The sequence below is a fragment of the Aegilops tauschii genome, chromosome 4, assembly GCF_002575655.3.
Source record: "Aegilops tauschii subsp. strangulata cultivar AL8/78 chromosome 4, Aet v6.0, whole genome shotgun sequence".
Lineage (NCBI taxonomy): Eukaryota > Viridiplantae > Streptophyta > Magnoliopsida > Poales > Poaceae > Aegilops > Aegilops tauschii.
In genome coordinates, this window is record NC_053038.3 from 44,932,743 (window position 1) to 45,004,831 (window position 72,089).

At 46.4% G+C, this 72,089-nt stretch overlaps 2 protein-coding genes across 2 annotated transcripts; one reads left to right on the forward strand and one right to left on the reverse strand.

Moving 5' to 3' along the window:
• Nucleotides 1-26,677: 26,677 nt before the first annotated feature.
• LOC109737693 (pentatricopeptide repeat-containing protein At1g77405) lies at nt 26,678-28,597 on the forward strand. The gene has a single exon (XM_020296814.4). It carries the CDS (start codon nt 26,720-26,722, stop codon nt 27,965-27,967), a length of 1,248 nt encoding a protein of 415 aa, XP_020152403.1. The 5' UTR covers nt 26,678-26,719; the 3' UTR covers nt 27,968-28,597.
• Nucleotides 28,598-28,691: 94 nt separating this feature from the next.
• On the reverse strand, nt 28,692-31,989 carry LOC109737692 (endoglucanase 10). The gene is made up of 6 exons (XM_020296813.4): nt 31,454-31,989; nt 30,714-31,021; nt 30,131-30,592; nt 29,784-29,919; nt 29,528-29,700; nt 28,692-29,432 (listed from the first exon to the last, which is right to left on the reverse strand). The coding sequence occupies exons 1-6, from the start codon at nt 31,830-31,832 to the stop codon at nt 29,025-29,027; spliced, it is 1,866 nt and encodes a 621-aa protein (XP_020152402.1). The 5' UTR covers nt 31,833-31,989; the 3' UTR covers nt 28,692-29,024.
• Between the last annotated feature and the right edge of the window lie 40,100 nt (nt 31,990-72,089).

Consider the following 72,089-nt stretch of genomic DNA (forward strand, 5'->3'; position numbering starts at 1 on the left):
ATTTATCACTCCGTGGGAGGCGTAGGATGAAGATGGTCTCTCTCAAACAACCCTGTATCCAAATAACAAAGGGTCTCTTGTGTCCCCAACACACCCAATACAATGGTAAATTGTATAGGTGCACTAGTTCGGCGAAGAGATAGTGATACAAGTGCAATATGGATGGTAGATATAGTTTTTTGTAATCTGAAAATATAAAAACAGCAAGGTAACAAGTGGTAAAAGTGAGCGAAAACGGTATTGCAATGCTTCGAAACAAGGCCTAGGGTTCATACTTTCACTAGTGCAAGTTCTCTCAACAATGATAACATAAATGGATCATATAACAATCCCTCAACGTGCAATAAAGAGTCACTCCAAAGTCACTGATAGCGGAGAACAAACGAAGAGATTATTGTAGGGTACGAAACCACCTAAAAGTTATTCTTTCTGATCGATCTATTGGGCTATTCCTATAAGTGTCACAAACAGCCCTAGAGTTCGTACTAAAATAACACCTTAAGATACACATCAACCAAAACCCTAATGTCACCTAGATACTCCAATGTCACCACAAGTATCCGCGGGTTTGATTATATGGTATGCATCACACAATCTCAGATTCATCTATTCAAACCAACACAAAGAATTTCAAAGAGTGCCCCAAAGTTTCTACTGAAGAGTCAAGACGAAAACGTGTACCAACCCCTATGCATAAGTTCACAAGGTCACAGAACCCGCAAGTTGATCACCAAAACATACATCAAGTGGATCACATGAATATCCCATTGTCACCACAGATAAGCACATGCGAGACATACATCAAGTGTTCTCAAATCATTAAAGACTCAATCCGATAAAATAACTTCAAACGGAAAACTCAATCCATTACAAAAAGGTATGGGGGAGAAACATCATAAGATCCAACTATAATAGCAAAGCTCGCGGTACATCAAGATCGTGCCAAATCAAGAACATGAGCGAGAGAGAGATCAAACACATAGCTACTGGTACATACCCTCAGCCCCGAGGGTGAACTACTCCCTCCTCGTCATGGAGAGCGCCAGGATGATGAAGATGTCCATCGGTGATGGTTTCCCCCTCCGGCAGGGTTCCAGAACGGGCTCCCGATTGGTTTTTCGTGGATACATAGGCTTACGGCGGCGGAACTCCCGATCTAGGTTTCTTTTCAGGGGTTTCTGTATTTATAGGATTTTTTTGCGTCGGTTCCACGTTAGGGGGGTCCACGAGTCAACCACAAGGTCAGAGGGCGCTCCCAGGGGGTAGGGCGCTGTGACGCCCGGATAATTAAGTTACAGTAATCCCACGTTAACGATGCCACATCACCCCGTTTACTGTTGATAAACTCTCGATAGTTCAGAACTGAAACAAATTCAAAATTTAAATAAAAGCAAATAATAAAAGTTTACAAATATTACAACTAAAATGTTCGGAGTGGGCCAAATAGTCCATATTTAATATTGGTGAAGAAACCGCACTTTTGTAAAGTATTTAACTGCACTATAGTAAGTAAAAACAGCAGCAAAACAATTATTTAAATGCTTTTAAATACTAAACAAATGTTAATCTAGTTTATATAATCACCAAACTTTTTGGAGTAGGTGGCCTATGTTATTATGCTAATTTAGGAGTAGGGGTTGTATTTTTGTAAAACTGTTTTGCTAACTAAAATAAATAAACAGAAAAGAAAATAAGAAAAAGATAAAAAAGAGAGAAAGCCCCCTGGCCAACTGGACCAGACGGCCCAGCTGGCCGACCCACCTGGCCCAACCGACCAGCCCACATACTCCCCTCCATAACCCCCCACTCCACCCCGAAACCCTAACCGAACCAACCCACTCCCCCCTCACTCCCTCGTCTCTCCCTCCCCCCCGATCCAGATCGGATCGGGGCTGCCCCCGTGGCCATCGCCCGGTGCCGCCTCGCCAGCCCCCGCCCCCGCCCTCGTCCTCGCGCCCCCGTCCCCTCTCCCTCGACGACTCCCCTCGACGCGCAGACCGCGGCCGCGCCCTCGACGCCCGACGCCGCCCCGCCGCTCAAAGCCGGAGCCACCACGCCGGCCCGGCTCCGACGCCGTCGCCCTGGACATCCCCGCCGGACTGCGTCGTCCTCACCCCCGCCGCGCCGGACTGCCCGATCCCCGCCTCTACTTCATCGGTTCTCCCCGCGCCTCGCCGCCCTCGTGTCTGCAACGCCGGTGAGGCCACGGCCTCCCTCTCCTCGCACTCCCCCTCCCCGTTTCGACGTCGCCGTGCCCGCCGCCCCGCATCGGCGCCTCCCCTGCTCTCCCTCGCGCGAGATCCCACGCCGCGCCTAACCGCGCGCCCGCGCCTGGGCCGGCACCCCGCTGGCGCCCCGTGCCGCGCCTCGCGTCGGCGAGCCCACCCCGGCTCCCCTGCAATTGCTCGCTTCGGCCATCGCCTTCGTCCCGCACGCGCCGCTCCGCCCCTGGCCTCGTCGCCGAGCGCCTCCCCCTGCCACCACCACCTCCAGTCGCGCCCCCTGCGCCCGCTCCGCCCAGCCGGTTCGCGACCACCCCTCCGCCGTCTCCCCTGGTCCTGGCCGCCGGCGAGCACCGTGCGTGCCCAGCACCCCTCGGGAATGCGCCCGTTCGGGCTATGCCCGTTAACCCGCGCGCCCGTTCCAGTGGCCCATTGGCCACTGACAGCCGGGGCCCGGAACCCTAAGAACGTTTATAAAAAAAAGAAGAAAAAATAAAATAATTAATAAAAATAAAAATAATTAACTTAATTAATTTTGATTAATTAAACTAAACAACCAATTAAACTAATTAAACATTAGTTACCTAATTAACCTAATTAGCTAATTAAGTAGTCAATGACAGTGCGGCCCACCCCTAATTAATCCTGATTAGGTTAATTAATATGTTTAATTAAAATGTGTCACTGACCAGTGGGACCCACTGGTCAGGTTGACCAGTCAACCCCTGTTGACTGCTGACGTTAGCATGGCATCATGCTGATGTCATAAATCCAGTTTCGAATTAAATTAATTCTGTTAATTCTAAAAATGATTTTAAACTTTGAAAATTAATATAAAATAAACCGTACCTCGGATGAAAATACTTTGTACACGAAAGTTGCTCAGAACGACGAGACAAATCCAGATACGCAGCCCGTTCGTCCGCCACACACCCCTAGCATATCGAACACTCAACTTTCCCCCTCCGGTTCATCTGTCCGAAAACGCGAAACACCGGGAATACTTTCCCGGATGTTTCCCCCCTTCACCAGTATCACCTCATACCGCGTTAGAACACGTCTAGCTCTGCCTGTTGTCCTGTTATGCACTTGCTTGCTATGTATTTACTGTTTCTCCCCCCTCTTCTCTTCGGTAGACCCCGTGACGATGCTGATGCCCCTGTGATCGACTACGGTGTTGACGACCCCTCCTTGCCAGAACAACCGGGCAAGCCCCCCCCCCTTGATCACCAGATATCACCTATTCTTCTCTATACTGCTTGCATTAGAGTAGCGTAGCATGTTACTGCTTTCGGTTAATCCTATTCTGCTGCATAGCCTGTCATTGTTGCTACAATTGTTACCCTTACCTGCTATCCTACTGCTTAGTATAGGATGCTAGTGTTCCATCAGTGGCCCTACACTCTTGCCCGTCTGCCATGCTATACTACGGGGCCGTGATCACTTCGGGAGGTGATCACGGGTATATACTATATACTTTATATACATGACACATGTGGTGACTAAAGTCGGGTCAGCTCGTTGAGTACCCGCAAGTGATTCTGATGAGGGGGCTGAAAGGACAGGTGGCTCCATCCCGGTAGAGGTGGGCCTGGGTTCCTGACGGCCCCCGAGTGTTACTTTATGGCGGAGGACAGGGCAGGTTGAGACCACCTAGGAGAGAGGTGGGCCTGGCCCTGGTCGGCGTTCGCAGACACTTAACACGCTTAACGAGATCTTGGTATTTGATCTGAGTCTGGCCATTTGGTCCATACGCACTAACCAACTACGCGGGAACATTTATGGGCACTCGACGTCGTGGTATCAGCCGAAGCCTTCGTGACATCAGCGACGGAGCAGTGCGCGCCGGATTGGACTGGAACGCCTGCTAGGCTAGGTCTGCTTCCGGCCGCCCTCGCAACGTGCAGGTGTGCAATGGGCGACGGGCCCAGACCCCTGCGCGCATAGGATTTAGACCGGCGTGCTGACCTCTCTGTTGAGCCTAGGTGGGGCTGCGACGTGTTGATCTTCCGCGGCCGGGCATGACCCAGAAAAGTGTGTCCGGCCAAATGGGATCGAGCGTGTTGGGTTATGTGGTGCACCCCTGCAGGGAAGTTTATCTATTCGAATAGCCGTGTCCCTCGGTAAAAGGACGACCCAGAGTTGTACCTTGACCTTATGACAACTAGAACCGGATACTTAATAAAACACACCCTTCCAAGTGCCAGATATAACCCGGTGATCGCTCTCTAACAGGACGACGAGGAGGGGATCGCCGGGTAGGATTATGCTATGCGATGCTACTTGGAGGACTCCAATCTACTCTCTTCTACATGCTGCAAGATGGAGGTGGCCAGAAGCGTTATCTTCGACAGGATTAGCTATCCCCCTCTTATTCTGGCATTCTGTAGTTCAGTCCACCGATATGGCCCTTTACACATATACCCATGCATATGTAGTGTAGCTCCTTGCTTGCGAGTACTTTGGATGAGTACTCACGGTTGCTTTTCTCCCTCTTTTCCCCTTTCTATACCTGGTTGTCGCAACCATATGCTGGAGTCCAAGAGCTAGAGATCCCGAGGATGATTCTACATGGAGTTCGGCTTCGAGGAGTAGTTAGGAGGTCCCAGGCAGGAGGCCTTGCCTTTTCGATCGTTGCTACTTTTGTGCTAGCCTTCTTAAGGCAAACGTGTTTAACTTATGTCTGTACTCAGATATTGTTGCTTCCGCTGACTCGTCTATGATCGAGCACTTGTATTCGAGCCCTCGAGGCCCCTGGCTTGTATTGTATTATGATGCTTGTATGACTTATTTATGTTGTAGAGTTGTGTTGTGATATCTTCCCGTGAGTCCATGATCTTGATCGTACACATTTGCGTGCATGATTAGTGTACGATTGAATCGGGGGCGTCACAACTTAGTATCAGAGCCAACTGCCTGTAGGAATCCCCCTTCCAACTCCTTGGCCGAAGTTGAGTCTAGACATTACAAAACTTTTACTAACATGGTTGTGTGCCTTATGGGCCCACGTCGCCATTTGGGTGGTATTAGGATCTTTTACTCCTTGTCTATACTCTGGGACTCTGATCTCTCTTCAATTCGGGTTAAATGAATTTTGCTAATTCTAACATTAGGATCTCGTTATCGCTTTCACCCGGAGAGCCCCTTATTACAGATGATCGCCGACTGCACCAGAAGATGTTGAAGATACTCTTCGATCATTCCCGAGACCCTTGTGCACTCTGCCTTTTCAATTCCCTACTACCGATATATCTATATGGATAACGACATACACTTGTTGTTCATACAATTACTCTGAGTTTCTCTTGTTATTACCAGATACATCGAATTGCTCTCCGGCTTTTAAGAATCCCTTGTACCACTGCCTTGTAGTTCCTTGCCGCAGAAATACCCATACGAGTAATTACTCACACCTACAGATTATCGACTCATCCCCAGTTGATTCATGTATTTCACAATAGTCTTCAAAATACTTTTCGATCTTCCGAAAATCCTCAGGAGCCTATTGCTCTTGAAATTCTTGTTTGCTTGCATTATGGTTAATCCCATAAGTCTCGTAATCTTATTGGCATCCCTTGTCATTATCATTTTGAGTCTGTTGATTCAATATGTTGCGAATGCTCGCAATCCTCAGTCAAATCCTAGAATTCATCCTTCTGGCTCAGACGTCATTTGAATGTGAGCTAGTTCTTGACCAATCAATGCCTTGATCGGTTGTGCTTCTAAGTCTATTGAGCTTATTCATTTTCGATCAGAACGTTTGCTTTTGATCCCTTGATTTGGAAATCATAAATTCCTTTGCAATTGAGCTTTGAATTAGTCAGTTGTTCTCTAATCGGATCTTCTTGCATTCTTTCTTCATCTGGTTGAGTACCGATGCTCACATCAGATCCCTTGAAGACCACCGGATCCTTTGTTGGATTTTATCCGACAATATCCTTCATATTCAAATAACCTTGTGAGCCTTTCCATGGATATATAAAGCCTTTGGTAAATTGTATCCTCTGCTTTCTCAACCATGCTCTGTTTTCGAGCTGGTGGAATTTACTATTGAAGCTTGTGGTATATGTTTCCACGATACCCTGACGGGTTGAACCTATGCCTTCCTTAATATGTGTGAACTCGAAAGTTTTCACGAGTCATACTCTTCTGGTATTTTGCCGGATAAAATTTCAACACAACAACTTCTTCGAAAGTCAGGAGTGGATGAAAGGTTATGCATTGGAGAAGTGGGAGTCGACCTTGAACCTTGCGTTCATGCCCATGGACACGATGTATAACTTATCATGGAAGCTGCTCGTAAAAATAATTACCCCCCTTGTTATAAGTTCATCTTGTATCCATGGTTCGATCATTTATGATCGTGTTTTCCGACCATGTTCTCCTTTAAACACCATTTCTCGTGCAAGTTTAAGCACTTGACTTCTGCAGAGCAATACCCAATCCAACCTCTATTTTGATCTGTCGTCGAGTATTACCCCCCTGGTATCTCGAGATTATCACGGAACTGCATAACCTCTTATGAGTTTTCCATCAAGTATTACATTCTCATTGATTCCAATTTTTCACGGGCTCCGAGTTATTAAACACTCAAGGACATCGATAACTGAATCGAGTCTGCATCACGATTAAAAAACTCTTAGTAATCTCCTTTGCTTACGAGTTCGTACTCGATCACGTCATCCCTAGCCTGCTCGGCTATCTCATTATCGTGCCGATTTTAACTGTGCTACCTGGTCCTTCCCAGCACACAAATTTCGACAGTGAGCTAATCTTGCGTCGATCTTCCTCGTCATATCACTTCTCCTTGAACAACAAACTTGATTTCGAGTTTGTGTCCTACCCGTGGTTCCAATAACCTTTCGCTTTCATCATTCCTTTGACTTGATGTCATCGTCGATCAATTACATCTTCTTGAAAACCTCTCGACAAATTTGTCGTGATCATTGTCAACAGTTTGACTTCTTCCAAGTTGTGTGTCAAAATTCAGGATGAGAAATACCATCCTTTCCCCTCGATGAATTATGTTATCATCGACAACATTCTTGCCTCCCCCCAACACAAGCTTGTTCATATTTTGTGATGTATCTTGATTTCCTTGCTATCTAGCTTATGATATGTTCTACCTTGGAGTATTACCATCTTTTATGTCAAGAATGTCGTGAGAATTTCACCACCACTTATGACATCTTGATACAGGTGATACTTCTTGCCATATCCGTTCATTCCTTGGTCCCCGTGTTGTTCCTAACCGGAAAACCGACAATTGAACTATGGTGTGCGACTTCAAAACTTCTAGCAACCTTATTGCTTTGAAGTTAATGGTCAACATTTCATTCTTAGACCATTGGTTATCGAATCGCCATTCTAACATTGTTTGTGCTACCTAAGTCCGTATTTCGGGTGCACCGTCAACCAATGTTTAATCGTGTATGTTTCCTCGAGCATACCTCATTATATCATTTGAACTGACAAAAGCTATCTCCTTGTACACATAATTGTGGAAATCCATCTTTTGGAAATCTCAATGGAATGTCGCTGAGTCCATCAGCCACCTCCTAACCCTCTCCTTGGTTTAATGATGAACTCTTGTTTCGGAACTTGCTTTCATAGTTCATTTCCCGAGAATCTTACAATGTCATCCCAACAATTTGTGTTGCACCTTTCTTCTCAGGCATCTAGAGTCTGAGTTATCCTGACACCAATCAGATCTGAATCTCGGTCAGATATGATGGTTGGAACATATTTCCAAGAGTTATAACATTGGTCTATTTATGACCCGGTAAGGTGATGTCATGCCTAACACACCTGGCCGGAGGACCTATTGTTATAGTTCTTCCTTTCAGCAAGGTTATCCATTCTTCCATGAGGAAATTGTAAGACTTATTCTACAAGTTATTCCTGATGGATCCTTTGTGTATCCATAGCCTGGTCTTACCTAATGACCATGTCAATGCTATCTCGAAGCATGTCTGTGGTAATCCGATCTTCAATAAAAACATTTGAAGCACAATGCTAAGTTTTCGTTATCAATTATTCAAACACCGTTGTTTGAGTAATGTCATGAACTTTCTCTTCCCTAACCTAAATGGTTCTCTTCTAACCCTTGTCCTTGGGAAGGATATACCCCTGAAATATGTGTTTAAACACATTTTCCTTTCCATTGTTCTGTTTAATCTGATAATCATATTTTTCTTTCCATTGGTTGGTTTAACGTTTCTGGTGATCATTATGATCTAAGCAGTATTAATTCCCTGCTTGTGCAAACACCTCAGTGTACAACTCTGTCAGTAAGACCCTGTTACTATTGTTGGTGACATTCCGGTAACCACCGATGGACGAGAACCTTGCCTATTGGTCCGCCTCGTTCAACGAGCAGGAAAATGGTTCTCTTTGTCCCTCGCCCTTGGTACCAACGTTGTTGCCAACATAACTGACAGGCTACCCTCTGACATGTCTTGCTATCAAGACCGTGTAAGATGCCAACGGCCTTCCTACTTTTAACCACATGGTGGGCCCATAACCCACAGTTTCACATGATCGAAACCTGACTCTCCTGTACCCCCATGTTGCCAAAGTTATTCCTCGCGCTTGATTTCGTATATAATTCATGGGTCATCTTCCTAGTAATATACTTTGGTATCAGACGCAATACTTATTCTCGTTGCTCTGGACCCCTTTCACACTTGTTCAGGCATCGAACGATTGCCTACCCGCTTAAACTTCTATTTTGCACCTTCTTACTTGCTCTCGATAATGTCTTAAGTTTCAATTCGAGGGTTACCTCCCGCCACCCTCCCTAATGTTATCTACTAGATAAGCAAACATTGTAGCGGCCCGTTTTTCCGTAATGCCCCCTTATCCTTTCGTAAGTACGATGGAGTTACCGAAGAAAGGACGACGACTTCATCATGATGCATTGGAATAAAGAATTGAAGACATCAACCAAAGGATTAACTTCTTCGAGAAGATCCGTTAGAATATCGTAACCAGAACTTTCCCCCTTACTCCCCTCTTAAATCTCGGGACGAGATTTCTTGTAGTGGAGGAGAATTGTGACGCCCGGATAATTAAGCTACAGTAATCCCACGTTAACGATGCCACGTCACCCCGTTTACTGTTGATAAACTCTTGATAGTTCAGAACCGAAACAAATTCAAAATTTAAATAAAAGCAAATAATAAAAGTTTACAAATATTACAACTAAAATGTTCGGAGTGAGCCAAATAGTCCATATTAAATATTGGTGAAGAAACCACACTTTTGTAAAGTATTTAACTGCACTATAGTAAGTAAAAATAGCAGCAAAACAATTATTTAAATGCTTTTAAATACTAAACAAATGTTAATCTAGTTTATATAATCACCAAAATTTTTGGAGTAGGTGGCCTATGTTATTATGCTAATTTAGGAGTAGGGGTTGTATTTTTGTAAAACTGTTTTGCTAACTAAAATAAATAAAATAGAAAAGAAAATAAGAAAAAGATAAAAAAGAGAGAAAGCCCCCTCGCCAACTGGACCAGACGGCCCAGCTGGCCGACCCACCTGGCCCAACCGGCCAGCCCACCTACTCCCCTCCATAACCCCCCACTCCACCCCGAAACCCTAACCGAACCAACCCACTCCCCCCTCACTCCCTCGTCTCTCCCTCCCCCCCGATCCAGATCGGATCGGGGCTGCCCCCGTGGCCATCGCCCGGCGCCGCCTCGCCCGCCCCCGCCCTCGTCCTCGCGCCCCCGTCCCCTCTCCCTCGACGACTCCCCTCGCCGCGCAAACCACGACCACGCCCTCGACGCCCGACGCCGCCCCGCCGCTCGAAGCCAGAGCCACCACGCCGGCCCGGCTCCGACACCATCGCCCTGGACATCCCCGCCGGACTGCATCGTCTTCACCCCCGCCGCGCCGGACTGCCCCATCCCCGCCTCTCCTTCGTCGGTCCTCCCCGCGCCTCGCCGCCCCTCGACCCTGCAACGCCGGTGAGGCCACGACCTCCCTCTCCTCGCACTCCCCCTCCCCGTTTCGATGTCGCCGTGCCCGCCGTCCCGCATCGGCGCCTCCCTTGCTCTCCCTCGCGCGGGATCCCACATCGCACCTAACCGCGCGCCCGCGCCTGGGCCGGCACCCGCTGGCGCCCCGTGCCGCGCCTCGCGTCGGCGAGCCCGCCCCGGCTCCCCTGCAGTTGCTCGCTCCGGCCATCGCCTTCGTCCCGCACGCGCCGCTCCGCCCCTGGCCTCGTCGCCGACCGCCTCCCCCTGCCGCCACCACCACCTCCAGCCGCGCCCCCTGCGCCCACTCCGCCCAGCCGGTTCGCGACCACCCTCCGCCGTCTCCCCTGGTCCTGGCCGCCGGCAAGCGCCGTGCGTGCCCAGCGCCCCTCGGGCATGCGCCCGTTCGGGCTATGTCCGTTAACCAGCGCGCCCGTTCTAGTGGCCCATTGGCCACTGACAGCCGGGGCCCGGAACCCTGAGAACGTTTATAAAAAAAGAAGCAAAAGTATAAATAATAATAATAATAATTAATTAACTTAATTAACTTAATTAATTTTGATTAATTAAACTAAACAACCAATTAAACTAATTAAACATTAGTTACCTAATTAACCTAATTAGCTAATTAAGTAGTCAATGACAGTGCGGCCCACCCCTAATTAATCCTGATTAGGTTAATTAATATGTTTAATTAAAATGTGTCACTGACCAGTGGGACCCACTGGTCAGGTTGACCAGTCAACCCCTGTTGACTGCTGACGTTAGCATGGCATCATGCTGATGCCATAAATCCAGTTTCGAATTAAATTAATTCTGTTAATTCTAAAAATGATTTTAAACTTTGAAAATTAATATAAAATAAACCGTACCTCGGATGAAAATACTTTGTACATGAAAGTTGCTCAGAACGACGAGACGAATCCAGATACGCAGCCCGTTCGTCCGCCACACACCCCTAGCATATCGAACACGCAACTTTCCCCCTTCGGTTCATCTGTCCGAAAATGCGAAACACCGGGAATACTTTCCCGGATGTTTCCCCCCTTCACCAGTATCACCTCATACCGCGTTAGAACACGTCTAGCTCTGCCTGTTGTCCTGTTATGCACTTGCTTGCTATGTATTTACTGTTTCTCCCCCCTCTTCTCTTCGGTAGACCCCGTGACGATGCTGATGCCCCTGTGATCGACTACGGTGTTGACGACCCCTCCTTGCCAGAACAACCGGGCAAGCCCCCCCCCCTTGATCACCAGATATCACCTATTCTTCTCTATACTGCTTGCATTAGAGTAGCGTAGCATGTTACTGCTTTCGGTTAATCCTATTCTGCTGCATAGCCTGTCATTGTTGCTACAGTTGTTACCCTTACCTGCTATCCTACTGCTTAGTATAGGATGCTAGTGTTCCATCAGTGGCCCTACACTCTTGCTCGTCTGCCATGCTATACTACGGGGCCGTGATCACTTCGGGAGGTGATCACGGGTATATACTATATACTTTATATACATGACACATGTGGTGACTAAAGTCGGGTCAGCTTGTTGAGTACCCGCAAGTGATTCTGATGAGGGGGCTGAAAGGACAGGTGGCTCCATCCCGGTAGAGGTGGGCCTAGGTTCCTGACGGCCCCCGAGTGTTACTTTATGGCGGAGGACAGGGCAGGTTGAGACCACCTAGGAGAGAGGTGGGCCTGGCCCTGGTCGGCATTCGCAGATACTTAACACGCTTAACGAGATCTTGGTATTTGATCTGAGTCTGGCCATTTGGTCCATACGCACTAACCAACTACGCGGGAACATTTATGGGCACTCGACGTCGTGGTATCAGCCGAAGCCTTCGTGACATCAGCGACGGAGCAGCGCGCGCCGGATTGGACTGGAACGCCTGCTAGGCTAGGTCTGCTTCCGGCCGCCCTCGCAACGTGCAGGTGTGCAATGGGCGATGGGCCCAGACCCCTGCGCGCATAGGATTTAGACCGGCGTGCTGACCTCTCTGTTGAGCCTAGGTGGGGCTGCGACGTGTTGATCTTCCGTGGCCGGGCATGACCCAGAAAAGTGTGTCCGGCCAAATGGGATCGAGCGTGTTGGGTTATGTGGTGCACCCCTGCAGGGAAGTTTATCTATTCGAATAGCCGTGTCCCTCGGTAAAAGGACGACCCAGAGTTGTACCTTGACCTTATGACAACTAGAACCGGATACTTAATAAAACACACCCTTCCAAGTGCCAGATATAACCCGGTGATCACTCTCTAACAGGGCGACGAGGAGGGGATCGCCGGGTAGGATTATGCTATGCGATGCTACTTGGAGGACTCCAATCTACTCTCTTCTACATGCTGCAAGATGGAGGTGGCCAGAAGCGTTATCTTCGACAGGATTAGCTATCCCCCTCTTATTCTGGCATTCTGTAGTTCAGTCCACCGATATGGCCCTTTACACATATACCCATGCATATGTAGTGTAGCTCCTTGCTTGCGAGTACTTTGGATGAGTACTCACGGTTGCTTTTCTCCCTCTTTTTCCCTTTCTATACCTGGTTGTCGCAACCAGATGCTGGAGTCCAGGAGCTAGAGATCCCGAGGATGATTCTACATGGAGTTCGGCTTCGAGGAGTAGTTAGGAGGTCCCAGGCAGGAGGCCTTGCCTTTTCGATCGTTGCTACTTTTGTGCTAGCCTTCTTAAGGCAAACGTGTTTAACTTATGTCTGTACTCAGATATTGTTGCTTCCGTTGACTCGTCTATGATCGAGCACTTGTATTCGAGCCCTCGAGGCCCCTGGCTTGTATTATGATGCTTGTATGACTTATTTATGTTGTAGAGTTGTGTTGTGATATCTTCCCGTGAGTCCCTGATCTTGATCGTACACATTTGCGTGCATGATTAGTGTACGATTGAATCGGGGGCGTCACATGCGCGCCCTCCACCCTTGTGGAGGCCTCGTGGCTCTTCTGGCCCAACTCTTTTTCTTCGGGGGCTTCTTCTAGTTCATAAAAAATCACCGTAAATTTTCAGCTCAATTGGACTCCGTTTGATATTCCTTTTCTGCGAAACTCAAAAACAAGGAAAAAACAGAAACTGGCACTAGGCTCTAGATTAATAGGTTAGTCCCAAAAATCATATAAAATAGCATATAAATGCGTATAAAACTTCCAAGATAGATAATATAATAGCATGGAACAATAAAAAATTATAGATACGTTGGAGACGTATCATAAGGCCTTAATCGCGTGAGAGCCAAGGCCATGACTCCTCCGATGAGAATTGTACTCCGGCTCTTCTGGACGATGGCTTGTTGCCGATGGTGAATCCCCATTGTTTTTATATTTCAGTGCAAAGTATATAATTCACTAATTTACTTTTTGTATCTTCTAGATTCTTTGTGGAGTGTGAACACGACATGCGATAGAATATTAGGGGTTGGACTTTTATATTCTAAGACGTTAAAAGATTGGTTGTGTGGCTAGCATTTAGTGGGTCATTTGGTACCTATCTCACCTTTTTTTCTACATCTATGATTTATGAAAATTGCTACATGTATGCACATGACTTTTATCCAAAATATGTGGTACTTGTGGTTTTGATAGACTTAAGTGGAGTACTTTTGGAGCTGCATTTATCTCTAAATGGTATTTTGGTGTGATGACAATGTGGTTAGTGGAACTAATGATGGGTGCTAAATTTTCTATCTCATATCATTAGTTCCTCAAAGGTTTTAGTAAGGGTATGATTGACCTCTCCCCCAACTTCAAAAAGGATAAAGGCATGGTTTTTAGATGACTTGAAGCTTTTGTTTCATTTTTTAGTTCTAGGACAACCACGCCACTAATAGGGGGGTCAAGGTGCTCGAATGAAGGTGTGGGAACATGCTAAACTCGTATACCAGCCACCCCTACAGCTATTATGCAAAATACCTAAATATCCTTCACCAAATATGCTCATGGCTAACCTACCCCGTGCCCACGGGGTCCACGGTTAAGTCTCTGGACAACATCGTGCGCATGGGCTCCGGGCAATTCGTGACCACATGATCAAGGTGAAATCTCTCTGGACACCCCGTGCCCACAAGGTCTGCTTGAGATAACCCCATGCACATGGGGCCAACTTAGCCCATGCGCACGGGGCCTATAGGTGGGTTTTCTCACTTTTGGTTGTGGGTATACAAGGCACCTTCATTCACCTCCCACACCTAACCCTTAGTCTTGTGAGCTACTCCACCATTGCAACACCTCCTTTTTGCTCAACTCTATATTCCTCTGCCCAAAATAGTCGATTCTTTGGGGATAAAGAGAGCAAGACCTGATCTACACTTCTACCAACTCGATTTGTGTTCCTCGCTTGATTTCTTCATCAACACTTTTTACTCTTGAAACTTGGGATCCTAGGTCGTAGAGGTGACCTATAGAAGATACCTTGCTTGTGGTGTGCTCCGTGAAGTTTGTAAAGATGTAGTGGTCGCCTACAAGACCAACCTTGGGTGATTTGAGGCTCATCCATTGCAGGTGACTCAAAGTGAGAATATTGTGAGCCACTTGGTGGCGCTCCAGAGCTTTGGCTTTGGGACCGCTCCAACGAAAATTAGCACTTCCAAAGTGTGTGAACTTGGTAACAATATCCATGTCCTCGATTCACTTGCGGCTAATCCTTTCTAGGACCTTACTTGCTTTTGTATGTTTCTTGGCTTGTTAATTAGATTATTGATTACTAACATACTTTGCCCATGGCTTGCTTATCATATAGGTTGTTCTCGCCTAATTATATATCTAGAGAACTTACTTTATCTGCATTGACCTAAAAATTGGAAGTTAAGCTTACCATTTGTGCCACGAGGTGTGTGTCCTCTTGTTGAGGGGCCACCTCTAGCCAAAATTCGAGCAACCCAGCATTGGGCATGGAGTAGGAACTGGGTGGTGGTGATGATGATGCTCTCGGTACAATGATGCGAAATCTCAGTAGAATGATGTGTTGGGGAACGTAGTAATATCAAAAAATTTCCTACGCACACGCAAGATCATGGTGATGCATAGCAACGAGATGGGAGAGTGTTGTCCACGTACCCCCGTAGACCGAAAGCGGAAGCGTTAGCACAACACGGTTGATGTAGTCGTACGTCTTCACGATCCGACCGATCAAGTACCGAACGCACGGCACCTCCGAGTTCAGCACACGTTCAGCTCGATGACGTCCCTCGAACTCCGATCCAGCCGAGCTTTGAGGGAGAGTTCCGTCAGCACGACGGCGTGGTGACAATGATGATGTTCTACCGACGCAGGGCTTCGCCTAAGCACCGCTACGATATTATCGAGGTGTAATATGATGGAGGGGGGCACCGCACACGGCTAAGAGATCAAGAGATCAATTGTTGTGTCTATGCGGTGCCCCCTGCCCCCGTATATAAAGGAGCAAGGGGGAAGGCGGCCGGCCTATGAGGAGGACGCGCCAAGGGGGGAGTCCTACTCCCACCGGGAGTAGGACTCCTCCTTCCCTTGTTGGAGTAGGAAAAGGGAAGGGAGAAGGAGAAAGAAGGAAGGGGGCGCCCCCCCTCCCTAGTCCAATTCGGACTAGTCCATGGGGAGGGGTGCGGCCAGCCTTTGGGGCCTTTCTCTCCTTCCCCGTATGGTCCATTAAGGCCCAATACGAATTCCCGTAACTCTCCGGTACTCCGAAAAATACCCGAATCACTCGGAACCTTTCTGAAGTCCGAATATAGTCGTCCAATATATCGATCTTTACGTCTCGGCCATTTCGAGACTCCTCGTCATGTCCCCGATCTCATCCGGGACTCTGAACTCCTTCGGTACATCAAAACACATAAACTCATAATATAACCGTCATCGTAACGTTAAGCGTGCGGACCCTACGGGTTCGAGAACTATGTAAACATGACCGAGACACCTCTCCGGTCAATAACCAATAGCGGAACATGGATGATCATATTGGTTCCACATATTCTACGAAGATCTTTATCGGTCAGACCGCATAACAACATACGTTGTTCCCTTTGTCATCGGTATGTTACTTGCCCGAGATTCGATCGTCGGTATCTCGATACCTAGTTCAATCTCGTTACCGGCAAGTCTCTTTACTCGTTCCGTAATACATCATCCCGCAACTAACTCATTAGTTACAATGCTTGCAAGGCTTATAGTGATGTGTGTTATTGAGTGGGCCCAGAGATACCTCTCCGACAATCGGAGTGACAAATCCTAATCTCGAAATACGCCAACCCAACAAGTACCTTTGGAAGCACCTGTAGAGCGCCTTTATAATCACCCAGTTACGTTGTGACGTTTGGTAGCACACAAAGTGTTCCTCCGGTAAACTGGAGTTGCATAATCTCATAGTCACAGGAACATGTATAAGTCATGAAGAAAGCAATAGCAACATACTAAACGATCGAGTGCTAAGCTAACGGAATGGGTCAAGTCAATCACATCATTCTCCTAATGATGTGATCCCGTTAATCAAATGACAACTCATGTCTATGGCTAGGAAACATAACCATCTTTGATCAATGAGCTAGTCAAGTAGAGGCATACTAGTGACACTCTGTTTGTCTATGTATTCACACATGTATCAAGTTTCCAGTTAATACAATTCTAGCATGAATAATAAACATTTATCATGATATAAGGAAATAAATAATAACTTTATTATTGCCTGTAGAGCATATTTCCTTCAGTCTCCCACTTGCACTATAGTCAATAATCTAGTTCACATCGCCGTGTGATTTAATATCAATAGTTCACATCACCATGTGATTAACACCCATAGTTCACATCGTCATGTGACCAACACCCAAAGGGTTTACTAGAGTCAATAATCTAGTTCACATCGCTATGTGATTAACACCCAAAGAGTACTAAGGTGTGATCATGTTTTGATAGTGAGATAATTTTAGTCAACGGGTCTGTCACATTCAGATCCGTAAGTATTTTGCAATTTTCTATGTCTACAATGCTCTGCACGGAGCTACTCTAGCTAATTGCTCCCACTTTCAATATGTATCTAGACCGAGACTTAGAGTCATCTAGATTTGTGTCAAAACTTGCATCGACGTAACCCTTTACGACGAACCTTTTGTCACTTCCATAATCGAGAAACATATCCTTATTCCAGTAAGGATAATTTTGACCGCTGTCCAGTGATCTACTCCTAGATCACTATTGTACTCCCTTGCCAAAATCAGTGTAGGGTATACAATAGATCTGGTACACAGCATGGCATACTTTATAGAACCTATGGCCGAGGCATAGGGAATGACTTTCATTCTTTTTCTATCTTCTGTCGTGGTCGGGCTTTGAGTCTTACTCAATTTCACACCTTGTAACACAGGCAAGAAACTCCTTCTTTGACTGTTCCATTTTGAACCACTTCAAAATCTTGTTAAGGTATGTACTCATTGAAAAAACTTATCAAGCGTCTTGATCTATCTCTATAGATCTTGATGCTCAATATGTAAGCAGCTTCACCGAGGTCTTTCTTTGAAAAACTCCTTTCAAACACTCCTTTATGCTTTGAAGAATAATTCTACATTATTTCTGATCAACAATATGTCATTCACATATACTTATCAGAAATGTTGTAGTGCTCCCACTCACCTTTTTGTAAATACAGGCTTCACCGCAAGTCTGTATAAAACTATATCCTTCGATCAACTTATCAAAGCATATATTCCAACTCCGAGATACTTGCACCAGTCCATAGATGGATCGCTGGAGCTTGCATATTTTGTTAGCACCTTTAGGATTGATAAAAACCTTCTGGTTGCATCATATACAACTCTTCTTTAATAAATCCATTAAGGAATGCAGTTTTGTTTATACATTTGCCATATTTCATAAAATGCGGCAATTGCTAACATGATTCAGACAGACTTAAGCATAGATACGAGTGAGAAACTCTCATCGTAGTCAACATCTTGAACTTTGTCGAAAACCTTTTTGCGACAAGTCTAGCTTTGTACATAGTAACACTACTATCAGCGTCCGTCTTCCTCTTGAAGATCCATTTATTTTTATGGCTCGCCGATCATTGGGCAAGTCAATCAAAGTCCATACTTTGTTCTCATACATGGATCCCATCTCAGATTTCATGGCCTCAAGCCATTTTGCGGAATCTGGGCTCACCATCGCTTCTTCATAGTTCGTAGGTTCGTCATGGTCAAATAACATGACCTCCAGAACAGAATTACCGTACCACTCTGGTGTGGATCTCACTCTGGTTTACCTACGAGGTTTGGTAGTAACTTGATCTGAAGTTACATGATCATCATCATTAACTTCCTCACTAATTGGTGTAGGAGTCACAGGAATAGATTTCTGTGATGAACTACTTTCCAATAAAGGAGCAGGTACGGTTACCTCATCAAGTTCTACTTTCCTCCCACTCACTTCTTTCGAGAGAAACTCCTTCTCTAGAAAGGATCCATACTAAGCAACGAATGTCTTGCCTTCGGATCTGTGATAGAAGGTGTACCCAACTGTCTCCTTTGGGTATCCTATGAAGACACATTTCTCCGATTTGGGTTTGAGCTTATCAAGATGAAACTTTTCACATAGGCATCGCAACCCCAAACTTTAAGAAACGACAACTTTGGTTTCTTGCCAAACCACAGTTCATAAGGCGTCGTCTCAACGGATTTTGATGGTGCCCTATTTAACGTGAATGTAGCTGTCTCTAATGCATAACCTCAAAACGATAGTGGTAGATCGGTAAGAGACATCATATATTGCACCATATCTAATAAAGTACGGTTACGATGTTCGGACACACCATTACACCGTGGTGTTCCAGGTGGCGTGAGTAGTGAAACTATTTCACATTGTTTTAACTGAAGGCCAAACTCGAAACTCAAATACTCTTCTCTACGATCAGATCATAGAAACTTTATTTTCTTGTCACGATGATTTTCCACTTCACTCTGAAATTCTTTGAACTTTTCAAATGTTTCAGACTTATGTTTCATCAAGTAGATATACCCATATCTGCTCAAATCATCTTTGAAGGTGAGAAAATAACGATATCCGCCACGAGCCTCAATATTAATTGGACCACATACATCTGTATGTATGACTTCCAACAAATCGGTTGCTCTCTCCATAGTTCCGGAGAACGGCGTTTTAGTCATCTTGCCCATGAGGCACGGTTCGCAAGTATCAAGTGATTCATAATCAAGTGATTCCAAAATCCCATCAGTATGGAGTTTCTTCATGCGCTTTACACCAATATGACCTAAACGGCAGTGCCACAAATAAGTTGCACTATCATTATTAACTTTGCATCTTTTGGCTTCAATATTATGAATATGTGTATCATTACGATCGAGATCCAACAAACCATTTTCGTTGGTGTGTATGACCATAAAAGGTTTTTATTCATGTAAACAGAACAACAATTGTTCTCTAACTTAAATGAATAACCGTATTGCAATAAACATGATCAAATCATATTCATGCTCAACGCAAACACCAAATAACACTTATTTAGTTTCAACACTAATCCCGAAAGTATAGGGAGTGTGCGATGATGATCATATCAATCTTGGAACTACTTCCAACACACATCGTCACCTCGGCTTTTACTAGTCTCTGTTTATTCTGCAACTCCCGTTTTCGAGTTACTACTCTTTAGCAACTGAACCAGTATCAAATGCCGAAGGGTTGCTATAAACACTAGTAAAGTACACATCAATAACATATATATCCAATATACCTTTGTTCACTTTGCCATCCTTCTTATCCACCAAATACTTGGGGTAGTTCTGCTTCCAGTGACCAGTCCCTTTGCAGTAGAAGCACTTAGTCTCAGGCTTAGGACCAGACTTAGGCTTCTTCACTTGAGCAACAACTTGCTTGCCGTTCTTCTTGAAGTTCCCCTTCTTCCCTTTGCCCTTTTTTTTGAAACTAGTGGTCTCGTCAACCATCAACACTTGATGTTTTTCTTGATTTCTACCTTCGTCGATTTCAGCATCACGAAGAGCTCGGGAATTACTTTCGTTATCCCTTGCATACTATAGTTCATCACGAAGTTCTACTAACTTGGTGATGGTGACTAGAGAATTCTGTCAATCACTATTTTATCTGGAAGATTAACTCCCACTTGATTCAAGCGATTGTAGTACCCAGACAATCTGAGCACATGCTCACTGCTTGAGCTATTCTCCTCCATCTTTTAGCTATAGAACTTGTTGGAGACTTCATATCTCTCAACTCGGGTATTTGCTTGAAATATTAATTTCAACTCCTGGAACATCTCATATGGTCCATGGCGTTCAAAACGTCTTTGAAGTCCCGATTCTAAGCCGTTAAGCATGGTGCACTAAACTATCAAGTAGTCATCATATTGAGCTAGCCAAACGTTCATAACGTCTGCATCTGCTCCTGCAATAGGTCTGTCACCTAGCGGTGCATCAAGGACATAATTCTTCTGTGTAGCAATGAGGATAATCCTCAGATCACGGATCCAATCCGCATCATTGCTACTAACATCTTTCAACATAATTTTTCTCTAGGAACATATCAAAATAAACATAGGGAAGCAACAACGCGAGCTATTGATCTACAACATAATTTGCAAAATACTATCAGGACTAAGTTCATGAGAAATTTAAGTTCAATTAATCATATTACTTTAAGAACTCCCACTTAGATAGACATCCCTCTATTCCTCTAAGTGATCACGTGATCCATATCAACTAAACCATGTCCGATCATCACGTGAGATGGAGTAGTTTCAATGGTGAACATCACTATGTTGATCATATCTACTATATAATTCACGCTCGACCTTTCGGTCTCCGTGTTCCGAGGCCATATCTGCATATGCTAGGCTCGTCAAGTTTAACCTGAGTATTCCGCGTGTGCAACTGTTTTGCACCCGTTGTATTTGAACGTAGAGCCTATCACACCCGATCATCACGTGGTGTCTCAGCATGAAGAACTTTCGCAACGGTGCATACTCAGGGAGAACACTTATACCTTGATAATTTAGTGAGAGATCATCTTATAATGCTACCGTCAATCAAAGCAAGATAAGATGCATAAAAGATAAACATCACATGCAATCAATATAAGTGATATGATATGGCCATCATCATCTTGTGCTTGTGATCTTCATCTCCGAAGCACCGTCATGATCACCATCGTCACCGGCGCGACACCTTGATCTCCATCGTAGCATCGTTGTCGTCTCGCCAACTATTGCTTTTACGACTATCGCTACCGCTTAGTGATAAAGTAAAACAATTACATGGCGATTGCATTTCATACAATAAAGCGACAACCATATGGCTCCTGCCAGTTGCCGATAACTCGGTTACAAAACATGATCATCTCATACAATAAATTTAGCATCATGCTTTGACCATATCACATCACAACATGCCCTGCAAAAACAAGTTAGATGTCCTCTACTTTGTTGTTGCATGTTTTACGTGGCTGCTACGGGCTTAGCAAGAACCGTTCTTACCTACGCATCAAAACCACAACGATAGTTTGTCAAGTTGGTGCTGTTTTAACCTTCGCAAGGACCGGGTGTAGCCACACTCGGTTCAACTAAAGTGAGAGAGACAGACACCCGCCAGTCACCTTTAAGCAACGAGTGCTCGCAACGGTGAAACCAGTCTCGCGTAAGCGTACGCGTAATGTCGGTCCGGGCCGCTTCATCTCACAATACCGCTGAACCAAAGTATGACATGCTGGTAAGCAGTATGACTTATATCGCCCATAACTCACTTGTGTTTTACTCGTGCATAACATCAACGCATAAAACCAAGCTCTGATACCACTGTTGGGGAATGTAGTAATATCAAAAAAATTCCTACGCACACGCAAGATCATGGTGATGCATAGCAACGAGAGGGGAGAGTGTTGTCCACGTACCCTCGTAGACCGAAAGCGGAAGCGTTAGCACAACACGGTTGATGTAGTCGTACGTCTTCACGATCCGACCGATCAAGTACCGAACGCACGGCACCTCCAAGTTCAGCACATGTTCAGCTCGATGACGTCCCTCGAACTCCGATCCAGCCGAGCTTTGAGGGAGAGTTCCGTCAGCACGACGGCGTGGTGACAATGATGATGTTCTACCGACGCAGGGCTTCGCCTAAGCACCGCTACGATATTATCGAGGTGTAATATGGTGGAGGGGGGCACCGCACACGGCTAAGAGATCAAGAGATCAATTGTTGTGTCTATGGGGTGCCCCTGCTCCCGTATATAAAGGAGCAAGGGGGAAGGCGGCCGGCCTAGGAGGAGGACGCGCCAAGGGGGGAGTCCTACTCCCGGTCGTAGGACTCCTCCTTTCCTTGTTGGAGTAGGAAAAGGGAAGGGAGAAGGAGAAACAAGGAAGGGGGCGCCCCCCCTCCCTAGTCCAATTCGGACTAGTCCATGGGGAGGGGTGCGGCCACCCTTTGGGGCCTTTCTCTCCTTTCCCGTATGGCCCATTAAGGCCCAATACGAATTCCCGTAACTCTCCGGTACTCCAAAAAATTCCCGAATCACTCGGAACCTTTCCGAAGTCCGAATATAGTCGTCCAATATATCGATCTTTACGTCTCGGCCATTTCGAGACTCCTCGTCATGTCCCTGATCTCATCCGGGACTCCGAACTCCTTCGGTACATCAAAACACATAAACTCATAATATAACCGTCATCGTAACGTTAAGCGTGCGGACCCTACGGGTTCGAGAACTATGTAGACATGACCGAGACACCTCTCCGGTCAATAACCAATAGCGGAACCTGGATGCTCATATTGGTTCCCACATATTCTACGAAGATCTTTTTCGGTCAGACCGCATAACAACATACGTTGTTCCCTTTGTCATCGGTATGTTACTTGCCCGAGATTCGATCGTCGGTATCTCGATACCTAGTTCAATCTTGTTACCGACAAGTCTCTTTACTCGTTCCGTAATACATCATCCCGCAACTAACTCATTAGTTACAATGCTTGCAAGGCTTATAGTGATGTGTATTAGAGTGGGCCCAGAGATACCTCTCCGACAATCGGAGTGACAAATCCTAATCTCGAAATACGCCAACCCAACAAGTACCTTTGGAAGCACCTATAGAGCTCCTTTATAATCACCCCGTTACGTTGTGACGTTTGGTAGCACACAACGTGTTCCTCCGATAAACTGGAGTTGCATAATCTCATAGTCATAGGAACATGTATAAGTCATGAAGAAAGCAATAGCAACATACTAAACGATCGAGTGCTAAGCTAACGGAATGGGTCAAGTCAATCACATCATTCTCCTAATGATGTGATCCCGCTAATCAAATGACAACTCATGTCTATGGCTAGGAAACATAACCATCTTTGATCAACGAGCTAGTCAAGTAGAGGCATACTAGTGACACTGTTGGAAATATGCCCTAGAGGCAATAATAAATTGGTTATTATTATATTTCCTTGTTCATGATAATCGTTTATTATCCATGCTAGAATTGTATTGATAGGAAACTAAGATACATGTGTGGATACATAGACAACACCATGTCCCTAGTAAGCCTCTAGTAGACTAGCTCGTTGATCAATAGATGGTTACGGTTTCCTGACCATGGACATTGGATGTCGTTGATAACGGGATCACATCATTAGGAGAATGATGTGATGGACAAGACCCAATCGTAAGCCTAGCACAAGATCGTATAGTTCGTTTGCTCAGAGCTTTTCTAATGTCAAGTATCAGTTCCTTAGACCATGAGATTGTGCAACTCCCGGATACCGTAGGAATGCTTTGGGTGTACCAAACGTCACAACGTAACTGGGTGGCTATAAAGGTGCACTACAGGTATCTCCAAAAGTGTCTGTTGGGTTGGCACGAATCGAGACTGGGATTTGTCACTCCGTGTAAACGGAGAGGTATCTCTGGGCCCACTCGGTAGGACATCATCATAATGTGCACAATGTGACCAAGGAGTTGATCACGGGATGATGTGAGTTACGGAACGAGTAAAGAGACTTGCCGGTAACGAGATTGAACAAGGTATAGAGATACCGACGATCGAATCTCGGGCAAGTAACATATCGATAGACAAAGGGAATTGCATACAGGATTGATTGAATCCCCGACATCGTGGTTCATCCGATGAGATCATCGTGGAACATGTGGGAGCCAACATGGGTATCCAGATCCCGCTGTTGGTTATTGACCGGAGAACGTCTCGGTCATGTCTGCATGGTTCCAGAACCCGTAGGGTCTACACACTTAAGGTTCGATGACGCTAGGGTTATAGGGGAAGTATGTACGTGGTTACCGAATGTTGTTCGGAGTCCCGGATGAGATCCCGGACGTCACGAGGAGTTCCGGAATGGTCCGGAGGTAAAGATTTATATATGGAAAGTTGTTGTTCGGGTTCCGGGAAAAGTTCGGGTTTTTCGGTATTGTACCGGGAAGCTTCCAGAAGGTTCCGGAGGATTCCGGAGGGATCCGGAGGTCCGGAAAATGTTCCACCACGTCCAATACAGCAGCATGGGCTGTAAGGGGGCACCCTAGCCTTAATGGGCCAGGGGCACCAGCCCCCCCAAGGCCCATGCGCATGGGAGAGGGGAAACCCTAAGGGGGAGGGCCTCCACTTGACTTGGGAGGCACTCCTCCCCCCTTTGGCCGCCGCCCCCAACCCTAGATGAGATTTAAGGGGGCCGGCCCCCTCTCTCCCCACCTATAAATAGTGAAGGGGTGGGAGGGCAGCCACGACCCCAAGTTCTGGTGCAGCCCTTCCCCTCTCCCAAGTCCTCCTCCTCTCCCGCAGTGCTTGGCGAAGCCCTGCAGGATTGCCACGCTCCTCCACCACCACCACGCCGTCGTGCTGTTGCTGGATGGAGTCTTCCCCAACCTCTCCCTCTCTCCTTGCTGGATCAAGGCATGGGAGACGTCACCGGGCTGCACGTGTGTTGAACGCGGAGGCACCGTTCTTCGGTGCTCAGATCGGAATCAACCGCGATCTGAATCGCTACGAGTACGAATCCCTCATCCGCGTTCTTGCAACGCTTCCGCATCGCGATCTACAAGGGTATGTAGATTCACTCCCCTTCCCCTCGTTGCTAGATTACTCCATAGATTGATCTTGGTGATGCGTAGAAAATTTTGAATTTCTGCTACGTTCCCCAACATGTATCAAGTTTCCAGTTAATACAATTCTAGCATGAATAATAAACATTTATCATGATATAAGGAAATAAATAATAACTTTATTATTGCCTCTAGGGCATATTTCCTTCATGATGCAGCATGGTTCATTTGGTGGCAATGAAGACAATTGGTGATAGGAGAATTAGTGCAATCTTGTGAGGGATCCACCCTTGCCATCAAGATACTAACCACAAACTATATTACAACATCATCTTCTAAATCCCAAAGCGCAAGTGTGATCACATGTGGAAGAGGCCATCAAATGGAGTAGTAATAATTAATGTGGACACATCTTTCTGTGTTGAAACCCTTTTGGGGGCTACTGGTGCAGTGGTGCGGGATGATCATGGTAATTTCATTGCGGCAGCGACCTGGTTCCTACCCCATGTGACTACTGTGGATGCTGTTGAAATAAGTACTAATAGGAATGGTATGTATTTGGCTGCTGCAACAAGGTGCTTCTTGAGTCTTATTGCTTGTTTGTCGTTGAAACATTGCGAAAAGAGGAACATTACTTCAGATCACAGAATCCAAGCAACTTGCAAGCGAGTTTGGTCATGTTGATTATCAGCAATATAATAGAGAAGCTAATGAGGTGGCAAATTGTCTAGCTAAGTCTCATTTAGCTCTAGATCTTTCTCCTTTTGGGACACTACCATCCGAGACTTTATTTCATATTTGCTTGTAAATGATATCTCGATGTTGTGATGAATAAGGTTCTATATTGTAAAAAAATAATGATTCTTGTAATATATTTTTTGAGGATATGATTCTTGCAAATAAAAAGTAAATATGGTAGACATGTCATTTTCTATAAAGTCAATTCCATCTGATGGATTTATGTCAAATACTCGGCTTCGTGCAATTCTAGTCACTGGTTATGAATGCTCATGAACGTGCCTCAATTTTCTAATATACAAAAAAACTAAAGCAAGATGTAAATTACAATATAGTGAGTACTAACCAATACAAAACATTGTCTTAAACTAGTCTAGTATGCAGGCTAGTCACTCCAAAATACATCAACAAGCCTTTAGCTACACAAAATCAAAACTTCAACTTCTATTACCCGCGCCAACATTCAGCTTCCAAGTTCCAACAACAATTTTTCGAGGGTCGACTTTCAACTACCAATAAATAGACATTCCAACACTGAAAAATAAAAATAAATAAAAATTTGAGGGGCAAAAAAAACAAATATTTGCAAAGACACTGCCAAAAGCCCATTTCCGAAAAACAAAAGAGAAGGCAGAGCCCAAACATAACTATTTTCTGGGCCCAGTTGCGACTTGCAGCGGGGACCTCTCCCGGTTTTAAACCAACAACCTCTCTGCCGGAGTCCAGAGCCCAGGCTCCAAAACCGCAACCAAATGTCCTCCTCGTCCCCCTCCCCTACCCCGTCGCCGTCGCCGTCCCGCCTGGTGCCGCAGCTCCTGGTCGCCCTCCTCCAGCGCCGCCGCTTCGACTCCGCGCTCTGCCCGTCCCCCACCTTCCGGGGCTTCTCGCCGTCCTCCATCGCCGCCTTGCTCGCCGCCATCCCGCGCCTCATCCTCCCGCGCTCCGCGGGCCGCCTCTGCCCGCAGCGGCCCTTCCCCTCCCCGTCCTCCTCCTACCACCGCCGGGTCGCCGCCGCGCTCACCCTCGCCTTCCTCAACTGGTCCCACTCCGACGCCATCCCGCACGTCGTCCCGCTCACCGAGGCCCCGCTCCGCGCCGCCGCGCTCTCCCTCGCCCGCGCCCGCGCGCTCCCCGCGCTCTTCGGCCTCCTCCGCGAGCACGCCCCGCTCGTCTCCACCGCCGCGCTCACCGACGTCATCCGCGCGCTCGGCGAGGAGGGCCTCCCGCGGCAGGCCCTCGCCGCCTTCCACCGCGCGCGCCAGCTCCGGTGCTCCCCGGACGCGCAGTGCTACAACACACTGCTCGCTGCGCTGTGCCGGAACGGCCGGTTCAAGGAGGCCAGGTTCCTGCTCGACCAGATGGAGCGCCCCGGGGCGCGCTGCAGGCCTGACTCCTACACCTACACCGTGCTCATTTCCTGGTACTGCCGGATCGGGGCGGGGACTGGGTGCCGGAAGGCCGCCAGGAGAAGGATCTATGAGGCCGGCAGGCTGTTCCGGAGGATGGGAGAGAAGGGGCTGGAGCCGGACGTCGTGACCTACAACTGTTATATTAATGGCCTCTGCAAGACGTACCGCGTGGAGCGTGCGCACGAGGTGTTTGATGAAATGGTGAAGAAGGGGTGCATGCCGAACCGGGTGACATATAACTCTTTTGTGAGGTATTACAGTGCGGTGAATAAGGTTGACAAGGCTATTGAGTGGATGAGGGAGATGGTGGCGAGGGGGCATGGGGTGGCGACATCAAGCACATACACACCTCTTATACATTCGCTATACGAGAGTGGGCGGATCGGGGATGCAAGGCGGTTCATGATCGAGATGGCGGAAAGTGGGCACCTACCCAGGGAACACACCTACAAGCTTGTGAAGGATGCAACCGAGGAGGCCGATGAGGAGGCCTTGCCAGCAGAGCTGTGTCACTCCATTGAGGATGGCATCAAGGAAAGGTTTCAGCATGTCATGCGTATGAAGCCCATAATGCGACCAGTGACAAGATAATCAGGATCAACATTGAGGTTGTGCAAACTTAACACAGGAGAGGTTCATCCTGCACACAGAAGCTTCTTGATTGAGATGTCCAAGGGGCATGCTAATGCATGTGTAAGCTGTTGAAGACTCTGATCGGGAGTGCCTTGGGTAGGAAGCTTTGTTGAAAGAGCCTTGCCTTTGAGAGTAGATGATGATCCCAGGGGAAAAGCACTTAATGAAATGAGATTCAAGCCCAAAACACCACCAATCAGAACTCACAGGATTTGTTCCGAGGCAAAGATGAAGTGGATTTGTGCAGAAGGTAAATGATGTCTGAGATTCTTCTCACAATCATAATTGATGCGGGTGCAACAGCCAACAAGCCTGACCTGTTGTTGTTTACAAGTGGTAAAACCTTTGTTACTGTACATTTCTGGGATCGTGTAGTTTGCAGCATGACCATCATAAATTTGTATTTCGCATTTTCTTTTATATACTTTCATCACAAGGAATTTGCTTTTCTTACCCAGGTCTACACATGTTCAGTTTACCAGAATTGCCAGTAAATTGTTGGTGAAATTGTGTGTTTTCTGTTCATAATTACATTAATGCTTTGTAATTTTTTGCAATGGCATCATTGGGATTGTATCTATATTAGAAGTCACTGCCTTCTCTGTTGCTATATAATGTTTGGGAATTTGGTGAACATGCGCATGAAGTGTATAGTGTATGTCAAATAAGATAAAGCAAGCTGTATGAAAGTCACACATTCTTTACTGTGACGAATAAGTCACTCCTATAAAACAAAATGACTTACAAAGGTACCATTTCTACAAAAAGAACTTCACACATGAACTCGGAATATGGATAACAACAAGGACCCCAAAAATTAGTTTCACAAATTGCACACAACTTCCAGTCCATGGTTGACAGATGATTTATACTGATCCGTCATACCGATACAGAAGTAGAAACTCTGTAAGCTTATGTTGTCTGCTTTCTGTTCGTGGCCTTCGCTGTATATACCAAACAACCATCTGTTGCTCCCTCCATTTGATGCTTATGAAATGTTCAGGGATCTGACTCTTCATGGTTTCCAAGCTGATGGAGGTGGTGGGGGTGTCGGGAACATTGGGGGAACTGCTGAGAAGATGGTGTTCTTATCAATTGAATATCTGCCGGTATCGATGTCAGCTAGAGAAATCAATGCTGCAACCAAGCCAGCATTTGCTGCAAGGGTAGGTTCTGTGTAATTGTAATTTGTGCGGATATCTTTGAAGCCATCATGCTTGTCAGGGCCAGCAACCATTGCTCCGACGAGGATATTAGGGTTTGCTTTCTTAGACTCTCTCCATTTAAAACCTCCTTTGCATCCGTACTTGACACCGTTATGAGGGATTGATGCCCCTCTGTGATGAACACGCTTCGGGTACTTCTTTCCAAAACCCACGACGTAGCTCATCTTTTGTGGGTTCTTGCCTAGGATGTAATCAAGCTGCAAATTGAAGGGTTCTGAGTGTCAATTGACTAATTCCTGCTAACGTACATTATACATTATTTTAGTCCAGGAGTATTGAGTACAAACTCTACCTGTGACTTTGCAAACTTGCGGAGGACATCTGTGGTATAGAAATTAGGTCCACAATACCACCCTGGTGTATCTGCGGTGTCCAGATAATCAGCATACAAAGAGGCAAGGAAAGCTGCATTGACGACGTACTGAAGTGGTTGAGGCCCTCCATGGTTGAGTTGTATCAATCCTCCTGCAAAACATTCGGTTACTTAACTTTCCAGTGTGGAAGTGGGTTTAGAGAGGCAGTGAAAAACAAAGAAGGGCATCACCAACCTTTAGTGAAGTTGAATGAATTGAATACTGGTAAATATGAGCACATGACATTGTCAGTTTGGTTGTGGAATGTCCTTAATATTTCTTCATAAGGATACCCTGGACTTAGGAAGAGCCGCAACCTGCTGAGAAGAACCTGCGTAATGTAGAAAGCGTTAATGCTGGATCATTCTTCATTAGCATTGATCATCATTTTCTACTAATATTCTGATTTTTTTAAAGCACTGATGTTCTTTTTCTTCTCATTTAGATGCTGTCAGACTGCTTGTTTGTTATTCCTTTGGTGTTAAATGTTAAGTATTTCTAAGACATCCAGTTAACTGAACATAGGTATGAAGTATGCTAACCTGAGATCCTGGAAGCTTGTCATCCCAGGTAAACACTCCATAGTTTGGGCTGCCAATCCAGAACGCGCCTGCATGCTTTGCCATCCCTGGAGCTGTGGCGATCGTCAGGTACGATGTGTTTCCCGTGGCGAAGTACATCCACGCACCACCCCACACAAACTCATCCCAGTAGCTGGTGGAATTGTAGAACAGCGACTGATCAGAGCCATTGGGGCTGTATCGGCCGCGCTGCAGCCTACCGAACTTGTACAGCGCCTTGGCACCATGGACGAGCTTGTCAGAGTACGCCTTGCTGTCCTTGAACACTATGGAAGCCGCAGCGAGAGCGGCGGCCATCTCAGCGGCAAGATCCGAGCAAGAGTGGCACTCGATGACAGGCCTCTTGTAATCAATGTCCTCTGGCCTCATCCAGCAGTAGTGGTCGTTCGGCATGGGGCCTTTAGAGGTGTCACCCACGCCGACCTGCAACAAGAAGTTCATATGACATCAGGGAACTGAAAGTTTACTCAATTGAGTGGATCTGGTGGCCAATTTCCCGGGATACGAGCAATCGGTGCAACCGAGATGATCAGCCTCAACGAACCTGGGCGACAATCCGGTCGATGGTGTCGGCGGACGAGTTGAAGGTCTTGAGCATGTAGTCGGTGCCCCACTTGATGATCTCCTTGACATGGTCGAGCTCGCCGATGGCCTCGTACTTGGCCCTGTACTCGATCACCGTCCAGCTGAGCATGGTCATGGACCAGGCCATGGGGTAGTTGAACTTGATGGCGTCGCCTGCGTCGTAGAAGCCTCCGACCAAGCTCTTCTTGACGGTGCTGTCCGAGAGGCCGTCCTTCATGCCGGAGTTGCCCCTCCAGCTCACGCCGTTGTGCTTGGGCAGATGACCAGCTGACAATTTCAGACCACGACACAACGTCAGAACTCACAAGGTGCGCTCTATTTTTGCTCTCCTATGAATAGATAGTTCCTTTTGCTTATACTTTTTTCAGATACGTATGGAGACAATAGTTACTTTTTCCAAGGTGAAGCTTCTTCCGGTAAAATATGGGCATACGTAGTAACTCGGCCAGATCTCACCATCCCAGACATGCTAAATGTAGGAGGACAGGATGAGGTGGCGAGAAGGCGAGAGGAGGACAAAGAGCTACAATAACTAGAATTGTTTGCATGCCCCCCGTCGGTACCACGCAAAAGCGGATCTGGTCTCGGGCCGGTGCAGTGCAGGGAGAGGAAAGGGACGAACGAACGAGAGGTGGAAATCGAAGCAAAGGTAAAAAAAGATGCAGATGGAAAAAAGAAGAAGAAGCTGGAAAAACTCACATCGCTGGGCGTTGAAGAACATGAGCGCCTTGTGCAGCGCGAGGGTGTACTGGTCCGGCGGCGGCGGCGGGGGCTTCTTGTGCGGGACGAGCTTGACGATCATCATGACGAAGCCGACGAAGAGGCCGACGCCGAGGATGAGGCCGACGGTCCACATGAAGATCTTGCGGTCGATGACCATGCAGCCGATGTCCACGTACTTCTTCTTCTTCTTCCCGGCCTGGTCGCCCGGGCCGGCCAGCAGCCAGCTCTGCTGCGTCTCGTCCAGCTGGTGCCGCATCATGGCGCCCCGGTCCAGGTCCCGGCTCCGGTCGTCGTCCGTCGCCGAGTCCGCGTTCGAGATCTCCAGCGTCCCGCCCCACGGGTCCCGCCCGAACATCTTGCCGCCGGCCGCCTCCTTGCCGCTTAATTCGCGACGGCAATGGCCGGAGGAGGACGACGGAGCTGTTTCTCAATTGGAGTGTGGGTGGAGAGGGGGGAGACGAAGGTGGTGGTGGTACTAGGAATGAATGAATGATGTCCGTCCGGGGTGGTGAGCGATGGCACGGCGCTATGTTATGATGAAGTGAAACGGAGGGAGGGGTCGGGGTGGTGGTTGGGGCGTTGCTTTCGTCGTCCCCTTGGCCCGTCTTTTCGGTTTGGTCTCGTTGCCGCTATCGGATGGGTTGGCTCTGGCGGGCTCTGGTTCTAGGTGCGCCGCTTACAGTGGAGGCCGTGTGTGGTGGCCACTCCACTTCACTCGCCTCTGTAGTCTGTACCCTGCACCCCGTGGGGCTGGGCTCGTGCGCCTCCGCATTTTGTTACTGTCCGGCCGGCGAGCATTAACTTTTGGTGCAGTAGATCTGGGATCGCTAGCCATCTGGGGCGCACCAGGCATGGTCGTCTCTAGATGGATGGCTTCTCGAACTGCGTCCACGTACGTAGCGAGAGAGATTTTACTGCGCAGATGCCAATAATGCAAAGAGCGCGACAGTTCTCCTAGCTAGCTTTTGCCTCCTTCGCCGTTGCTTTGCTTGGCACAACTGAGCGGTTGCCGTTGCTCCAAGCTTGAAGCAAAGCCATGCGATTCGGGTGCTCCCGCCTGTGTTTGGGCATGCCATGCGTCTTTCTTTTAATCCCTTCTCTTTTCCATTATGCGTGCCTGCCTCTGTGGAATGGATAATAGTTAGTCTAGGTAGTAGCTACGTGGGGGGCAGGGTTGGTTGGATGCTTGAATTGGAGGGGAAGAAGACGGCCATGCCGCATGTGGCGGGGACGGGGAAAGGTACAACCACGTACGTCTAGCATAGATGCCCGTTGCCCTGAATGTATGCCGTTTTTCTCTATCTTTTTCTTCGAAGTATACTACTACCAACTGTCCTGTGCTTTTAAAACTCTATCCACTGCGTCCCAGGACATGCGTCACCTGCAAGATCCTTGTACGTATTATAATGGGATGATGATTCCTGGCTAGCTACGCTAGCCATCCACCCAAATCTAACCACACCAGCAATATTATCAAACAGGATTTGATTAAGAGCTAGCGAGGCCGACAAAGTAGTAGGGGTTGGGAATGTTGTTAGTGCTACGATAGCCTGATATAAATTGAATCGTACGGCGACGCCTGACATGGCTTGCTCTAAACAAAAACAAAAAAACAGTGCTGCTAGCTGCGGCTACTTCAATATGCATCAGTACTGCTGACAACCCACTAATTGCTGGTGCGTGCACCTCTTGCCGTTGCCGCCATGCATTACTGCTTCTTCACGTACAAGGATGGTACGCTGCAAGTATAGGAGTAGTTTTTGTTTTTAGTTTCTGGCATGGAAATTGCACAGGTACATACTGAAATTAAGAAAAGTGGTGGTTGTAGAAGTAGGACGCAATTGAATGAACGCCTTGATGTGTGCACTGCACACCTTAACTGGTGAGGGGTCACCCTCTTCGCAAGCTGGGCTAATTACTCAAGCTCCTCTTGGCCGGACGGGGACTAGGCAGCAGCAGCAACAAAGAAAATATTATTATATCAATGCCCCAGAGTACGTAACAAATAATTTGCTGGGGGGCGAGGCGATGAGATAAAGAAATCGAGATCTGGGCGAGCTGTCGGTGGACTGCTGTCGGTGGGGATCCCTTGGACGGACGGACGCTTGCCAAAGACGACTCATGTCCTCACGCCGGCCGGTCAGATCAGGGTCATGTGCGTTGCTACTTGCTACTGCTGGTACTATTTCCTTTCAAAAAAGGAACACGCTGGAACCGGGTTGCCCACCGGGCGCCAAGGACCCGGCTGGCTCTCCTCCTTCACCGGAATCAGATCTTTGTTTTCTTTTTGTAAGTCTTTGTTTTCTGAAGGCGTACGTTGGTGAGTGGATAATCTGAGACCCGTAGGATTCGGTGTTGCATTTGTTTTTTCCATTGTGGAGAGAAGAGTAGTTGGAATTTTATTTATAGAAGGTCCAAAAGGTGCAGATGGTTGCTCCACTGGAGACTGGAGACTGGAGTGAAGGGTGGAGAAGGGAGATGCTTGGTATTTTTGGCGCACGTACTAAAAAAATGGAAAGAAAATAAAAATTGGAGGTGCTCTAGGCAGTGAGCGGTGGATTTGGTCAGGCGCTGCGGCCTGGAGTGTCGGCAGGCAAATCCGGTAGGAAAATCAGAGATGCCTTGTCTCGCGCGCAGGCGCACTGAAACCCAGAGAGATTCGCCTGTTGCTGTTGGGGAGAGGGCCGTGACCGAGCGTCAACCACAGTCCACGCCTACCGTTGGCCGAGGCGGCGTCGTACCTGCTGCCTTCTGGCTAGAGCTGGCTCACCCCAGGCGCCTCTCAGAAAGGACCCATCGCATCGCTGGGACGAATTTTTGGGCTCTGTATGTGTGTATGTATCAGTTCCGGTCTTGGAATCATCTGAAGCGTGAGCGAGAGGGGGGACGATAGAGATGCCATTTTAGGTGCGCAAATTTGATGGGTTCAGAAATACTAGGTTGTCAACTTCTGCTCCGCTGAATATGAATATTTCTGCTGCAGGGATCAGCACCAAGTATCAATGTATCATGCAACTCCATCGCAAAATCACGCACGGGGAAAATATCAGGTGCTCCGGGAGCTCGTATGATACGGGAGCACCTGGGCCGTCAGATTTAAGATCCAATGGTCATTTGAGGATACTTAATTGCTCGCAACAAATTTTGTTCTCATCACGTCTACTGTTGCCACGATTCGGCAAAATTTGTTCTCAACAAGTACTAGAATCGTTTAATTTTTCAATATTATCCATTATTGGGGTGAGCTACGGTGGTGCGGGTACTTCAATGGTTGAATTTCTCGATATTGTCCATTATTGGCGTGAGCTACGATGGTGCAATGTCCACAATTGCAAATTTGTGAAGAATTTGAAGGCATACAGTCGTAGCCCTTGTCTCCGCTTTGTTTTGGGTCATTTTTGTGTTTATGGGTTCAGTTTATCGTATACTTAAATGTATATAGTGTTCTATTGATTTGATGTGAATCAAGTATAATTTGGAAAAAAAAATATAAACTACTACTCCATTGAATATAAATAATTTTTGCTCCAATGATCAACACTAGGGACGTGTTTGGTTGCCCGCATTTGGGCCAACCAGGCCCGCGCGGAATTGAATCGACCTGTTTAGTTGGCCTGCATACACTGTTCGGCCTGCACGGCACGAACTTTAAAGAACTCACAGTCAGGCCCACGAGCTACGCCCAGATCGGCAGTTTCTCCAAAGTCAGGTGATGACCCACAAGTATAGGAGATCTATCGTAGTCCTTTTGATAAGTAAGAGTGTCGAACCCAACGAGGAGCAGAAGGAAATGACAAGCAGTTTTCAGTAAGGTATTCTCTGCAAGCACAGAAATTATCGGTAACAGATAGTTTTATGATAAGGTAATTCGTAACAGGTAACAATTAACAAAAGTAAACAAGGTGCAGCAAGGTGGCCCAATCCTTTTTGTAGCAAAGGACAAGCCTGGACAAACTCTTATATAAAGGAAAGCGCTCCCGAGGACACATGGGAATTATCGTCAAGCTAGTTTTCATCATGCTCATATGATTCGCGTTCGTTACTTTGATAATTTGATATGTGGGTGGACCGATGCTTGGATACTGCCCTTCCTTGGACAAGCATCCCACTTATGATTAACCCCCCTCGCAAGCATCCGCAACTACGAAATAAGAATTAAGGTAAACCTAACCATATCATGAAACATATGGATCCAAATCAACCCCTTACGAAGCAACGCATAAACTAGGGTTTAAACTTCTGTCACTCTAGCAACCCATCATCTACTTATTACTTCTAAATGCCTTCCCCTAGGCCCAAACAATGGTGAAATGTCATGTAGTCTACGTTCACATAACACCACTAGAGGAAAGGCAACATACATCTCATCAAAATATCGAACGAATACCAAATTCACATGACTACTTATAACAAGACTTCTCCCATGTCCTCAGGAACAAACGTAACCACTCACAAATCATATTCATGTTCATAATCAGAGGGGTAGTAATGTGCATAAAGGATCTGAACATATAATCTTCCACCGAATAAACCAACTAGCATCAACTACAAGGAGTAATCAACACTACTAGCAACTCACAGGTATCAATCTGAGGTTTTGAGACAAAGATCGGATACAAGAGATGAACTAAGGTTTGAGAGGAGATGGTGCTGGTAAAGATGTTGATGGAGATTGACCCCCTCTCGATGAGAGGATCGACGGTGATGACGATGGTGACGATTTCCCCCTCCCGGAGGGATGTTTCCCTAGCAGAACAGTTCCGCCGGAGCCCTAGATTGGTTCCGCCCATGGATCATACGGCCTGCAGGAGGCCCATGGTTACAACAGTCCGTGTGTTGCCATGATTATTTTGGCCTAGTTACCAAAAATAGGCTATTGTGGCCACTAGAAAAAAACAGAAAAGAACTGCAGTGACTACAAGCAAACAACTAAACAAGACAATAAAGAAATAAATAAGCAAGCAATTAACGCTAGCCTATTACCGCTATTACACATATTACATCCACTGGGCATCAAAGTTCGCCACCAGTGCAAATATAGGGAACAAAGCAGCACATTACATACACTGGCCGTCAAAATTGGTCACCAGTGCAAATAAACGCGGCAGCAAAACAAGAGCATAACTGAAACAACTTCGGAAGAGCTCAAGAAACGTTATCCTGGGTATCCACCATGCTGGCAATAAGCTTAGCAAGCTGATTAGCTTTGTCCTGTTTGGCGCTAAAATCCTCCAACGCTTGCTGTTGCACCAGAAAGTATGCATCTGAATGCTCCAGGGACTTCCGCAGTCCTTCCGCTTCTTGTCGCAGCACAGCTGATCGATGTCTTTCAGCTTGTAGTTGAGACTCAAGAAACCGAACTGATTCAGACAGTGAGTTTGAATAGCTTGTGCAAGCGGTAGTGGCCAGTAACTCGAACACTAAACCAAGACAGGACTTTGGGGTTGTCTCGCTGTCTTCAAGATAGTCTTCCTTAGCTGTTTTATCAGCTTTGTTGGAGACCAACAAGGATGTGTCACTATCCTGAACCTTATCTGCATTACTTCCTTTACTATTGCTTAATAAGGCACTCTTCCCCAATATTCTGTCAGCATTCTAAAAGAAGAAACAAGCAGACACATAACAAGTTTAGCATGTACTAGTATATGAAACTCATTTCGGTGAACCAGTTCATTAGTAAGGTGGACAGGATTAAACTACCAAGTCTTCTATTGCCAAGTACTAGTACATAATAAAAGCATCAAACAAACATATATCTATGTCCTATGGTCACTGCATTGTCTTGCCAAATCAAAATAGAGACACGGTTCAAATCATATCAGTTCAAGACAAAGCAGCAGTGAAAGAATACAAAGCGTGGGAAACTACACGGCACAACAAGATTTCAGATGGGTACCACGGGTCTACATGTACAACAACACTATTGGCTCTATTGTGATGCTAGTAATGTGCATGATATGAAAGTCAACTGTATACACAATTGAAATTGAAATCAACAGAGCTATTGATAAGAGCAAACCTGTTAAAGAAACATGCGTGAACATACCTGCTGTCTCATTGGAGTTTTGATTGGATCCTTCAATTTAAAAATAAGTTTGTATGAGTAAATACAGTGATACAAGAGCAAAGCAATCATAGTTAAAAAAGGCGCGCCTAAGCGAGCGCTTAAGCGCGCCTAGGCTCTAGGCGTTGGCAAAACGCATTGCGCATAACTACGCATAATCTGTGCATAACTGCGCATAAGCATGCGCTTTGGTCAGTAAAGCGCAAGGCGGTGGCAAAACACACAATTAACGCCTAGCGCTTTTTTGAACTATGATAGCAATGGAATCTTAAATTAGAACAGTTGTTCTTCAGGTTTAGGCACTTATTCTACATGAACAGAGTACAGTAAGACGCAAGAATATAATACTTAAAAATAGAAAATGAGCTCATAGACCTTACCACATTCTTGGTTCGGGACCAGTACAGAACAAGGCGTTCCCAGTCATCGTCCAGTAAATGTGTCTCAGGAGAACGTAAGGGAATTTGATGAGTTTCTTTGCCGGTGAAGTACGTTTTCTTCACGTAATTCCGATACTGCCACCAAGCATTCTTGAAGATAGCAAAGGTATTAGCACAGGTTACCTCATCCTGAGTTTCCAAATCGGTCCTTCTCTATAGAGAAAAATGGGAAAATTTGCTGTATTATAACCATCATGGAGGTAGGATGTATGGGACGAAGCAAAGTAATTGCCATGAATAACATTACTTACACATAACTCCTGGACAAACACCTGCAACTGGCATTTTCCTTCATCTTCAGTATAATATCTCCAAGATGGGAAGATACGCACATACGATTTAACAACATCAAATGCGATAGATGCTAAACTACGACTAGCTGGTTGTGATTCCTCCACAGGAATAGGCGTACTAACTGGTGGAGTTGGGGTTCGCCGTGATAGTACTGGCCCTTTGGGCACTGGAGCTGCCTTACTAACTGCTCTTGTTTGGGAGCTCTGTGGTGGAGATGGTGCTGTGTCAACAGGAACTGTGTTACTATCGGCTGGGGTTGGGGTTAGATTGGGTGAAGCTGGTTCTCTGTCCATCGCAGTAGGGGTACAATCTGCGAGAGTTTGGATACAAATTTATATTTAATCTGACTAGAAATTTCGGGATAAAAATATTTTGGATCCCATCAAAATGTGGGAAATTTTATTGGATTCGGTCTTCAATGGTTGGTTGGAATTATTAATCGTTGTCCTAGCTAGAAAATGGGCTGTACTTTTAACAAACTGTAAATGACTGTTGTAAATTCCATTAGAATTCAAAAATGGGCTGTACATTCTTACAAAACGCAAATGGGCTATAAGTTCTCTGCCACACACTTGTGGGCCTACTAAGTGACGTGTCCCCTAAAAAAATTAAGTTGACGCGTATGCAAGGCTTTGTCAACTTATTATAGTCAACACACGGTTCTAGCAGCAGTGGCCGTTGGATGTCTATCCAACGGATGTCGTGCTTCTTCTTCAATCTCGGATATTCTTAGCTTCGGCCGCCCAAAAAATGATTCCTCCCCCTGACATCTGGGGCGCACCGTTTCAGAGGCTGACTTGTGGGCCTACTAAGTTGGAGCGTACCAAGGGCTTTGTCAACTTAGTCAATATAAACGATTCTAGCTTTAGTGACCGTACGATGTCCATCCAACGACCGTAGTGCTTCTTCAACCTCTGGTCTTCTTGGTCGAGCCGCCCAAAGCAGCGCCGGTCGTGCCGCCTGCTCCTGCCTCCCGTGGCCGGCTGTGCTGCCGCGGAGGCCTCACCGCCCCCATACTACTCCCACCGCTGGCCAGACCATCCCTCCACTCACCCATACCCCCTGTTATTCTGCGGCGATGGCAGCCTCACACCGCAGCCGAACCAGTGAACCCTCGTACTCCTCTCCGCGCGGGCTTCCACTGCTGCGTCTTCCCCGGCTCCGCGTCATCCCCTTCCTAGGCCTCGCCGTCGTCCACCGCCCTGGTGCTCTCGGCGCGGCGTGGTCAACGTGGTCAATGACCGACTTCCATCGGAAGAGTACTGTATGTGGAGAGGCTGACAGCTGGGTCCACGACGGCGGCAAGGAAGTGCCTCCTTATTACGCGCAAAATAATTATTCCTCCACCTGACAGCGGGGACCCACCGGACGGGCCACCTTATTTCACGAAAAAAAACGTTTCCCCCTGACTGCTGGGACCCACCGGACGGGCCACCGTATTTCGCGAAAAAACGTTCCCCCCGCTGTCAGCTCGGACCCACCGGAAGTGGCTCCTTATTACACAAAAAAATGAATACTCCCCCTGCTAGCTGGAACCCACCTTGGTGGGAGGCTGACTTGTGGGCCTACTAAGTTGACGGGGACGGAGGGCTTTGTCAACTTAGTCAATATGAACGATTCTAGCTCCAGTGACCGTACGATGTCCATCCAACGGCCGTAGTGCTTCTTCAACCTCTGGTCTTCTTGCTCCAGCCGCCCAAAGCAGCGCCGGTCGTGCCGCCTGCTCCTGCCTCCCGTGGCCGGCTGTGCTGCCGCGGAGGCCTCACCACCCCCTACTATTCCCACCGCTGGCCAGGCCCTGCGGCGACGGCAGCCTCACACCGCAGCCGAACGAGTGAACCCTCATACTCCTCTCCGCGTGGGCATCCACTGCCGCGTCTTCACCGGCTCCGCGTCGTCCCCTTCCTAGGCCTCGCCGTCGTCCACCGCCCTGGTGCTCTCGGCGCGGCGTGGTCAACGTGGTCAAGGAACGACTTCCATCGGACGTGGACTGTACGTGGAGAGGCTGACAGCTGGGTCCACGGCGGCAGCAAGGAAGTGCCTCCTTATTACGCGAAAAATAATGATTCCTCCACCTGACAGCAGGGACCCATCCGATGGGCCACCGTATTTCACGAAAAAAATGTTTCCCCCCTGACTGCTGGGACCCACCAGCTACACCTTCGCACGCAAGGAAGTGCGTCCGGGCAAAAAAAAACGATTCGCCCCCCTGACTGCTGGGACCCACCAGCTACATCTTCGCACGCAAGGAAGTGCGTCCGGGCAAAAAAACCCCAAAACGATTCGCCCCCTGACTGCTGGGACCCACCAGCTACATCTTCGCAGGCAAGGAAGTGCCTGACAGTCGGGACCCACCTGGTCGAAGCGTACGTAGCGTTGTCATTCTGGTCGCGAACGTGTATGTACATATATACTGGTCGATGTAGAGGCGCGCACGTGTCGTAGTAGAGGCGCGTACGTGTCGTAGTAGAGGCGCGCACGTAGCATGTACACATACGTACAGCGGCCAGGGTGCAAGAAAGAAAATACGGCCACGTACGTACATACGGGCAGGGTCTCGAACGCCTACTCGCGCATACGTGTGGCGAGCGCTCGTGTAAATGGCTGGGTCGGAACGGAGAAACAGCGTCGTCGTCGTGTTCATGGGGAGGCAATGGAATGCGTCGTGTTCATGGGGAGGCAACGAAATGCGTCGTGTTCATGGGGAGGGGTGTGGCGTACCGCAAAACGGAGGAAACGGACCTCCTATGGTCGAAACAGGGGTCCTGTTGATCGGGAGGAGTGTGGCGTACCGCAAAACAGAGGAAACGGACCTCCTACGGTCGAAACGGGGGTCCTGTTGATCGGGAGGGGTGTGGCGTACCGCAAAACGGAGGAAACGGACCTCCTACGGTCGAAACAGGGGTCCTGTTGATCGGGAGGGGTGTGGCGTACCGCAAAACGGACGAAACGGACCTCCTACGGTCGAAACGGGGGTCCTGTTGATCGGGAGGGGTGTGGCGTACCGCAAAACGGACAAAACGGACCTCCTACGGTCGAAACGGGGGTCCTATTCATCGGGAGGGGTGTGGCGTACCGCAAAACGGGACTCCACGGGATACTGTTCATCTCCACCGTCGACCTCCTCCAGCCTCCACGGGCTACCGTCGACCTCCTCCAGCCTCCACGGGCTACCGTCGACCTCCTCCAGCCTCCACGGGCTCCTGTTCATCCAGCCTCCACCGTGCGCTACTCCACCGGCTACTGTTCAACCACCCCTCCACGGGCACCCCTCCACCGTCTACTGTTCATCCAGCCCTCCACACCACGGGGTCCTCTTGAACCACCCCTCCACGGGCACCCCTCCACCATCTACTGTTCATCCAGCCCTCCACACCACGGGGTCCTGTTCATCCAGAGGCAACGCCACCGCTCACTGTTCATCCAAACCCCCCTGCAACGCTCACTGTTCATCCAATCGATCGGCTTCAGTTAGCAGCAGTAGCGAAGGAATCGCTCGATCGGGTTCAGTTAACAGCCATCGATCGATCGCTCGGGTTCAGTAACGCGTAGCCTGCAGTGCAATCGCTCGGGTTCAGTTAGAGCCCAACGCCTCGCTCGGGTTCAGTTAGAGCCAACGCCTCGCACACACGCGCGTACGTGTACGAGAGAAACGCTCATCGCTCGGCCCCCGACCTCCTACCGTGACCGGGAACTCCCCGAAATTTTCCTCCCCCTCGCTTCTACCACGGTTTTTTCCGTCATGGACGGCCCAAAGAATGTCATGCAGCTGCGTCTCCGGCCCGCCCAGGACGAAAAGCCCATTTTCTGTCATGATTTTTTGTCATAGAAGTAGGAGCCCACCACATCTATGATGATACCGGGTTTTGTCACAATTATCGTCATAGAAGTGTCATATGTATGACAGAAAAAGATTTCGTTCGGCCCAAAATGTCACGACTGTGTCTTTTTTTACTAGTGATGAGTCTGAAATACCAATTTCAACTCTTGGAACATCTCATATGCTCCATGTTGTTCAAAACATTTTTGAAGTCCCGGTTCTAAGCCGTAAAGCATGGTGCACTTAAACTATCAAGTAGTCATCATACCGAGCTTATCAAACGTTCATAACATCTGCATATGCTCCTGCAATAGTTCTGTCACCTAGCAGTGCATCAAGGACATAATACTTCTGTGTAGCAATGAGGATAATCCTCAGATCACGGAGCTAGTCCGCATCATTGCTACTAACATCTTTCAACTTATTTTTCTCTAGGAACATATCAAAAATAAACGGGGAACTACATCGCGAGCTATTGATCTACAACATATATATGCAAATACTATCAGGACTAAGTTCATGATAAATTAAAGTTCAATTGATCATATTACTTAAGAACTCCCACTTAGCTAAACATCCCTCTAGTCATCTAAATGATCACGTGATCCATATCAACTAAACCATGTCCGATCATCACGTGAGATGGAGTAGTTTTCAATGGTGAACATCACTATGTTGATCATATCTACTATATGATTCACGCTCGACCTTTCGGTCTCAGTGTTCCGAGGCCATATATGCATATGCTAGACTCGTCAAGTTTAACCCGAGTATTCTGCGTGTGCAGAACTGGCTTGCACCCATTGTATGTGAACGTAGAGCTTATCGCACCCGATCATCACGTGGTGTCTCAGCACGAAGAACTGTCGCAATGGTGCATACTCAGGGAGAACACTTATACCTTGAAATTTTAGTAAGGGATCATCTTATAAAGCTACCGTCGTACTGAGCAAAATAAGATGCATAAAAGATAAACATCACATGCAATCAAAATATATGACATGATATGGCCATCATCATCTTGTGCCTTTGATCTCCATCTCCAAAGTACCATTATGATCTTCATCATCACCGGCATGACACCATGATCTCCATCATCTTGATCTTTATCAACGTATCGTCACATGGTCGTCTCGCCAACTATTGCTTTTGCAACTATTGCTATCGCATAGCGATAAAGTAAAGAAATTATATGGCACTTGCATCTTCTGCAATAAAGAGACAACCATAAGGCTCCTGCCAGTTGCCGATAACTTTAACAAAACATGATCATCTCATACAACAATTTATATCTCATCACGTCTTGACCATATCACATCACAACATGCCCCGCAAAAACAAGTTAGATGTCCTCTACTTTGTTGTTGCAAGTTTTACGTGGCTGCTACGGGTTTAGCAAGAACCGTTCTTACCTACGCATCAAAACTGCAATGATTTTTCGTCAAGTGTGCTATTTTAACCTTCAACAAGGACCGGTCGTAGTCACACTCGATTCAACTAAAGTTGGACAAACAGACACCCACTAGCCACCTGTGTGCGAAGCATGGCGGTAGAACCAGTCTCATGAACGTGGTCATGTAATGTCGGTCTGGGCTGCTTCATCCAACAATACCGCCGAATCAAAGTATGACATGCTGGTAAGCAGTATGACTATAATCGCCCACAACTCGTTGTGTCTACCCATGCATATAACATCTACGCATAGACCTGGCTCGGATGCCACTGTTGGGGAACGCCTACGATCACGCAAGGTCTATCTAGGAGATGCATAGCAACGAGCGGGGAGAGTGTGTCCACGTACCCTCGTAGACTGAAAGCGGAATCGTTAAGTAGCACGTTTGATGTAGTCGAACGTCTTCACGATCCAACCGATCAAGTACCGAACGCATGGCACCTCCGCGATCTGCACACGTTCAGCTTGGTGACGTCCCTCGAAATCTAGATCCAGCTGAGGCCGAGGGAGAGTTTCGTCAGCACGACGGCGTGGTGACGGTGATGATGAAGTTACCGGTGCAGGGCTTCGCCTAAGCACTACGACGATATGACCCAGGTGTGTAACTGTGGAGGGGGGCACCGCACACGGCTATGACAAATCTTGAGTTGTTGTGTTCTAGGGTGCCCCTTGCCCCCGTATATAAAGGAGCAAGGGGGGAGGCCGGCCGTCCCTAGGGCGCTCCAAGGAGGGGAGGAATCCTCCTCCTAGTGGGAGTAGGATTCCTTCTTTCCTAGTCCAACTAGGAGGAGAAGGGGAAAGAGGGAAAGGAGAGGAAGAGGAGAAGAAAAGGGGGGGGGGCGCCCCCATCCCTAGTCCAATTCGGACTCCCTATAGGGAGGGGGCGTGGCTGCCCCTTGTGGGCTGCCTCCCCTCTTCCCTATGGCCCATGCAGGCCCAGTCTTTCCCCGGGGGGGGGGGGGGGGGGGGTTCGGTAACCCTCCGGCACTCCGATTTTCTTCGAAATCACCCGGAACACTTCCGGTGTCCGAATATAGCCGTCCAATATATCAGTCTTTATGTATCGACCATTTCGAGACTCCTCGTCATGTCTGTGATCATATCCGGGACTCTGAACTACCTTCGGTACATCAAAACACATAAACTCATAATACCGATCGTCACCGAACGTTAAGCGTGCGGACCCTACGGGTTCGAGAACTATGTAGACATGACCGAGACTCATCTCCGGTCAATGACCAATAGCGGAACCTGGATGATCATATTGGTTCCTACATATTCTACGAAGATCTTTATCGGTCAAACCGCATAACAACATACGTTGTTCCCTTTGTCATCGGTATGTTACTTGCCCGAGATTCGATCGTTGGTATCATCATACCTAGTTCAATCTCGATACCGGCAAGTCTCTTTACTCGTTCCGTAATGCATCATCCCGCAACTAACCTATTAGTCACATTGCTTGCAAGGCTTATAGTTATGTGCATTACCGAGAGGGCCCAGAGATACCTCTCCGAAACACGGAGTGACAAATCCTAATCTCGATCTATGCCAACCCAACAAACACCATCGGAGACACCTGTAGAGCATTTTTATAATCACCCAGTTACGTTGTGACGTTTGATAGCACACAAGGTGTTCCTCCGGTATTCGGGAGTTGCATAATCTCATAGTCAGAGGAACATGTATAAGTCATGAAGAAAGCAATAGCAATAAAACTCAACAATCATAATGCTAAGCTAACGGATGGGTCTTGTCCATCACATCATTCTCTAATGATGTGATCCCGTTCGTCAAATGACAACACATGTCTATGGCTAGGAAACTTAACCATCTTTGATTAACGAGCTAGTCAAGTAGAGGCATACTACGGACAATCTGTTTTGTCTATTTATTCACACATGTATCAAGTTTCCGGTTAATACAATTCTAGCATGAATAATAAACATTTATCATGATATAAGGAAATATAAATAACAACTTTATTATTGCCTCTAGGGCATATTTCCTTCAGTCTCCCACTTGCACTAGAGTCAATAATCTAGTTCACATCGCCATGTGATTTAACACCAATAGTTCACATCGTCATGTGATTTAACACTCTATAGTTCACATCGCCCTGTGACCAATACCCAAAGGGTTTACTAGAGTCAATAATCCAGTTCACATGGCCATGTGATTAACACCCAAAGAGTACTAAGGTGTGATCATGTTTTACTTGTGAGAGAGGTTTAGTCAACGGGTCTGCCACATTTAGAGTCGTATGTATTTTGCAAATTTTCTATGTCTACAATGCTCTGCATGGAGCTACTCTAGCTAATTGCTCCCACTTTCAATATGTATCCAGATTGAGACTCAGAGTCATCTAGATCGGTGTTAAAGCTTGCATCGACGTAACTCTTTACGACAAACTCTTTATCACCTCCATAACCGAGAAATCTTTCCTTATTCCACTAAGGATAATTTTGACCGCTGTCCAGTGATCCACTCATGGATCACTATTGTACCCTCTTGCCAAACTCATGGTGAGGTACACAATAGGTCTGGTACACAGCATAGCATACTTCATAGAACCTATGACTGAGGCATAGGGAATGACTTTTCATTCTCTTTCTATTTTCTGCCGTGGTCGGGTTTTGAGTCTTTACTCAACTTCACACCTTGTAACACAGGCAAGAACCCTTTCTTTGCTTTATCCATTTTGAACTTTTTCAAAACTTTATCAAGGTATGTGCTTTGTGAAAGTCCAATCAAGCGTCTTGATCTATCTCTATAGATTTTGATGCCCAATATATAAGCAGCTTCACCGAGGTGTTTCATTGAAAAACTCTTATTCAAGTATCCTTTTATGCTATCCAGAAATTCTATATCATTTCCAATCAACAATATGCCATCCACATATAATATTAGAAATGCTACAGAGCTCCCACTCACTTTCTTGTAAATACAGGCTTCACCGCAAGTCTGTATAAAACTATATGCTTTGATCATCTTATCAAAGCGTATATTCCAACTCCGAGATGCTTGCACCAGTCCATAGATGGATCGCTGGAGCTTGCACATTTTGTTAGCACCTTTAGGATTGACGAAACCTTCTGGTTGCATCATATACAACTCTTCTTTAATAAATCCATTAATGAATGCAGTTTTGTTATCCATTTTCCAGATTTCATAAAATGCGGCAATTGCTAACATGATTCGGACAGACTTAAGCATCGCTACGAGTGAGAAAATCTCATCGTAGTCAACACCTTGAACTTGTCGAAAACCTTTTTCGACAATTCGAGCTTTGTAGATAGTAACACTACCATCAGTGTCCATCTTCCTCTTGAAGATCCATTTATTCTCAATGGCTTGCCGATCATCAGGCAAGTCCACCAAAGTCCATACTTTGTTCTCATACATGGATCCCATCTCAGATTTCATGGCCTTAAACCATTTTGCGGAATCTGGGCTCATCATCGCTTCCTCATAGTTCGTAGGTTCGTCATGGTCTAGTAACATGACTTCCAGAACCGGATTACCGTACCACTCTGGTGCGGGCCGTACTCTGGTTGACCTACGAGGTTCGGCAGTAACTTGATCTGAAGTTTCATGATCATCATCATTAACTTCCTCACTAATTGGGGTAGGCATCACTGGAACTGATTTCTGTGATGAACTAATTTCCAATTCGGGAGAAGGTACAATTACCTCACCAAGTTCTACTTTCCTCCCACTCACTTCTTTCGAGAGAAACTCCTCTAGAAAGGATCCATTCTTAGCAACGAATGTCTTGCCTTCGGATCTGTGATAGAATTGTACCCAACAGTCTCCCTTGGGTATCCTATGAAGACACATTTCTCTGATTTGGGTTCGTGCTTATCAGGTTGAAGCTTTTTCACATAAGCATCGCAGCCCCAAACTTTCAGATACGATAACTTGGGTTTCTTGCCAAACCACAGTTCATAAGGTGTCGTCTCAACGGATTTAGATGGTGCCCTATTTAACGTGAATGCAGCTGTCTCTAAAGCATAACCCCAAAATGATAGCGGTAAATCAGTAAGAGACATCATAGATCGCACAATATCTAATAAAGTGCGGTTACGATGTTCGGACACACCATTACGCTGTGGTGTTCCGGGTGGCGTGAGTTGCAAAACTATTCCGCATTGTTTCAAATGTAGACCAAACTCGTAACTCAAATATTCTCCTCCACGATCAGATCGTAGAAACTTTATTTTCTTGTTACGATGATTTTCCACTTCACTCTGAATTTTTTTGAACTTTTCAAATGTTTCAGACTTATGCTTCATCAAGTAGATATACCCATATCTGCTCAAATCATCTGTGAAGGTGAGAAAATAACGATACCCGCCGCGAGCCTCAACATTCATCGGACCACATACATCAGTATGTATGATTTTCAATAAATCTGTTGCTCGCTCCATTGTTCCGGAGAACGGAGTTTTAGTCATCTTGCCCATGAGGCATGGTTCGCAGGTACCAAGTGATTCATAATCAAGTGATTCCAAAACCCATCAGCATGGAGTTTCTTCATGCGCTTTACACCAATATGACCTAAGCGGCACTGCCACAAATAAGTTGCACTATCATTATTAACTTTGCATCTTTTGGCTTCAATATTATGAATATGTGTATCACTACGAGCGAGATCCAAGAAACCATTTTCATTGGGTGTATGACCATAGACGGTTTTATTCATGTAAACCAAACAACAATTATTCTCTGACTTAAATGAATAACTGTATTGCAATAAACATGATCAAATCATATTCATGCTCAACGCAAACACCAAATAACATTTATTTAGATTCAACACTAATCCCGAAAGTATAGGGAGTGTGCGATGATGATCATATCAATCTTGGAACCACTTCCAACACACATTGTCACTTCACCCTTAACTAGTCTCTGTTCATTTTGCAACTTCCGTTTCGAGTTACTACTCTTAGCAACTGAACCAGTATCAAATGCCGAGGGGTTGCTGTAAACACTAGTAAAGTATACACGGTGCGTAGAAAGAAACTGTGTGGCAAAGGCTGTCCATCACACACAATTTTTATGTGATAAACGTTTGCGCAAGGTGGCCTAACGCAAACAGTTTTCAAGAGAAAGTCGTGTGTGCAGTGGAGATTGATCGCACACGTAGTGGATCCTAGAAACGTTTCTGATCTCCACGTATATCGCAGACGTTTCGCTTTCGCAAACCATGTGCAGTGTAATCCCTATTTAATCCATAATTAATACAATTAATCCCTAATTTAAAAATAACATGTTATGAATTTGAAAGTAGGCAATCACTTATTTCATATCCAACCATGTTTATTACAAATATAGGTTCAACCACGAATCCATAATTCAATGCACAGGTACATATACTGAAGAACTACAGAAGCACCAAGTAAAGAATGATGAACCACAGTTGTACTAAAGACTGTAAAGAGAGAGGCGAAAGACATTCTGGTTGCTGGAGAAGGTGAAGCGGAATGCCCATATTGTGCCCTCCTCCATGCGTAAGGCGCACACGACTCTAGGCCAGCCCCTTGTGATGGCTGCCCGTCCATCCTTCACTGTCTTCATTAGGACTTCTCGATGCTCATTGTAGTCTGGATGAAATACTTTAACCTTCATTGCGTGTCCACCAATCATGTACTTTGCGAGGTAATCTTGAGTGAACTGCTTCGGAAACCACTGGGAACGAAAAAGATTCAGACATTGTTGTCTAACAACTCATTATGGGCAGTAAAAAGAGAAGGCTACAGAGTTTGTAGTTACCATCCTATAGCTCACTGTTGTGTTGGATAGAGCATAAAACAAATAATTTGCTTACCACCATTCGTATCTTTTTGCTAATGATCCTTATCAGTTTCCTCACTTGATGCTTGTTCATCAATATCTCATTGCCCCATACGCAAAAAGGGTCGATGCGTGGATCCTTGCCAAGGGCATATGTACCTACAAGCAACAAGTCAATATTAGAAGCTAACTAGTGTCCAGGCCTGGATCTATATGCACTACATTATGGAATGACGAGGGGAGTACAAGCCGAGGGATGAAGCTAACCTCGGCGGAAAATGGTGGCCACTCCCATTGTTGTCCTGCATAAGTAGTGGAAAGGCATGATAAGTACAACAATCTTAACATCAAACAAATATAGCAAAGGTAAACAACATCATCTCCAAATGATAGCTTGAATGTGTTGGTTCATCATGCTGTTAAAGCAGATATAAAATGGATGGCAATGTTACCGACAGCAGGCTTAACAACCATCAAATATTGCAATTCAAACTGGTATTGTTGAAAATGAATAGAACATAGGTAATGCTTAAACATCACACTGGATAAATGTGTAAAACTGAAATAAAGGGCCAGGAGGAATAATTGGAACCAAATATAGCCGTTCAAACTGGTATTGATGTAGTCGAGCAGCACAGTTCCGACTTGCACATAATGAACCACACATTGTGAATGACTGAAATAAACAAGGCATAAATGACCAGTATAACAACCTAATATAGCCATTGAAAACTGGACAGAGTCTCACTGCAACCAACCTAACAAGCAAATACAGATAAACAGGGCATCTGCTTGAAAACTGGACAAATGCCCGCTGCAACCAACCTAACTAGCAGATAAAGATAAACAAGGCATCTGCTTGATAACTGGAGAAATGCTAAAAAAGCAACCTAACTAGCAGATAAAGATAAACAAGGCATCTGCTTGATAACTGGACAAATGCTAAAAAAAGCAACCTAACAACCAAATACAGATAAACAAGGCATCTGCTTGATAACTGGACAAATACTCACTGCAACCAAACTAAGAACCAAATATAGATAAACAAGGCATCTGCTCGATAACTGAAGAAATGCTCACTCCAACCAACCTAACAACCAAATACAGATAAACAAGGCATCTACTCACTATAAACAACCAAGTATAGCCATTCGTGAAACTGAAGTCGACAATTCATACTTAAACATCACATAGACCTATTGAACAATACATTTTTGCATAACTGAAATAATTAAACACGACACAGTTAAAGCACCGCACGACAAATGCTACTACAACAAAGGGTACGGGTTGGCAAGCTAGAAAAGGTAATATTTGCTGATAGAATGTTGCCTCACATTTCATGGACGGGATCCTTCCGGTTGGAAGAGCATAGACCCATGGTGCGCTCTCTGATGTCACAGATGGGCTGCGCTGTTTCACCTTGGAAGAACCTTTGTGGGTGCCCTCCTCATGGTCGTGGTCGTGGTCGATGAGATCTGACTTGGCAATTGAGGATCCCAAGCCGCCGCCGTAGAACGTGTCCTTCAGAAGTGACAAAATGGGCTCGATGGCGTATGAAGCTCGCAAATCCTTGACCGCTTGGCGGAAGAGATCAGCGGCAGGGCCATCGAAGAGACCGACGGCGGTTGAACCAGAGAGGTTGGGGATGGACCACTTAACCTGTGACATGGCCCGCATGAAGCCGTCGGTCTGGACGAGCTTGATGTCGTAGCCAGCTTTCCCGAGATACAGTAATACGCTAGCCCGCTGACATGAAGCCTTCGGCATGGCAACGTAGTCAACGTCTTTGCCGGCTTCCGCGGCGACGTGTTGCTCCGGGATCGACAGGTCGGGGCGAACGGCGGCCACCTCGCCAACGTCCGCCGGAGAGGCCATGATAAACGTCTTCTTGGCCGAACGCTCGTCGGACTCCCCGGGATACATGGCCGAGCTTAGGCTGCGACATTCTGGAGCAGGGGATGTGGATCTGGCCGGGAGGGACACTACAGGCCTCATCAAAAAACTCAGGGGAGTGGGGCGACGGTATGGGAATCGCTGGATAACCTAAACTTTATTATCTAAGCTAGGAGGAACGGGCAGACCGGCAGGGTTGGCGGCGGCGGCGGCGGCGGCCGCGAGCTAGGGTTCTAAGGGGGGAGGGGGCGGTTGGGGGACTGTGGAGGGGGGTGGTGGTGGTGTTTGAGGATACGCCGCGGCTACTGAAAATTTTAGTAATGGTGGGTGGAGATGGTGGTGGACGAGGGGTACAGGGAGGGCGACGGTTCAAATGCCTAGGCTGCTAAAATTTTACTATAAGGTCGGTGCTGGAGGAGTGTGGGCGACGATTGAAGTACGGCGGCTACTAAAATTTGGGTAAAGGAATTGATGCGGGGTGGGAGGGCCCAAGATCGCGCACGGTCCAATAACAATATGCGTGTATGATAATAAGGAAAAGTGGTGCGGATCCGCCGATTTTTGCAACGCTCAAGGCGGGTAGTTTGTTTTTTATATTTCTAGCTAGCTGGTCTATCGCACACGGTTCGTCCTAATTTCCAAATAAACTTACCCACCCAAATATATATGAGTGAAAAGGGTGGTATGTGATGTTCAAAATTCCAATGCACAACTTTGACCGCGCGGGCCCACGGTTGGGCGCGTCATTGAAGATCGATGAGAGGGCCAGAAGTCAAGAACCACCTGGAAGTGGCCAAATATATGTACGAATATTGGGGATGTTTAAAACTTTAAATATACAATGCATAACTTTGGTGGCACCTGCCTCGCAAACCCGAAAGCACCCTAACAACCACCTAGCTAGGATATATATAATTACATAATGTCGTACCTAGCTAGGATGCTTGGCCCACCACCTCCCACTTCGTGTCAGCGGGGCAGATGCACGTAATGATCGATACTTTGGTCATACATGCATGTCGCCATGACCTACCATAAGATGGACCAATGAATCTTTCGTTTGGTCAAATGACAGTTGTTGTTGTCGATAAACCGCTTGGGCCAATAGATTGAACCATCATAAACATCGCACGAGAGGGACCACAAAACCAGCACCTCTTGCATGCGGCCCAAAATGATGTACGTTGGGAAGGGGGGATGTGTGTTTTTAATATAGAATAATGTACAATTTAGATGTGGTGCCTACCTCTCGATACAGACAACAACCATGAAGGCAAGGTAGTTAAGGACGAGATACGTACGCAGGGTTTGATGTAGGTCGAACCCAGCAATCCGAGCATCTGGGAGGGAATCTTGACAACGCATGAGCTCAAGCTTTGGTTGACCGACATTTGATGGTAACCGGCCCTAACATGAACTAGGAGGAATCCATTCATGGCCAACACTACATACCCCTCATTATCGGTCAAAGGGATGATATATATACTCTCGGGCAGCCCACAGATATCCGTGTCGTCACAAAAAACCGCACAAGGGAGATGTGGTCGATCAGAAGACCCCATATACACTGCATGCGGCCCGAAAATATGTATGTGTACGATGGTGTATGATGTGTTTAAATCCCAAATGCGCAACTTCGATGGGCCACGCCAAGTACATTACAAACCGAACACCGTACCCGACTCCAAGCCTGGTTCAATACCTATGATGTCAGTTTCAATTCCCAACTTCGAGGTGGCATCGGGGGGAGGGGGGGGGGTCGTCCCACGCATGTGCTCAAACTTTATTTTGTCTAGCATGGGACACATCTATATATATCTATACATCTATACATCTATATCTATACAGATATATAGTGTGCGAATAACTATTAACTATGAAAGTTTCTCGTTGGATGAAGCCAATCCGACGGTACAGAGATGGCAAATCCGAGCACTACTGGCCGTTGGATATCATCTACATTCCATCGGATTCTGCCACATGTACAATCTAGAAGACTCCATCGTTGAACTTAAGCATAATGCACAAACCTCTAAACACAAGCACTTCTCCTTTGTTCTCTAGAATCTTCCATATCTTAATTGCCCAAACCTTTTTTTTCTAAATGAATTGTCACTTTTTGTTTTTGCCTTTACAATGCACAATTCCATGAATCTTAAAATAGTTTCTTTTACAAAACTAATTGATTTTGGATGAGATGAACTATAAGAATTAAACGAACATCTACGTCATTCATATCTGGGAGAAGAGGCGGTAAACCGACGAGAGGAGTGGAGAGAAACGGTAGCCTGTTTTGAATGAAAACCTAGTAGAGAAGGAAGCGTGAGCTACACGACGCATGCACACAGTGCTTACCCATGTACTGCATGTGCTGTCGAAAGGGCTCAGGGTTGCCGTTCGATCTGGGAGCATCCAACGATGCACACGTACGATCCGTGGGGTTTGGGTTCTGGCCAGTCAGAACGCATGACTCTGATCGCGCGCGCAGCGGGGGAGGGGGGGATATCATACGAAAACCAACATTCGGTGGAAACTAGTGAAAACCACGAGAAAATATGTTTTGAAGTTTCAAAAGAATTTCAAAAAAATGCGGGATGTTAAGAGGATGATGTTTTATTGGCACACAAAATTTCAAGTTGAAACACATTAAGAGATGTGAGCTATGAAAAAAAGACAAAATCAGTGTTGAATAGTGCCGAATAGTAATGTTACTATTCAGGGCGGAATTTCTCTTTTTCATAGCTCACATGTTGTAATGTTTTTCAACATGAAATTTTGTGTCGCAATAACACATCAACTTCTTAGCATCCCACATTATTTTCAGATTTTTATGAAACTTTAAAATATGGTTTCCACGAAGTTTTCATTGAATATTGGCTTTCGTGAGTGAACCGTGTGCTATTTGAAAACATTTCGTGAGAAGAATCTCGGTTTTTAAATCCCCATAAATCCAAAACTAAGCTGAAAATCGTGAAAACTGCCATGGTGTCGCGACATCGCACTTATATGTCGAGGAATTTTTTTCGTCCATTGTGGCGCAAGTTTTATTACAAGCCTCTTACAAACCGGAGCTTCTCTCAAAGAAGCCTCATGGTTCCGATAGGGAAACGTGTCCCCCTTGTGGGCGAAACAAAATCACTGCCTCTTTTCACCTTGTATTTTCTTCTACGGGCATCATGGAACGACAGGATATCCGTGCTGAAATTTAAACTTATTCAGGGTTCGTTTGACCTTTTTATACACTAATTGAGTTTCCTAGGCATTTAATGTCCATAATTCAAATCTGAACTACAAATACATGCTCCAGTTCACCAAAATGGCTAGAAAAATTATACATGTGTCCTTGGGTGCATGTTTAGGTCTCATGCCAGGAATGGGAATGAATTACAACCGTACCGGTGTCCTGGCTCTTCCTCAAACATTTCGAATCTCGGTTTTTAAGTCCCCATAAATCCTAAACTCACCAGAAAGTTATCAAAGGTGGCAAGGTGTCATGTCATGGCACATATATGTCGTGGTAAAAACATTGCCAATTTGGGCCAAGCTTTATTACAAACCTCTTACAAACCGGAGCCTGTCGCAAGAACCCTCGTGGTTTCGATAGGGAAACGTGTCCCCTTGTGGGCCAAACGATAATCACTCCCTCTTCTAGCCTCGTATTTTCTTCTACACGCGACACGGAACAACTGGAGATTCGCGCTGAACTTTGAAATTGTTCAGGGTTCGTTTGACCTTTTTTATTCATTAATTGAGTTTTCTAGGCATTTAATGTCTATCATCCAAATCCGAACTACAAATACATGCTCCAGTGCACCAAAATGGCTAGAAAAAACGTACATGTTTCCTTGGGGTGCATGTTTAGGTCCCATGGAATGAATGGGAACGAATTCAACCGTCTCGCCGTCCTGGCCTGGCCACAAACATTGCGAATCTCGCTTTTTAAATGGCTGTAAATCCAAAACTCACCAGGAAATCATGAAACTTGGCATGGTGTCACTGCATGGTATATATAATTGTCCAATTTGGGCGAAGCTATATTACAAGCCTTCTACAAATCGGAGCCTGTCGCAATCCTCGTGGTTCCGGTAGGGAAACATGCCCCTCTTGTTGGCGAAACGATAATCGATGCCTCTTCTCGCCTTGAATTTTTTTTCTACAGGCAACATAGAATAACAAGAGTGTCGGGCTGAAATTTGAAACTGTTCAGGGTTCGTTTGGCCATTGTATATATATTACTAATTACTAAGTTTTCTATGCATTTAATGTAGTCCATAATGTAAATTTGAACTACAGCCACATGCTCCAGTGAAGCAAAATGGGTGGGAAATCGTACATGTGTCATTGGGTGCATGTTTAGGTCTCGTTTAAGGAATGAGAATGAATTAGAAACTCGTCGTCATCCCGAAACAATGAGAATCTCAGTTTTTAAATCCTATTAAATAAAAAAGTCACCGAAAAAACATGAAACTTGGCATGGTTTCATGACATGGCACATATATGCCGTGGTAAAAAAATCGTCGAGTTTGAGAAGAGGCGCACACATTAGTAGCCAACGAAGTCCTTTTTGAAACAAAAAGCTGACACATTAATATCGCAAATGGTTGTATTATATTTACCGTGTCGAAATTTATGAAGGAAATATGCCCTAGAGGCAATAATAAAGTTATTATTTATTTCCTTATATCATGATAAATGTTTATTATTCATGCTAGAATTGTATTAACCGGAAACTTGATACATGTGTGAATACATAGACAAACAGAGTGTCACTAGTATGCCTCTACTTGACTAGCTCGTTGAATCAAAGATGGTTAAGTTTCCTAGCCATAGACATGAGTTGTCATTTGATTAACGGGATCACATCATTAGGAGAATGATGTGATTGACTTGACCCATTCCGTTAGCTTAGCACTTGATCGTTTAGTATTCTGCTATTGCTTTCTTCATGACTTATACATGTTCCTATGACTATGAGATTATGCAACTCCCGTTTACCGGAGGAACACTTTGTGTGCTACCAAACGTCACAACGTAACTGGGTGATTATAAAGGTGCTCTACAGGTGTCTCCAAAGGTACTTGTTGGGTTGGCGTATTTCGAGATTAGGATTTGTCACTCCAATTGTCGGAGAGGTATCTCTGGGCCCACTCGGTAATGCACATCACTATAGGCCTTGCAAGCATTGTAACTAATGAGTTAGTTGCGGGATGATGTATTACGGAACGAGTAAAGAGACTTGCCGGTAACGAGATTGAACTAGGTATTGAGATACCGCGATCGAATCTCGGGCAAGTAACATATCAATGACAAAGGGAACAACGTATGTTGTTATGCGGTCTGACCGATAAAGATCTTCGTAGAATATGTAGGAGCCAATATGGGCATCCCGGTTCCGCTATTGGTTATTGACCAGAGAGGTGTCTCAGTCATGTCTACATAGTTCTCGAACCCGTAGGGTCCGCACGCTTAACGTTCGTTGACGATATAGTACTATGAGTTATGTATGTTGGTGACCGAATGTTGTTCGGAGTTTTGGATGAGATCACAGATATGACAAGGAACTCCGGAATGGTCCGGAAGTAAAGATTGATATGTGGATAGTAGTGTTTGATCTCCGGAAAGGTTCCGGAATCCATCGGAAGGGGTTCCGGATGTTTCCCGAAATGTTTGGGCACGAGAACACTTTATCTGGGCCAAAGGGGAAAGCCCACGAGGTTTTTGGAAAGCGCAAAAGGAAGTTTTGCGTAGTCCAGGGGCCAGATGCCAGGGTCCCTGGCGTCTGGGTCCAGACGCCGGGAACCCTGGCGTCTGGCCCTGGAGTCCGAGAAGGACTCTTGCCTTTCGGGTGAAACCGACTTTGTGGAGGCTTTTACTCCAAGTTTCGACCCCAAGGCTCAACATATAAATAGAGGGGTAGGGCTAGCACCCAAGACACATCAAGAAACACCAAGCCGTGTGCCGGCGACCCTGTCCCCTCTAGTTTATCCTCCGTCATAGTTTCTGTAGTGCTTGGCGAAGCCCTGCGGAAATTGTCACTACAAAAAAATACACTTCCCTGATGATACGTGTTTGTCACAGTAGGTCGCGTTTTTTGTCATGCATGTACATCCATGACGATTTATGACAGAATCAAGATAGTCATACCTGTGCTGTCGTAGAAGTGTTCCATGACATTACCAAAATTATCATCACGGAAGTGTGCACTTCCATGACGATAAATCGCGCGTCACAGAAGTGCTTTCGTCAAGGGTGACCGACACGTGGCATCCACCGTAACGGAACGCCGTTAAGCTATCGGGTCGGGTTTTGGATCCGATAACCCGTTAACAGCCCCGACCAATGGGGATTTTCCACGTGTAAAATCATCATTGGCTGGAGGAAACACGTGTCGGCTCATCGTTGGGACAGATGTCATCCACTCATTGGACAGAAGGCGCCTATGATACGTCGATACGTGGCACGGCCCAGCAGAGGCCCATTCCTGTGAAAAGGCCGGCCCGTTTGACTTGGTCAAAAGGTGGCGGGCCGGCCCATGGAAAGCCTGTTAACGGCCTGGTCGCATATAGCCCATTTACAGCACGCTAACCCAAGGCCCGTTACGCCCTATCCGAATTAGGCCCAGTAGCGTCAACTGGGCCATCCAATATGATTCCAGCCCGTTTTCACTTCTGGCCCATGTATGGCCCATGACGTCTTTTGGCCCATATGAGGCCTTATGTAACTCTTGGCCTATTAACGACCCGTGGTGAAACTGGCCCGTAATGAACAGTGTATCACTTTACATCCATTAACGGCCCGTGGTGAAACTGGCCCGTAATGAACAGTGTATCACTTTACATCCATTAACGGCCCGTGGTGAAACTGGCCCGTAATGAACAGTGTATCACTTTATACCCATTAACGGCCCGTTATTCCATTGGGCCGTTTCCAGCCCATGTTATCTTTCGGCCTTCTCAGAGCCCATTTATTCTTGGGCTCATTTCCAGCATTCGTTTACTTGCGGCCCGTTACTGTCATTTTCTGCTTGTGGGACAAATTCAGCCCGTGGTTACAGTCGGCCCGTTTGTGGTCCGTTAATACGTTGGGCCGTTTTCATAGCGTTATCAAATACGGCCTATTAACGATGGCCCGTTATGGTCGGCCCATGAACAGACGATTCCAACTCTAGCTCGTTTACGGCCATAATGCGGCCTGTTATTGGCCCATGTTTGGCCAATCGATCATACGGCCCGTATAAGGCCCATTGATGATACGGCCCGTAGAAGGCCCATTGTTTCTATGGCCCGTAGAAGGCCCATTGTTTCTACGGCCCGTACAAGGCCTACTGTTTCTACGGCCCGTAGAAGGCCCACTGTTTCTACGGCCCGTAGGAGGCCCAGTGTCACTACAGTAAATATTAGCCCATGGTTATTGTGGCCTAGTTTTAAAAAATAGGTTATTGCAGCCACTAGCAAACCGCGGAAAAAGAACTGCACTGACTACAAGCAAACAAATAAACAAGACAACAAGGAAATAAATAAGCAAGCAACTTATGCTAGGCTATCACGGCTATTACACATATTACATCCACTGGGCATCAAAGTTCACCACCAGTGCAAATATAGGGAACAAAGCAGCATATAAACGCCGCAGCAAAACAGGTCCAGAACTGAAACCACTTCAGAAGAGTTCAAGAAACAATATCCTGGGTACCCATAATGCTGGCAAGATGCTTAGCAAGCTTATTAACTTTCTCTTGTTTGGAGCTTAAATCCTCCAGCGCTTGCGGTTGCACAAGAAAGTACGCATCTGAATTCTGCAGGGACTTCCTCGGTCCTTCGGCTTCTTGCGGCAGCACAGCTGACTGATGCCTTTCAGCTTATAGCTGAGACTGAAGAAGCCGAAGTGATTCAGGCAGCGTGTTCGAAGAGCTTGTGCCAGCGGTACTGGCCAGTAACTCGAACACTACATCAACGCAGGACTGTGGGGTTTTCTCACTGTCTACAAGATCGTTTTTATCACCTTTCTTGGAGACAAACAGGGTTGTCTCACTATCTTGAACCTTATCTGCATTACTTTCTCTACGATTGCATAGTGGGGTGCTCTTCTCCAATATTCTGTTTGCATACTACAAGAGAAACAAGCAGACACATCACAGGTTTAGCTTGTAGTATACGAAACTCATTTTGGTAAACTGGTTCAGTAGTAAGGTGGACAAGATAACAGCATGAAACAAACATATATCTATGTACTATGGTCACTGTATTGTCCATATCATTCTAGTTTATGTTCCCTAATCAAGATAGAGACACAGTTCAACTCATATATTTTTAAGACACATCAGCATAGACAGAATATAAGTGTGATAAAGTACACAACATTGGCAGCACTTGTAATGTGCATCACATGAGAACATAACTGTTTATACAACTTAAACTGAAATCAACATAGAGCAAGAAGTTAGAACAACAATCCAGTTAAAGAAATAGGTTTAAAACATACCTGTTGCGCCATTGGAGTTTCAATTGGATCCTTCAAATTCAAAAGTAGTTGGTATGAGTAAATACAGTGATGCAACAGCAAAGGAGTATGGACCATAGCTACGGAATCTGACCTGAGAACAGTTGCTCTTTTGCTTTAAATGTGGAGTTTGGGTTAGCTGTGGTGGTCTTCGTGCTTTGGGCACTGCAGTAGCTTTACAAACTGCTCGTGTGGGGGTACTCTGTGGTGGACATGGTGCTTTGTCAACTATAAGTGGGTTACTATCCGCAGGGGTTGCGGTTAGATGGGTTGTAGCTGGTTCTCTGCCCAACGGTGTAAGTGTGCAATCTGGAAGAGTCTCGATTATGTGTGGTGGGGCTAGTTTGTGGGCCAGTACAACCATGGTTCTATCTGCATCGACGGGTAGCACTGTCTTTTGTGAAGAACGGGGTTTTGCTCCCTTAGATACTGCCATCACCCCCTCCAATTCAAATGGCTGATAAACAAGAAAAGAAATTGAATGTACAGACATTGTATGATAGACAGATGTGGTAATTCACATATATGTTGTCTAACCAAACAGGACAGCATGACACAATTTCACATATATGATGCCTAACTAAACAGGATAGCATGACACAGTTTCAGATATATGATGGATAACTTAACAGGATATAATGGCATAATTCAACATATGATGAGTACCTAAATAGGATGACATGACAAAACTATATGATGTCTTTCTAAAATAGGTTGGGATGAAATAATTCACATACATGTTGTCTAAGTATACAGGATGGCATGATATAATTGACATAATTGATTCATATACTAAGCAGCTGGCACTCGCATGTATGATCTCTAAACTAAGCAGATAGAATTTAATATTGTGCATATGATGTCTAAACTAAGCAATGCAAGACACCATATGCATCATATGAGAAATATAAACATTGCAACTTAGAGCATACACCTCACGTGGGATATAGGACTGGTCATCTGTCTCTGAATCCTCCTCTGAGGAGCTCCCTGTAACCATCGAGATATATGCTTCAACAGGTACCATTGCCTGCTCTGAAGACCTTGTTTTCACTCCAGATTTTTCCATAACCGTCTCAAATGGCTGATACACATGAAGAGTAGTTCAATATACACAGATTGTCGACAAATGGAATACGTAATGAAAAAAAGATGGCATGAGATAATTCACATATATGATGCCTGGCTCCATGGCGGTGCATAATTCACATATATGATAACTGGCTGAAAAACATGGCATTGCATAATTCACATACCTGATATAGAAAGCAAATAGGAGACATTCACACAAAGCATGTCCAATCTAAGCAGATGGCATGGCAATGCAAGACACCATATGCATGATATGAGCAATATAACCCAGCCAAGTTAGAGCATGCACCTCGGGGGGGGGGGGAATACGACTGGTCATCTCTCTCTGAATCCTCCTCTGAGGAGCTATCTGTAACCAGCAAGAAATCTGCATCGACAGGTAGCACTGACTGCTCAGATGGCCTTGTTTTCACTCCAGATTTTCCCATGACCGACTCAAATGGCTGATGCACAGGAAGAGTAGATGAATGTATAAACATTGTTGACAAATGGAATACATTATGGCACAATACAATTCACATATACGATGACTGGCTAAACAGGATGGCATTGCATGATTCACGTATATGATGCCTGGCTAAAGAAGATGGCATTGCATAATTCCCATATACTCCCTCCGTTCCTAAATATTTGTCTTTTTAGAGATTTCAAATGGACTACCACATACGGATGTATATAGACATATTTTATAGTGTAGATTCACTCATTTTGTTCCGTATGTAGTCACTTGTTGAAATCTCTAAAAAGACAAATATTTAGGAATGGTGGGAGTATGATATAGAAACCAAACAGGTGGCATTCACACAAAGCAAATCTAAACTAAGCTGATGACATATAAGATGTATAATGTAAGCAATGCAAGACGCCATATGCATGATATGACCAACATCAGCATGCCAGGTTAGAGCAAACACCTCAGGTGGTAAACAGGCGTGGTCGGCTCCTTCTGAATCTCCATCTGAACAGTTATCTTCCTCTGGAATACAATCTGGAAATGCAGGAGGGGGGGGCACTTCACCCACCATGGAGCAGCGTCTGCATGACATTATATTCGCATGCAACGGTCTTCTCTTTTTCTCTACATGTTCAGTATGATTGTGTACAATATCTGACATGCATAATAAAAAAATAGTTAGATTTTGTAAGGCCTAAGGGGTGCATGAAAAAATCAAGACTGATGGTAGCAAACGAGTGGATGGATCCAAAACTAATGATAGCAGGTAGATTATAGCTTTAGTTTAAAAAGATAGACAATGGATCATCTATTGTTTGTTGCCCACCCAACATGAACCACATAGAAGACCCCAGATGAACCAGATAGTAGACAGATACTATTCGTTGCTGGCTCGATATGAGACCCATGGGCAATTCAAAACTCAAGATTGAACGATAAAGTAGCAGGTAATAATAACCGATGTATAACGTAAGCAAACACGAAAGACTGCGACCTCTCTTCCGGAACTGTGTAGTCCTCAGGTTCATCTGCTCAGTCGATGATGGTAATGCAGTTGGCGTGGCTCTGAGGCGGCGAAAGGAAGTCTGCAGGGGGGATCTCTGCTGCAGTGAACGCTTCTGTCGATGGTGCACCTCAGGTGGGGTGGATGACGGCACGGCAGGAGCAGGACATAAGACACAGAGTTTTCTTTGACGCCTATCTGAAAATGAAGTAAATCTGTAAGGGCTCCTTAGAATTGGAGGATTCTATAAACGCAGGGACAGGAAAAACACAGGAATAGGATAGGAATGCACGTGCAAAGCAGAGCATTTGGAAACATAGGATTTCAGTCAACCTGGGTGTTTGGCTCACATGAATTGGAAGAACAGAGGAATGGAGAAACAAAGTGATGCGACGAGTGTACAACCTCTTTGGCATAGCCTTGTGGACCTCAGCATCATTGGGTTGGACGTGGACGATGGTGATGATGCTGGTGTGACTGTCGGAGGCAGGGAAGAAGATCCGAGGCCTCTGGAAACGGCGCCGAGGGTACTGCTCCGCTGTGATGGACGGTTCCGTCGTTGGAGCAGCTCCGCTAAGGTGTACGGCGACGAGGCTGAAGCATGACAAGACAGACAACGTTAATCTGAAGTGGGACCCTAATATCATCTGCAATAGATGATGTAAAATACATCACCGAAAAGTGCTAGATGTAAAACGCATAAGCCGCGCCACAGCCGCTCCGACAGATGCTGTAAGTACTGTTCACTCTGAACTTAACTGAAGAAAATGAACTTCACAGTCGAGACTGAATTTTACTGTCGAAACTGATTGAACTAGTAACAGAGCATTGCAATAGATGTTTAGGGTGTTCGAGCACTAGTAGCAGAGAAGCAGTGATCTAAATCGGCAGATGCTCAAGCAGGGAACGCACTAGCAGAGAGCAAGTCGTGCAGTAGCACCGCGAGCGAGTGCTAAAGCAGCAACTCCTGTAGCTGCCGGAGGTCGTGCAGCAGCAGCAGCAGTGCAAGCGAGAGCAAGAGCAGAGCAGCAACACGAACGAAAGCAGGAGCAGTGCAGCAGCGCGACCGACAACAAGAACAGAGCCGCAGCGCGAGCGAGAGCCGGAGCAGCTGCAGCTAGTGTCGTTGTGGAAGTCGCCGTCGAGGAAGCAACAACATGGGGGAGAGACGCCGTGGATGATGTGGCCGGCGACGGCGCCGTCGATGGAGACACGCCATGTCTGCTCGGTATCGAGCACCGGCATCCCCGTGAGATCGAATAAAAGATAAAATGCAGCGGTGAGTGCAGAACCTCCTTGGTGGCGCAGAGTTGGCCTCGGCTTCATCAGAGGAATTGGTGAGGGTGTTGCGGTTCCAGTGGGGCAGGTCAAGACGGCGCTGTGGGGATTGAGGTGGAGCGATAGACGAGGCGAACGTCGGGGCAGCTCCTTGGAGGTGGAGGACGGGGCGGCTGATCCGGCGGGACGACGAGATCGACAACGGATCCTCATTCGGTGCAGTGGATGAGGGACGGCGAGCTGTTGCGGTGGACGACGTAGTCGGGGAAGAGTCTCTGGCTGGGCAGCGGTCGGGAGGCCGACGGAGGAGCGTGGGGTTTCGCGGGTTTTGGCGGCCTCGGTGTACGAATGGGGGGGGGGCGAAGGGGGAGGGGGAGCCAAGCTTAGGGACGCGCTTGTCCGAAATGTAGGGTAAGTTACCAGCGTACCCCCACCGGTTTTGACACCACGATGTGGAGCTTCATTTCCGGCTGAGGGGTAGAAGGGGGATTTCGCGTGTCTGGGCTGCGGGAGCGATTTCGGATGAGGAGGGAGTTCTTGCGCGCGTCCAAATTTCGGGATAACAAGGCGCGGCGCGGGTTGAAGAAGCGGGAGTTTCAAAGCAGGTGAGACAAAAGATACTCGAGCTTGAAAATATCGGGATAACAAGGTGCGGATTCCTTGTTCGGCAGAACAAACTTAACGTGTAAAAAAAACAATTCATACAAGACACAAGAGAGTCATGTCCCCTTTTACTATATTGCTATAGATGCCATTGAAAAAACTACAAGAAAAATGTAAAAAAAATCGGGAGAACAAGATTACCCTGCACAGTACCAAATCAATTCGCACTTCCCTCAACAACAACAAAAAACAAATCAATTCCCACCAAAGAAAGAGTAATGTCCCTTTTTATATGATTACAAATGCCATGATCTCGAATTTCAATTTTTGAATCCACGTTATGTTGAATTCGAATATATCGTTAGGTGACCTTGCGGTTTATAATTGATGTAGTCGTACATTTTGATCTTCCATCATATATGAACATTTTACTCCACCATGTGAACATATATATTGTCGTCTACCATATGGACTAAATTTGAATCAATTTTCCTTATTTGAATATGATTGTTGTCAAGTTATACAATAATTTAAATATTATCTTGATAACAAAAAACATACATATAGCAGTAATCATATTTCACTATGAACTACATGTACCATACGCTCTCCAATTCAAATATTTGTATCCATTTTATGTTGAATTCAAATCATAGTACATTATTGGTCTAGGTAGCGAGATGTTTGGGATAATCTAAACCCTGTTTTCATACGTATAATTTTTGGCTGAATTGGGACAAGTTTTGGTATAAGCCTCTTGCAAAACCGGAGATTCTCTCAACAAGCCTCGTGGTTCCGAGAGGGAACATGTCACCTTTGTGTGCGAAATGATATATGCTGCCTCCCCCCTGATTTTATTTACAGAGGCAACATAGAACTATATGAGTGCCCTGTTAAATTTTGGAATTATTTCGGGTTCATTTGGCCTTTTTATACTTTAATTGTGTTTCTGGACTTTTAATGTGCATAATCTAAATATGAATTGCATGCACATGCTCCGGTGCACCAAAGTGGGTTGAAAAATCACATGTGTGTCCTTGGTTGAATTTCTAGGTCCCATGGAAGAAATGAGAATGAAATTCAAACATCTGGGCGTCATGACTCGGCCGAGAACATCGAGAAACTTTGATTTTAAATTCATGTAAATCCAAAACTTGCCTGGAAATCATGAAACTTGGCATGGTGTCATGTCATGGCACTAACATGTTGTGGTAAAAAATTGGGCCGATTTGGAAGCTCGTGGTTCTAAGAGGGAACGTGCCACCTTTGAGTGTGAAACGATATACGCTGCCCCCCCCTTGAGTTTCTTAACGAAGGCAACATAGAACTACATTAGTGCCCTGTTAAATTTTGGAATTATTCCGGGTTCGTTTGTCATTTTTTATACATTAATTGAGTTTCTGGTCATTTAATGTGCATAAGTCAAATTTGAACTACAAGCACATGCTCTCGTGCACCAAAGTTGGTTGAAAAATTGCATTTGTTTCCTCGGGTGAATTTCTAGGTCCCATGCAAGAAATGAGAATAAAATTAAAACATCTGGGCATCGTGGCTCGGCCGAGAACATTGAGAAACTTGGTTTTAAAATTCTTGTAGATCCAGAACACGTCTGAAAATCATGAAACCTGGCATGGATGTCATGTCATGGTACTACCATGTTATGGTAAAAAAATTGGCCGAATAGGAACAGATTTTGGTATAAGCTTCTTGCAAACCGAAGCTTTTCTCAAGAAGGCTCGTGGTTCTGAGAGGGAACGTGCCACCTTTGAGTGCAAAACGATATACGTTGTCCCCCTTGAGTTTATTTACAAAGGCAACATAGAACTACATGAGTGCCCTGTTAAATTTTGGAATTATTCCGGCTTCGTTTAGCCTTATTTACACATTAATTGAGTTTTGGTCATTTAATGTGCATAATTCAAATTTGAACTACAAGCACATGCTCCCGTGCACCAAAGTTGGTTGAAAAATCACATTTGTGTCCTCGGGTGAATTTCTACTCCCTCCTTCCATCTATATAGGTCCTAATGCATTTTGCGAGGCTAACTTTGACCAAACGCTAGAGCAATAATATATGACATGCAACTTACACAAAGCATACCTTCAAATTTGTATGTCAAAGGTGCTTCCAATAATATAATTTTCATAGTATACATCTCATGTGCTATTAATCTTGTCAATAGTGAAAGGCTGTCTTGAAAAACACATTAGGCCCTATATAGATGGAAGGAGGGAGTAGGTCCCACGCAAAAAATGAGAATAAAATTCAAACATCCGGGCATCGTGGCTCGGTCGAGAACATTGAGAAACTTGGTTTTAAAATCATGAAACTTGGCATGGTGTCATGTCATGGTAGTACCATGCCGTGGTAAAAAAATTGGCCGAATAGGAACAAATTTTGGTATAAGCTTCTTGCAAAACGGAGCCTCTCTCAAGAAGGCTCGTGGTTCTGGGAGGGAACGTGTCACCTTTGTGTGCATAATTCAAATTTGAAATACAAGCACATGTTCCAGTGCACCAAAGTTGGTTGAAAAATCACATGTGTGTCCTCGGGTAAATTTCTAGGTTCCATGCAAGAAATGGGAATGAAATTCAAAATTCTGGGCGTCGTGGCTGGGTTGGAAACATTGAGAAACTTAGTTTTTTCATTCCTGTAAATCCAAAACACGCATGAAAATAATGAAACTTGGCTTGGTGCCATGACATGGCACCAACATGATGTGGTAAATTTGCAGTCCGATTTGCAAAGGCGCACACATTAACAATCAACAAAGTCATTTTGGAACAAGTGCTGTCACGTTACAATCGAAAACACAAGTATTATTGAAACTGTGGGCGTTCTACTTACTAGTACCATTTACGTGCCACCACGCGTCCCCATCTTTTATTAGCTAGGAGGCGCCATGCAGGGTAGCTATTTGAGTATGAGAGGCATGTGATCAGACCCCTGCGCGTGCTTATCGGGAGGAGAGCCCTTTGACCTCCATCTGCCGTCCACCTCTCTCCCAAGGTCTCCATTAATGGCGCCTGAGCCTCTATTTAATGGCGTGGCTATGTCTCACTCGACTGAGATTTAAGAGAGAAAAAAGAAAATCTGAAAGCACGGATCTTGATGTAAGATCCGACGGACCTATATAGCATCTACTGCGACTTATAGCAAGACTGATGAATATATAAGGACGCGGCAGTCCGCGCAGGCCAGGTGCCCTCCCTTGCACTGCAGAAATCAATCGAACAACACATCAATCAAGAAACCTGCACCTTGCTCAATCAGCCGAATGGACAAGGTGTATTCGAACCTCATACACTGGAGGCGTCGAGGGGCGGAGGCACAAGGGGCAGTGGAGCACGGTGAGGTCCATCGAGACCTTAGAGAGCTCCATCGTCGGGTCCTGTTCGGTCTGCATGATCTCGCCCTCCTCGTGCACAACCATCTCTCGACTTGGGCCGGGGTATTACAAAGCTTTACCGTCACATATTTTATACTACTTCAAGGTGCATTAAATCAACACATGCAAGTATCAAAAGGAGAGTCACGACATGCATGCATGCGTTGTAATTAATGCATCGGTAAACGCAAATTATTGAAATATATCGAGTGCAGTGCTTTGATGTGTCGCGTCAACTCGTACATCAACGAGAAGTTTGATTATCCTCTCCCTCGCGGACTTAACTGCACCTGCCTTTGGCTGTATGACAAGTTGGCCACACACCTGTCGGGCCCACCTGTCATACACGCAAAGGCAGGAGCGTCCCTCCCTCGCCCATGAGCGTGGTGGCTGGCAAGACTAGGAGAAGCTTTCGCTACACGCTCTCCCTCCCACACGCGGTGATCATGCATCAGTTCAATCGGTGTCAGATGGCCAGAAGCGTACTGTAGTACTCCTCCAGTGCAGTAGTACTCCATCATTGTTCGACTTCCCGAAGAGGCGAAGAGCCAAGCGCAGCCCGGACACTCGTGTGGCAGTTTCATGTGTAGAGTAGTCTAGGATAGCGTGTACCGTGCCTGTAATCTTAAAATCGTTGGGGTCGGCTCCATGCTATGTGGCCGTCTCGAAGTTTAAAAAAAATTAAAATAGTCTTCTGGCCCTACCTGACACCCTGGTGATTGTAGTTTGCACGCTCATCTGGTCAAGACAGGAATATATATTTTAATTTGTTTTTTTTCGAAAAGGGGGGACTCCCCGGCCTCTGCATCAGAACGATGCATACGCCCACATATATTTTAATTTGTGGTGGGTAAATGTTAGAGGTTGCAGCAAATATATTGTACACTGCGGGTCTTTCAGCCAAGTTTAGAGGCAAGCATGTGGGGCCAGTGCTATGATGTGTCACGTCAACTCGTACAACGATGAGAAGCTTGATTTTACTACACGCCTTCTCCCTCACCCATGCGCGCGGTTGCTCGCAAACGAGGACATGCTTTTGCTTAGTAGTACTTCTACAACAAGCTATCCGTCCCGCTCGCGGTGGACGGACATGCAGCAGTGGATTCGACACTATAGAAGCAGTAGTAGTAACATCATTGTTCGTCTTCTCGAAGAGGCAAAGAGCCAAGCGCAAACCGAACATTGCAGTTGCGAACATTGGAGCACGCATATAGCCAGGCTCTTGCATGAGACAAAATTGCTATGTGAGCCCACTATTGTACTAGTACGTACAACTACTTGCTAGTATAGCCCTGTAAACCAGAAAGGAGTATTTGCCCTTCTAGAGATTTCAACAAGTGACTAGACTACACCGAGACGGAGTACATATGGATCAAAATGAGTGAATCTGCACCGTAAATAAATACGTACTAGTTCTATCATTTTCCTCTCCGAGGTGCACAATATTGAGTATACTGACTAGTCTCTTTTTGACATGCATTTACGTTTTTTACACAGTACAGACGCAAGCGCTCATATACACGCGCATACACTCACCCCTATGAACGCACACACGCACGGCACTATCATCTTGAAATTTCCGAAGTCACCATAGGCACCTCGTCGTCGACGGGTCCATAGGTGCTTGAATGCCAAGGAGGGAGAGGGTAGCGGTTCCCGAGACGTTGAACGGTCAATGATGCATCCTCAATTACATGCAGAGAGAATTAATTGGAAAAGCAGAATAGAGCCAGAACGATGTGAATGCAACAGAGTTTGGACTCTCATATAATAAAGGCGCCCCACCACTCCAATCCATCTACTCCCAAGTCTCTGCGCAACACTGCTCACTCCAATCCAAGACCAAGTGACCAGAAGCCACAAGCACCTATGGAGGCGATGGACGCGAGCGGCAGTCGGTTGTGCCAAATCATCCAAGGCGCCGGCCTGCGGCCCCGCACCGCGCAGTGTTTCCAGACAGTGCTGGCGACCGCAGGCATCGTAGCCCTTGCCGACGCCGGCTTCGCCTCTCGCATGGACGACATGATGGTCAACTCCATCCGCAAGTTCACCGCCGTCAAGAAGCGCGCAGACGACCTTGCCGTACTTCTCCAGCCCGCGCGCCTAGGCTCCTCATTGCCTGCCACCCTCATCGGCCTCCATGGTGACGAACTCTTTCAAGCCCTGGTGGCCCTGCAGGTGCCAGAGGTCGCGACGAGGAATGTGCACCTCGAGGCCGCGCTCGCCGCGCAGCGCCTCGCCATGCAAGAAACCGTCGACCTGCACATCCACGTCTACGCCTCGACGGTGTAGAGTGCCCTGAGGTTGAGCACACAGATGATCTACGTATGTTCAAATACGATCAATCGTGCGACAACAGTTCCAAATTGAGAGGGAAAGGCGAAGAGTTGGTGGACGGTTGCCAGTTTGCCACGGTACATGAAGAGGCGCCCCGGCCTACACGTCCTTTCGGAAATTGTACAAAAGGACTCGCCGTCTTCTTACTGCACCTGCCTTTGGGTGTATGACACGTGGGTCCAACGGGTAGCTGGCCAACCTGTCATACAGCCAAAGGCATGTGCAGTAGAGGGGCGAGGAGTAGATGGCCAACACGCACGTGAATTCAACGCAGTCTGCACTTCTCATATAAAGGCTCCCGCCAGTCCAATCTACGAAATCCTACGCACCTACGCACCTAAGGGCAAGAGTGATCACTCCAATCGCAAGATCAGTTGACTAGAAGCTAGACCCATGGAGGCGATGAGCGCGAGCATCAGCCGGCTGTGCCAGATGGTCCACGATGCCGGCCTGCATCCTGGCACCGAGGAATGTCTCCAGGTAGTGCTTGAGGCCGCCAGGGCGAGGGGCCGCTTGGACGACAGCTTTGTCTCCTTGTTCGACGAGGTCCTCGTCGGCTTCCTCGACAAGTTCACCGTCGTCAAGAAGCTCGCGGACGACCTTGACGTACGCCTCCAGCCCACGCGCCCAGGCTCTGCGATGCCTGCCACCCTCAACAGCCTCTATGGTGACAACCTCTTCGACGCACTGGTGGCCCTGCGACTACCCGCCGTCGCGCCGGAGAATGTCCACCTCGAGGTCGCGCTCGCCGCGCAGCGCCTGGCGCAGCAAGACACCATCGACATAATCACCCACGTCTACGCGCAAATCGTCCACAAGGACTACTACATGCAAGAGGAGGACGATAGGACGCTGGCCTTCTTGGACCGCAGGGCAACCTTGGATGGCATTGTTTAGAAGCACGTTGAGCTTGCCGCCAACGCCGCTGCTCCTCACACGTCGGTTGGTGACCCGGTGCACTAGGGCGTGAGGATGTCATTGATGGATCCGTATGTATCTTTATCTTCCCGTCAAATCCATGTAGTAGTATATGGTACTACTAGTAATTATCTTACCTTTCGCATCAACTTCATAATTTTCCTACGTACTCCATGCATGAACCGTGCCAGAACCAAACTTCTCATTACTCTAGGGAAAATCGTTATTTCTATCTATCGGTCGCCCCATGGAGCAGAACCAAATTTTACAAGTTACAAGTTCAAAAGGAAAAGCCTGCCATGTTCGCGTCGCACCCCCACACGGTTTGTCCGGCATGCCGCTCAAGGGGGAATGCGTCCTGTGTTGCATTTTCACTTACAAGTGGGACCGCAGTTGAGCAAACCGACTATCGGCAAACCCCCACCCCGCCCACCGCACGATGGCTGAGAAAACAGGAGGGAGAAGAGATGGTTGTAGCTAGCACGGACTCCAAGAAAATTGGTGTCAGATGGGACTCGTGTGGGTGGCGTGTGCCGTACTGCTAGACATGAATGCTAGTTATGGCCCATGCCACCTCACTATATCGAGGTGCTGGTTACTCCACTATATCGAGTACGTAGAACAAATTTCCTGGAGTCCGTGCTCGGCCCTCCTCTATCTCTCTTCTCAGCCAGCCAGCAGACGCACGGAGCCCATCATCTGTTTGCTCATATGCGGTCCCACATGTCAGTGAAAACGCAAGAGGACCCACTGAACCTGCACATCTTTCACCTCGACATGCTGGTGATGAAAAACAAATCCAATAAAGATCTTCGGTGGCCGCTTTTGGAGTTACTCAAGAGTAGTAAGATTCTATTTACAGTTTAACCCAAGATGCACATCACGTGGCTTCACCTACCACTCTATTTTCTTGCATGACACGACCTGGATGCTGGATGTCCCACGTGTCGGCAAAAGGAGGAAGAACTCGACCAAATCTTCGGTTGTGCTCTCGGATTAGACTAGTTGTGCTAACTTAAAATTTTATTGTGTAGAATGGATGCAAGTTTTGGTATTGGGAAGAAGAGTACAATGATATATTGATAGAGCACAATTTAGTAGATGTTCTAGAAATTTAGCTAGCATAGAGGCTAGAGATGAGACTAGTGCACTTGTTGATAGAATAGAGGCTAGACACGTCTACTTCTTTACACTCGAAGAACAAAGAAGCACGCAAGATCGAGCCTCCGCAGATCAACAATGAATGCATTGAGAAGGCACTAATCCAACTTAC

Coding starts and splice junctions, on each gene's coding strand:
- LOC109737693 (XM_020296814.4), top strand. CDS start 26,720: ATGTCCTCCTCGTCCCCCTCCCCTACCCCGTCGCCGTCGCCGTCCCGC.
- LOC109737692 (XM_020296813.4), bottom strand. CDS start 31,832: ATGTTCGGGCGGGACCCGTGGGGCGGGACGCTGGAGATCTCGAACGCG. Junction 29,920..30,130: donor ACAAGCTTCCAGGATCTCAG/GTTAGCATACTT, acceptor TACATTACGCAG/GTTCTTCTCAGCAGGTTGCG. Junction 29,433..29,527: donor GCAAGTTTGCAAAGTCACAG/GTAGAGTTTGTA, acceptor TTCAATTTGCAG/CTTGATTACATCCTAGGCAA.